The sequence below is a fragment of the Durio zibethinus genome, chromosome 10 (genome assembly GCF_047325235.1).
Source record: "Durio zibethinus cultivar Kanyao isolate XHJ-2024 chromosome 10, ASM4732523v1, whole genome shotgun sequence".
Lineage (NCBI taxonomy): Eukaryota > Viridiplantae > Streptophyta > Magnoliopsida > Malvales > Malvaceae > Durio > Durio zibethinus.
In genome coordinates, this window is record NC_143171.1 from 5,104,063 (window position 1) to 5,171,552 (window position 67,490).

Here is a 67,490-nt window from a genome sequence, read left to right on the forward strand (position 1 = left end):
CCCTTCTTTTCTTGTGTTTATTATATAATCATATCTTTTTCAGTTTTCAGTTTAAAGAAGATTCATTACTAAAATACTTTCCCCATCGTTTCCAATGTCTTTTATGTTTTGCAGCAAAATAAAATGCTAAAAAAGGGTTTCTCCTATACCCTTTGGAATCCATTTTGTTCTGCAACTTGCTTTGCCTTTCTTTCTCTTTTTTCGCTTTCCATTGTGTTGCACGATAAAGGATTGAGTTTTGCAGTTGGGTTTCATTTCCTTTTATCTTTGGTTTTTGGCTCGAGCTTTGAGGTGGTAACCCTAGAAAAAGAGACACTTGATGGAGGTGGGTGCAAAAGAACAGTGTTGTCCAGCAAAATTCAACTTTGAAACTTAAATAACAGAACAAAGTTTTTTTTTTTTCCCCTTTAATCTTGAATTCCTAACAACTGACACCAACAAAAATTTATAAAAGCTGTTGCATCATTTTGGTTAGAAGTCAATTACTGATCTTTTTTTCTCTCTTTCTCTCTCACATCCCCCAAGTTCCCCACACCACCAAACAGATTTTTCCTTTTCTCTTTCCTGTATTTTTGTTGTCAGTTGTCAATAAAGCCAAGTTTTAATTGCCAGCTACAGCTTTAGATGAATAATTGGTCATGATTATGCTGTTTCAGTTTTTATTTGAGTAATTTGTTAGGCTTTATTTTCATAAAATAAGCCATCTATATAAGTTTTCAACGTCTCCATTTCTTCTTACTATAATTTAACAAGTTAGGACAGCAATGAAATGTTTGGAAATTAAATTCTGTAATTGATTAAGTTCACAGTAACTTATTTTTAACAAATTAATATGTTCCAATCCAATGGCGGCAATGTCTATTTGCGGAAAGCCATTCTTGCGAGGAGCATTTCGGGATTGTATTATACTTGTGCTTGTATTATCGAAAAAAATAAAATAAAATAAAATTCTGTTAAAAGTAACAAGAGATCTAATTTTATTTTATATCAATGAATTTTATTAACTAATTTTCCATAACTTTAAGATTAAGATTACTTAATTAACATTTATTAAAAGAGAAATTATCATATAAGTCAAATTATCACATTCAATTATAGTTAGAGGTTTTAAATTTTAGTGTAGGATTAACTGAGTGACAGAATAGTGAAAAAATTTTAAAAATAATATGATTTTATTACATAATTTTGTAATTTAATCACATTTATAATCAAAGTGGGTATATAAATATATTCGAATTACTATTTCATATATATGAAAAGTTTACAATAAGTTATTATGTAACCACATCAATCATATATTAAGAAACGAAGTTAGATATATCAAACAAAATAAAATATAGTAGGCGTAACAACCATGATTTTATTTTTCAAAAACAAGTATATCAATTAATGAAAAATTCAATTTTATGGGAAAAATTCTAACAACCCATGAAATCTAACCGTATTTATTTTCCCATTTCTCTAACTCAAAATAAAAAAGCCTAGAGAGGAAAAAAAAATAGACGTTTGAAATTAAAACTTGTTGGAGAAAAAAAAATGTTACAACTGCCTTTCTCATCTGATTTAGTTGAAGTTACTTATTATGAAGCATAAGAAAAAGATGAAGATGAACCCTTACTTCATTTTAGCCGTGCGTGTTTGCAGCCTAATCGAATAATTAATGAATACTTTAAATGAGAAATCATCGATCTCTATTCATTTCTTGTGCTAAACTCGACCCCACGCCTTTAGAACTTGATGTATATATGATGATGGCAAAGATATCACAGGTAAAATTGCCTTTATTTGGGTTGGCAATCATGGTCTATTGTATATATTGTCACATTCTCAGCTTGCATGTGGATGACTAACTCTTCATTGGTTTTTTTTTTTTTCCCCCACGTTTGAGAAATCAACAAATACAAATGCAAACTGCTTTTTGTTAAATTTTAAGATAGTATCTAACGTAAAAATAATTGATAATAGGTGACAAGATCTTTATTGTATTATATGTTTAAATTATCCAGTTATTCCCAATTTAATAGTTTTTTTTTTTTAATCTTTACTTGGATGGTCAATACTCTCCTTCACGTGTAAGAACGATAGATTTATCATCTGACAAATACTTCACGTGTAGATATAATAAACATATTATGAAGGGGACAACAAATGAACCCATCACAAGTGTAGGCATAGCAAATCTATTTTGGAGGGGACAACGAATAAGAATAGCATGTGTTTTGATATCATGATAAACTTTAAGATGAAGATTTAATTTAAAGTTAATCAGATCATTATGTTACATTTATGTGTCCAGATTACTTCTCTAATTTAATATATGTAAGATTTTTTTTATCTCCACTTTAATATGAAATTCAATCTGAAATTAATTGACAATAGATAAATATGCCTTGTTATATTAATAAGTTCAAATTGCTTCAATTTAACAAATTAACAAATGAAAGAAATTTTTTTTTTTTTTAATCTTCACTTCAGTACTTTGATTTGCTTTTACTGCCATCCACTCGAGCAATAACATAAATTTGAACCCATTAAAACATAAAACCAATCATGAATCACATTCACACCCATGGCTATTTTAACTTTGGCTAAAATGTTAAAAAAGAAAGGTATATGTAGTTCTCCAAACATGATCATGACTTCAAATTCAAATCCTATTTTGACCATATGTCAACATGTTTCTAGCTAAAATACTTAGGAGGCATTTAGTTCGTGGAATTATAAATTTTAAGAAAAAGTGTGATCTTAAAGAAAAAATAATATTCAATTTTTTTTTTCAGGACATCTCATATTCATATTCACTTGTTTAGTTAGGGATAATTCACATATATTAAATAATAAATAATTACTATAATCCTTTTGATAAATATGATGGTTGTTAACTATTTAAAAAATATAAGAGGATTATTTAAGGTATTTTGATAAAAAAATACCTTAAATAATCCTCAGTAATTTTTTAAAGGAGATTATTTAAGGTATTTTTTATCCAAAAATTTCTTAAATAATCTCTAATATTTTTTTAAAATGGATTATTTAAGGTATTTTTGGTTCAAAATCACCTTAAATAATTCTCTTTAAATTATATTAACGAATTTTTTAAGGCATTTTTTATCTAAAAATACCTTAAATAACACCCTTTATTATTTTTTATTTAGTTTATTTAAGATTTTTTTTTTTTTTTACTAAAAACGCTTTAAAAAATTCGATGATACATTTAAAAAGAGATTATTTAAGGTATTTTTCTACAAAAATGCCTTAAATAAGCTAAACAAATTTGAATGGTATTATTAAAGGCATTTTTAGACTTAAAACACTATAAAAAATTCGCTGATACATTTTAAAAGGGATTATTTAACAAAAATGCCTTAAATAAGGGATTAAATAATTTTCTTCAAAAAATAAAATGTATTATTTGAGGCGTTTTTAATAAAAAAAAAATCTTAAATAAGAGATTATTTAATTATTTAAGGTATTTTTTTGTCTAAAAATACTTTAAATAATCTCCTTCAAAAAATCAAAAGGGTAACGATTATTTCACAATTTTTTATTTAGATCAAATTTTGTAATAGTGCTATTTTTCCCTTGAAATCTTAGAATATTACAAAAAGAGAAATTTTTTATTTTGATACTTTGGATATTGTTAAAAATTTGTTAATTTTTTAAAAATCAAATTATTTTGAACTAAACATTATAATTAAATACCTAATAATAAGATTTTGAAGAAAAAATGCATGGATTCTTTTAAACCAAATGCCCCCTTATACTAAACATTAGTATTTTTTTTAAGGATGGAAAGTGATAAAACAATGAAATATCGTTGCCAAAGAGGCAATGAATCGATTTGGGATCAATGGCTGTAATCATGGCATGTTTTGTTCGAACATGAAATATATGGTGGGTGCATGACATTACGTAAGCATCATCATTAAAATATGGACTTGCAAAAGGAATGCTCCAATAGTCCAATATGGAGATGTTCCATTGTCATCTGTTGAAGGATTAGTGTGTTAGTCAATGGAGAAGAGTTGATTATTCTTTATCCTAAAAGCTTAAATCCTTAACTAACTCAACTTTAAAGTAAGTTTTTTTTTTGGTAAGTTTCTATATATATATATATATATTCAATTTTATATTTAATCATACATTTAAATATAAATTGAATTAAAAGACTCTCATTATCTCAATTTATATATTAATAAATGAATTAGATCAGTCAATACCTTATTGATCATATACTAGTTTACTGTGAAAATTTCACTATTTCCCCTCCTAACTTTTTTATGTATTATGATAGAATATAAATTTCTTAATTCCAATAATAAAAGTTCAAATCTTCACAGGATCTTACTATAAAGAAAAAAAATTTTTTTTATGTTAACCTTAGATTTAAAATCCTAAGGGCCACCGAAAAGTGAAGGCTTGGCCCAATTTAAGGTTACAGCAATAGTTTAACAGATTGGGTTCATAATCACATTGATACCCAATTTCTTGTTTTATTGGGTTCAAGTAGAAACTAATATGAGTTTTTTTTTTTTTTTTTAAATAAATATCGACTCTTTGGGTTTTTTAATTTTAATTTTATTTTATGATTTTAATTTTCCATTATATCTTTCCTATATTTATTCTTTGGGTAGCTCATATTTTATTCTTGTATGTTTTTACACCAAATGATTTTTTTTTTTTTTAAAAGCTGGGATTACTTAATGCATTAAAAAATGAGGCCTTTGGAAAAGGCAAAAATGAAATAAAACTTAATGAATTAAAGAGGTGACAATGCCCTATAATGGATTGTTCTAAATTTAAGGTTTTGATACTTTCCACTTTTTTATCTTTTCAAAGAAAAATACACATCAAAACCCACTTTTTCTTACAATTTGACAAATTGGAAAATCCAAAATGTTGAATCTAAGTGCCACAAAGGAATTCCCATTTAACTTGTTTGATGACTGCTTCAAAATCATAATTTTTGGCCCTTTTTAAAAAAATATCACAACAAAATTTTATACTCTAATTGTTCCTTTAAAAAAAAAATTATTTATTTATTTAAATAAAAAATAATATATATAAAATTTTCGAATTTACAGTCTTTAATGATCAGTTAATTGATTTTAAGATATATTAAGGGTGAGTAGGTTAATTATTGGTTAAAAGTTGTAAATAAAATACTGTTATTTCGTCGTTCATAGCAAGCGAGGGATGGGTTAGGGATGGCAACAAGTCGGGGCAGGACGGGTTTTTGTTCGCCTCGAATTCGATCCGATTTTAAATATATAATATCCGAACTCGTATCCGATTCGATAATTTTTTTATTTTTAATACTCGAATCCGATTCAATCCGACATTGTATAAAATCAAATCCGATCCGATTCGACCCGAAATTAATAAAATATTATTTTAAATATAAATATAAAATTAAATATATAAATATATATATAATTAAATATAAAATTTAAAAAATAATTTTTTTATATATATCGAGTCGGATAGGATCGAGTTTGCTTAAAATTCGATTTTGATCTGAAATTTTTTTACTTTATCTGATTTTACCCTATTTGATATTTAATTTTAAAAAAAAAATTAATCCTTAAAAATCGAATCGAATCGAAACTCAACAAATTCGAATAATTTTACCCTCGTTATACGGGGTTCACTTGCCCAATGTTGAAACTAGGAACTTTGCCAGTACGGTCGAGACTTAGAGTCCAGGTAACCTTATTTCAAACGTATTGCACCGTCAGTTGAAGTGTTAGAGCCGCATTTTTGACCGTTGAATGCCCTTTTTCTTTTTTTAATTTCTAGAAAACTCTGTGCTATTTTCCTGGAAAAGTACAAATATATTAAAAAATACTGGTAACAAATTTCATATAAACTTCGCCTTTTTTTTTTTTTTAATACGTGATAATATCTATGTATGAAATAATACTATTTTTATCATACATTATAAGCCAAATAAAGGTGTAAACGAACAAATTTTTGATGAATCATTTATTAATATATTTAATTTTTATTTATTTATTAAACTTAATAAATAATATTAAATATTATTTGTATATTAAATGAATTTAATACAGATGACTACCTATTTATTCATTTATGTTTCTAAATAAATTTGTTTATAATTTTTTTTAAAATTTGTTCATTTATTATTATTTTCTTGTTTGTTTATGCACGTTTATAATAATACTAATAAAATTATATTTTTATTATTTACTTTAATTCTATTTTAAAATTCGGTTACATTTATTTAGGTTTGTTTAAAATTTATTTTTTTTAATTTGTTTAGTTATAATTTATTTATTGTTTATAAATATATTCATTTATATGTGTTCGTGAATATGTTTATTTAATATTAACGAACGAAATCGTTTAATTTAATTGAATAAATATAAATTAAATACGAATAATTTATTATTTAAATAAACAAATAAAGTAATTTTTTAATAAATATGAATTGAGTATAAATACTTTTAAAAATAAACGAATAAACAAAAATATATGTTGTTGATTTATTTTTGATTCATTTACAATCCTAAAGCCAAATAGATAGTGTTTTTAGCGTTTTTCTCTCATTTTGTTTGTTAATTTGGTTTCCACAAAATAACAAAGGGAGGGAATTTTCTTCCGTTTACATTGTGCTTCCTTTGCGTAACATTTAAAACTTAAAAATACAGACAAAATTTGGTACTAAATAAATGGTTTCAAACATGAGACTTTGATTCATGCATACAATTCAAATGCAAATAGAAGATGCTTTGAACTGTTTCTTCTTTTTGCCTGCCTATTCAAAGACTTTGAGGTTTTCTTTATATACAATTCCAATCCATTAAGTAGTATTTTTTTTTTTCAATTATTCGGCCGTTAAAGTAGAATATAAGTTTTTTAATCCATTCACCCACTAATTCCTAATTAATCAACTTAAATTCAATTATTTAAAAAATAAATACATAAATAGAACTCTAACTCAAATGTTATTAAGAAATGAGCATCATTGATACTTACCATTCTTCCTATTTTTTTTTTCAGTATAAGACCTGAGAAAAATTAAAAAAGAATTATAATTATAATCTATAATTGTAGAGAGGGTCAGAAATAAAAGTTCATTAATTTTTATGTCGAGATAAATTCATAATTAAAATATATTTCATCAAAAGTAACATAATCTGTTTATAATAAAAAATTAATTTCTAATAATCTAAGTAAAAAAAAACAGAATACTCGTCATAATCCAAATCCTCTAAACTACTTGCATTGTTCTCTTAAAAAATCCCAAAAGAAGCCTAAATCCAAAGCTAGATTTTCTACCTTATCCGATAAAATATTTACCAATTTTCCTTTTAAAGTTGCCACGTGTCAACTGATACTAAATCAAATGTGGGGGCCTTAAAATCATTGCCATCCATTCCAAAAGAATAAAAAAAAAGTTGGGGCAGTTAAATAGAAAAAAGGGTGTCCAGTCAGCTTGCGATAAGGACACGCACCCCCCATTTGACGGGGCCCAATTTCACGTACCTAATTTCAATCCTTTTTCCGCTTTAAAATTTCACTCCCACTAACATTTTCCGGGACCGAATCGAACCTTACGGATAGCCAAACCCCCCACCCTAAAAAAAAAAAAAAAGAGAGGCTTTTCTCAGTTACTTTCCATTTGGTGGCGCGTACTTTCCACTAGCCACAATGGGCCAATCCCCTTCAGCCACTTTAGACAGGGAAAACTCCCTCAGCGATCGGTTCAGCATTTTATCGTCTTCTGGTTTCATTTCCAGCGAGGAATTTCCCGATGAAATCGTGGCCAATCGGGATTACACCGCTGAGATTCCCGACGAGTGTTTGGCTTATGTTTTCCAATTCCTCGGCCCTGGAGATCGGAACCAGTGTTCCCTTGTCTGCAAGCGGTGGTTGAGCGTGGACGGTGAGAGCCGCCACCGTTTGTCTCTCAACGCCCATTCTGAGATCGTCGCTCTTTTGCCTTCTCTCTTTACGCGCTTCGACTCCGTAACCAAACTCGCCCTACGTTGTAGCCGTAAATCACTCAGCTTAACCGACAACGCTTTGGTTATGATCTCAATCCGTTGCCGAAACCTCACACGGCTAAAGCTCCGCGGTTGCCGCGAAATTAGCGACGAAGGAATGTCGGCATTTGCTCAGAATTCTAAGAATTTAAGGAAACTTTCTTGTGGATCTTGCATGTTTGGCGCCAAAGCTTTAAACGCCGTCCTCGATTATTGCTGGAATTTAGAAGAGTTGTCAGTGAAAAGGCTCAGAGGAATCCACGACGGAGCTGAGCCGATTGGTCCAGGAGCCGCAGCTTCTTCGCTGAAAATGATTTGCTTGAAAGAGCTCGTTAACGGTCAGTCTTTTGAACCGCTTATGATTAGATCAAAAAACCTTAAAACTTTGAAAATTATTCATTGTTTGGGTGATTGGGATAGAGTACTTCAATTAATTGGAAATCCAAATGGAAACGGAAAAGAAAAATTGAATTTTAATAACAATAATAATAATAGCAATTGTGGTAGTAATTCTTTGATGGAAATTCACCTTGAGAGGATTCAGGTAAGTGATATAGGGCTATCTGCGATTTCCAAATCTGCCAAAATTGAGAATTTGCATATTGTGAAAACCCCAGAGTGTTCGAATTACGGGCTTGTTTGTGTAGCTGAGAATTGTAAGTTGTTGAGGAAGCTTCATATTGACGGATGGAGGACTAATAGGATTGGAGATGAGGGTTTGGTTGCTGTAGCCAAACACTGTTTTAATTTGCAGGAACTTGTTTTGATTGGTGTCAATGCTACCTATTTGAGCTTGGCGGCCATTGCTTCTAATTGTACGAAACTTGAGAGGTTAGCACTTTGCGGAAGTGGAACGATTGGTGATGCAGAGATTTCATGCATTGCAGAAAAATGTATGGCGTTGAAGAAACTTTGCATCAAGGGATGTCCTATTTCAAATATTTCTATTGGAGCACTTGGTTGTGGCTGTCCCAGTTTGGTGAAAATTAAGGTGAGGAAATGTAGAGGAGTGAGTAGTGAGGCTGGTGAGTGGTTGCGTGAACAAAGGGGATCAATGGTGATCAATATGGATGCTTGTGAGATAGATGGTGGTTTCGAGGCTAGTGTCAGCGATGGTGGAGTTCATGAAATTGGTGTGGAGTTTCCGCAGGTGGTTGGCCAAGTAACTGGTGCAGATACTTCAACAAGCGGCAATGGTAGGTTAGCATTGTTGAGGTCTAAGTTGGGGCTTTTTGCGGGTAGGAATTTGGTGGCATGCACATTGAGAAGGTGGTCTAACGCTGATGACAATTTCAATGGCAACTTGTAAATGATCTCTGTAAGAGTTGGAAAAATACTCTTGCTCTGATCTCATTGCAACCTTATGAGTTTGTGAGATAAATAATTTTTTTAATGCTTATTTGTACTTCTTGATTTAGATTTTTTCATCGAAATGTGTAAACATTGAAAGGAAAAACAAATGGGAAACAAGTGGCCAATGATTTTCTTATTATTGCTTATAGTTGCATCTCCTTCATCACCCTCCCCTTTTTTGTTGTAATTAATTTGTTGAATATTCATTTTCTTCAGCAGCATTTGTAATGTTTTTCTCATTATTCTTTTTGATGGTTTTCTATATGTGTTTGTGCTTCTTATGGTAAGTTATCACTATCTGGAGTAATTTGATTTAATTTGCAATTAAAGATATGGTAGAATTTCCAGAAATGCTTTCATTTTCTTGTGACAGCTTGAGTGTTTGATGCAAGATAGTAAACATATCTCTTTTTTTTTTTGAGTGACATCTGGTAACTTGTGTTAAAACTTTTACTTTTATGTTTTGAATGGTCATTTTCTTGTTTTGCTAGAGTCATTGGACATTCTCGATAAGTCCTTTTTCTTTTTGAGTGATAACTTCGGAGAAAGAAGTTTCACTGTTTGGAGCCTTAATATTCTTGGTTTCATATGGCATGTCTGGTGTCTGCCTGGATTTTTTTAGTTCTTTAACTAGGTTTAAACAGCCTTTACAGTTTTTCTTTTCTACTGTTAGATGAGTTTGAGTTGCATTAAACCAAACTTGGGAGAAGTCGATTGAATTATCAAATTCCTTGGCCTTTTTAGAAACCAATGGTTGATGTGTTAATATTTTTGTCGCCAATAAGTTTTTAACCTTGGTGAAATGAATCTACTCATAGATTTGAAAGCAGAAAGAGCCATTGATACACCATTCCAGGACCACAGGAAAAAAAAAAAAAGGCAATGATTCTAGTTCTATCCTCTATGAGTGATCCATTTTTACAGCTGGATGAATTACCCTAATCGCATTGTTCTTTTCCGTAACAAACATTCTGTTTTTGTCTTTTTTTCCATTGTTGTTTTGAGAATGTCCGAATGATTCTATTTCAAGAATGACCTATTTTTGTTTCTTTCATTGTTGATATCTGTCATTACTTATATAAATGTGTTTGTATTTAGTGAATTCTCCATCCATATCAAGTTTGTGGGATGCGGACGTTGTCGTTTATGCTTTTAGCAAACAAGAAATTCTCGTATATCCATGCTGTTTTCAATAGGTTTGTCTTGGATTGTGGTTCAAAATCTCCAAGATTGTGTAGCGGATAGATCATAGATTACACTCTTAACGAGAATTAATCTCGTAATGCAGAACCAGTTTTTGGCAACAGTGTTCAAACATTGAACTTGGAAGAATTGCCAAGAACTTATTACTATATAAATATATAAAAGTAAAGGTGTTTTGGATTTATTAAGGATTAAAAAAGTGAAAAAAATTGGAATTACTTCAGAAAAGCATGCGAGTAGAACTTCAAAATTTTGTACATTTGATGAAGTCTTTAAGAAAGAGGGAGGTTGAACCCGGGATATGGTTGGATTTTCGTTTTTGGACGCAAGAAAAAACCTGAAACAATCAAAATATCTCACCAGCTTGCGTCTTGGATAAAAGTATTTGTATTTCTATTCCCTAACCGATACAGTTTCTTTCCAATTTCGAACCCATTTTCGTCGCAATACAGGAACCAACTGAAAAAGGAAATAGAAAATGCGTGCGGTTTTTTAGCAGCCTGTCTTTCTGACTCCATTGAACCCCAGACCTCTCCCTGTGCATTCGGAACATCAATCAGTTGATGTCTCAAATCCTGGAAACTGTAAAGCGTCTAGAAAAAGGCAAACACATTAGGCCATATATAAGTCATTACGTGAAGAAAACATGAACCCCAGGCCTCTCCCGGTGCATTCGGGACATCAATCAGTTGATGTGTCAAATCCTGGAAAGTGTAAAGCGTCTAGGAAAAGGCAAACACATTAGCCCATATAGATGTCATTACGTGAAAGAAAACATTTAGCCCATATAATGTCATAACGTGAAAGAAAACATGAACCCCAGACCTCTCCCTGTGCATCAGGACATCAATCAGTTGAGGTGTCAAATCCTGGAAAGTGTAAAGCGTCTAGAAAAAGGCAACCACATTAGCCCATTAGCCCATATAGATGTCATTACGTTACGTGAAAGAAAACATGAACCTTTTTCAAATTTAAAGCAGGAAATGGAGGACGACAATGCTGAAGATTGAGGTTGGAGAGGTCTCGCACCATGTCCATACCTTTGAAATCTAATCCACCGCCAATATGGTATGATGCCCAAGGCAAACAGTACTGTACAAGGTTAGCCTATAAAAAGCTTTCAATCCATCAAATATTAAGTACAGCAAATTAAAACCTTCTTTGATAATTTATAATTAAGTACAGCAAATTAAAGCGTCTAGAAAAAGGCGACCACATTAGCCATACAGGTGTCATTACGTGAAAGAAAACATGAACCTTATTCAAATTTAAAGCAGGAAATGGAGGACGACAATGCTGAAGATTGAGGTTGGAGAGGTCTCGCTCCACATCAATACCCTTGAAATCTAATCCACCGCCAATATGGTTGAAATCTAATCCACCGCCAATATGGTATGCCCAAGGCAAACAGTACTGTACAAGGTTAGCCTATAAAAAGCTTTCTATGCATCAAATATTAAGTACAGCAAATTAAAGCCTTCTTTGATAATTTATAAACATGTGCTCCAGGCAGAGTATGGCAATAGGTGGAGACAAGTTTCCACCACAGCAGCAAGAAACACAACCAGGGAAAGAGTATCTCATGGTGCCACTTCCACAGGCCATAAATCCCGAATACAAGCCAACCAACAAGCTCCAAGTAACACTTAATTAGTATTGAATAGGCTTGCTGTCTTGCATGGAATAATTGCTGATCTTTATTTATGATCTTTTGCTTCTTATTTGTTTATTCTAATCTGCAGGGAAAGGTGGCATTGGTGACCGGAGGAGACTCTGGAATAGGAAGAGCTGTATGCTACTATTTTGCTTTAGAAGGTGCAACCGTGGCCTTCACATATGTCAAGGGCCAAGAGGACAGGGACAGGGATGATACTTTGCAAATGCTACAAGAAGCAAAGACCTGTGACGCCCTAGACGCCTTAGCCATAGCTGCTGATATCGGATATGAGGAAAATTGCAAGAGGGTTATTGATGTTGTTGTAGAAGAATTTGGAAAAATTGACATCCTGGTGAATAATGCAGCTGAACAGCATTTCAACAACAGTGTTGAAGAAATTACTGAATCCGGGCTTGAGAGGACCTTTAGAACCAACATTTTCTCTTATTTTTTCATGTGTAGGTAAAGGACTGGACTTTTTGTTTTCTTTTTGTCATCAAAAACTCCAAGTCTCAAATAAAATGTTACACTAAAAAGTAAATTTGGTGCAGGCATGCTCTAAAGCACATGAAAGAAGGAAGCTGCATTATCAATACGACTTCAGTCCTTGGCTTCACTGGTAGTCCAACATTACTAGGCTATTGTGCAACCAAAGGAGCCATTGTGGCATTCACCAAGGGTCTGGCTCTCCAGCTTGTTGAGAAGGGGATCCGTGTCAATGGCGTGGCCCCGGGTCCTGTGTGGACTCCACTGCAAGTGGCATCTTTGCCCGTGGACTGGATCACAAGCTTGGGGAGTGAGGCTCCCATGGACAGGGCTGCACAACCTCACGAAATTGCACCATCTTTTGTGTTCTTGGCCTCCAATCAATGCTCCTCCTACTTCACTGGCCAGTTCCTCCACCCCAATGGTTGGCCTAATTTCATCAGTCAAATTGTGCCTTCAATGTTATTATTTACATGGACATCTATTTTGAAACCTGTCAGATATCTAATCTTAATAGTGCTGATCTGATCTTTGGTTACGTTGCAGGTGGTATGTGGTGATCACCAACCAAGGCTTGAGTTCTCCAGCTTGCTTATTACATTTACATATGCATGTGTGGTGCCGTGGTGTTTTATTGTGTTTATGAGTGTGAGCCATTCATTTCATGTTAAATGAAAGGGAATGAATTGGAGCTGCTTGGCAGTCCATATTTGGGTGTCTAAATGTGCTTTTTATAATACATATGGAGAAAAGAAATTGTGGATTTCATTTATGGGGTGATAATTGATGTGTACATCAGAAATTTGGAGGAAATTAAAGAATAAAGATTTCATGTGCTTGAAAGTATGGATTTGGAAATTGATTGAATGTAAAATTATGAAACTATCCAACCATCCTGCCAAGTGTAATAGAGTTACACTTGAAGCTTCTCTTTATATTAAACTAGAACGCTTCTCGTACCTCATTGTGGGATTTTTTTTTTATATATATTTATAAATATATATATTTTTTAATATATGTATATTAAATAATAAAAATATATTTATAAAAATATAGTTTTTATTTTTTGATGATTATTTTTTTATTCATTTTATAATTATAACTAAATATTTTAGAATTACTTACTTAATCTAACATATCATTTTTTTTTCTTTCGAAATTTGAAATATTCATACATTTGAAAAGTTGCAACATTGTATTTACGAATTGACTCATAAAATAAAAAATTTAAAGAAAAAAGTTATAAATATTTACAACATTTGATATCTATTTTAGTTTATATGAGATATACAAATATATTTATCAATACTCCTATGCCAACATTATATTCAAATAATCCTCTTATTGAAAAATTTTAAGAGTCTTTCAATAATTTTATGAAGTCAATAATTATCTTTAACTCAAGAATTTATTTAAAAAATTTATATTTTTAATCCAAGTCTTCTCTTTGGATTTTCAAATAATTGATTTATTATACATTTTAAATATATTTTTAATAATTTTAATTTTTATAAATAATAGAAAAAATTATTAAAGAACATAAAAAAATGCTTTAATAAGAATTATCAAAGTTCATTTTATTACTTGGTTTGGGCTTACTCTTGAACTTACTTGTCTAACTAATTGGATAATACTTGATCCAAGCTTAATTTTTAGGGGTGAGAAAAATAGAAGTAGGAAATATGAGATTTTAAGGTTTTTATTTTTAAAGTGGCACAAGTAAAATTTCAATCCGTTTATTTCTTTTCAAAATCAATAAAAAAGAATTTAATTATTGATTCAGCCAACAAAACTTTTGACATGTAAGGAAATATTCATGGTTCATAAGAAAAGTGATAATTTTGTTATATAGGATAGGTGTTTATTTTTAGGTTTTATTTTGGCAAGAAGAATGGAAATGGGTAAAAATGAAAAATTTATTAATCTAATAGATAAATTACAAAATATAAAAGTTATTAAGAGTTTTAACCATTGAATTAACAAAATTTTCATTCTCACCCCTTTTTATCATTCTTATTAAGTAAAGCCTAAATCCCTTTAGTGATTTTTTTAATTGTATGTTATAGACTATTAATTTTTTTAATACTTAAAATTCTAAATATCTTATTTTAATAAAAAATAACGTGTCATTATTTATTTACTGAGTAAAATTTTAAAGATTTTAAATGTTAAATAACATTAAAATATACATGAAAATAATTTCCAAATATTTAGTAAAAAATTATTATTTCATATAAAAATAATTTTAATAATTTGTAATTATTTATTAACTTTATAAATATCAAGTATATTTTAATTTTTATTATATATAAACTTTAATTTAATTTTTTATTTGTTATTTGATATTTTATCTCAACATCACTATTATTTTTATTATCTAAATACATATCTCGTTATTTATTTTAATTTTATTATTACAACATCTAATCACACTTTTACATCTATTTTTAATTTTATTATCATCCAAATGAATCATAAATAAGCATTGAATGTTAAAATAATTTTTTTTTTGTCAAACATCTTTTGTTTTTCATAAAATAAGCAAACTTCAGGAGTCAGAGCTCTTTTATTTAATTGGGATAAATTTCATTTGTAACTAGTGCGTAAAACCCGGCTACGCATGGTTTGTTATAATAATTTTCTGTATTCTATTAAAATTGAAGGTTTGTTACAACAATTTTCAGTGTTTTATTGAATTGGAAACTTATCAATAGCTGATGAAAACTCCAAAAACCTAGTAAAAGAAATTGAGTTAAGTACAAAAAAGAGAGCATCTAGGTAGACTGTTCCATCTTCAATTGTACTGCCATGTTTTCTAGCTTGCACAAAGTAGAAACAATGATCACACTAAGTTCAAGCTGAAACAAAAAGGTTGAAGTTATGAATTTTGGAGTAACCATTTTGTTAGAAGCGTTGATAACAAAAGAACAATGCTATTCACCTGAAACATCTTGAAAACATGCAAGACGCATCTCTTTTTTTATTTTTTCTCTATTATGGTGTCAGCACAAACTTCCGATTCTAAAACCTATAATACAAAGTATATGACATAAAGGAAAAAAAAAAAAAAACTAAGTAATTTTTAATGAACAAAATTGTTCATGATTATAAAGAAAACTTAAAACTACCTGGAAAAGGTAGTTTGTAACAATTTCTTCTTTATGTCCTTTCAGAATTGATGCCTGTATCAAAGTATTTCAATCAAGTCTTTAGCATGAAAAGATGGGTAATATTACATGATAAATTTTACTGAATTCATACTTTTACCTTCATCAGGGCATCGATAAGGATCCAATATAATATTTAACTCTTTTTCCCTTCTCAAGAGTTTTGTAAACATCTCTGAACATTGCACCTCAAATTAATATATAAACAGTAAAAAAAAACCAAACCTCAAACCAATAAAGTTATTTGATATTACGTTTCTAATTAACCAATACACACAGTCCAATAAATTGAGAAATAAGCAAACAAAAAAAAAACATAATCACACAGTTGAAAAGAAATAGAGAAAAACGTAAAAAAAAAAAACAGCAATACAAAAACCAAAGGCTCAAATTTAGATTTGCATATATATATATATATATATATATATATATCTGAATGTTTGTATGTGCTATAGACAACTAAGAATTTGAATGTTTGCATATATCTGAATTTTTGGACATGGTGTTAATACATTTATCTGAAATGTTCCATAAAGCAAACTTCTATAATGACTTAGTCTTGTTCTATAGACAACTAAAAATCTCTTCGACGCAAATTTGATAAGAATAAACTTGATTGTACAATAGAACAACAAATATAGCATGGTAAGATCCAAATTACAAAAATCATGATCCATTGAGAACAAACTGTGTCAAAAAGATAGGAGCGAAAAACAATGTTAATTGGAAAAATTTTAAGAATTCAAAATTCTGATACTAACCAGAACTAATAACAATGATTTTGAGTGCTTTGGATCCTGAAGAGAAGATTTCCACACCAAATGCTCATCAGGAAAGTTCCATGCTCTTAAAATTCTTCCTCTTGATGAAAGGGTAATGACGTCTGCAATAATAAAATTTATTCAAAACTTAATCAAACAATCATTTAATCAAACAAAATATTTGATCACAAATCAACATACAAAAGTTGGAAACTAAATCAAGTAATACAATTAACCTAACAATCAAAGACCAACTCAAAATTTAAAACTAAAGCCATCTAAGAATTTTCTTTTAAATTAGACAATGATATGGGCGTACTTACATTTTCCAAGAACAATATCAATTCCATCAATAACAACAGTAGGCCTAAGCACACATGTCTTCAAATTACATAAAATAACCAACCATAAATTCAATAAATAAAATTGATAAACCTTTAAAAATCATATATGTAATCTCTGATTTTACATTTTTCTTTTTTTTTTTTTATTTCATTTTGTTAAAATATAACGCATGTCAGACAAAAACCACCAGGGCTTTGGTCATGATAGCCTTTGCCCTTATCAGCCAAATATAGATAGTTCTAAATCTTATGTTTGGGTCTAGTAAAAGCTGAGAATTTTTCATGGAGAAATAGGATTAAATGCTCAACTGGCAAAGTTTATAATTTTTTCATGAAACTTTCAATTTTCTCAGCTACATCATACAAATTTTTCTCTTTGACTTCATCTAAAAATAAACAGTATGTCTGATATTTTGGTGTTATAACTTTTCTAATCATCTCTTCAAACAAGTTGTAAGCCCATTCAAACTATAGTGCACAACTGGAGATATGAACAATTATAAACAGAAATTGGGAAACAGAAAACAAACATGTAATACACCAAAGCTAGAACATGTTCAAAATACAGTATCAAAGCAGGAGAAATATAGAAATAAAAATGCAAGCAAAAAAAAGTAGAAGTAAATCCAACTTGTATAGTGGTTGTAGGTTTATTTATACTTCTTTATGGTTTCTTTTGAGAAGAACCATTTTATTCATTTGACTCAACTCAAATCAGTTTTTTCCCTCTAGTTGAAATCATTATTAAAGCTAAGCTTTTCTTTAAGCAATGCTACCTACAACAAAATTAAAATTCTTCAAACCAATTAAACCTTGAAAATGAACATTAAAGTAGTTTAGTTGACATTTTCTTTGCTTTCAGCGCATCCAACCATATAATAACCAAACAATTTTGCTAATTGTCCAACCAAATTTCCAACTGATCTTGAAACAACAGAAACAAACACTTTCTTCCCCTTTTTGGGCTTACATACCTCGAAGAATCCAGCATAGGTTTACCTCTGTTTCACCTCTGCTTTCACCTAGTCTCTCTCATAAACCAAAGAATTAAACGCTTAGGTAAGTTCATGTTCATAAAACCCCAAGGCCATACTCAATTATCATTCTCAAAACACTTTCTTCCAAAATGCCAAATATATCAAACATTATTCATGAGGAAAAAAAATTACTTTCACTATTCAAGCACCAATAATTCATAACCCAGAATTAAAGTCACCCCTACCAATAAAAAAAAAAAAGAAAGGAACTTTGAATTGAATTATGCTGCAAAATCCCTAAATTTCCATCTAAAAACATATTCTTGGCATCCAAAAAGCAATACCCATTTTAATTTCTACTTCATAAGAGTAAATAAAAATGCAATAACTAGTATTCAAAATCAAATGAAAACATAAATTTACCAACCCACAAGAAAGAAAAGCAAATATAAGAATTATACAAAATGTGGGGTTTACCTTCAGGATTAGATTCTGTGGCCTTAGGTCTCTTAAGAGCATTTTTAAGAGCTAGGTTTGGAGAAGTTTCCTTGTTATTGTTGCTATTATCTATCTTCAAAGACAAAAAATTTTGATCTTTGCCTTATTTTCCTTCTCTTTCTTCTTCTTGTGGTTGTTGATGAGAAGGAGATGTAATCCTTTAAACAAATTATCACCCATTTTTTTCTTGCAAAGTAAAAATAAAAATACAAAGAAAGAAAGAAGAGAAAGAAAGAAGGAAAGAGAATGGGAGACTGTAGAATGTGACTTTGTTAGAGATAGCCTGTAAACAAATGTCAGACTCTCTTCAAAGGAAGGAAAAAATCGTGGAAAGAAAAGAAAAAACTGAATATGTGTAAGCGTAAGGATCCTTTAATTAGTATAAGTCTCTTTTTAATTTGATTTCATTCTTAAATTTTAAAAGAAATTTATTTTTATTATTCCATCAAATAATTTTTTTAACACTAATATAATGTGTATGTTACAAATTACGTGCTTGGATTTTTTCTTATTGTTACTTGTTAGCAAAAAAACAAAAAGTATAGGATCAAAATGATATTATTTTAAAAGATTAAAGATGAAAATGAAATTATTCATAAATTAGGGACAGATGAAAAAAGAATTAAATGTTAGGGATCATAGATGAAATTTAACTATTTAACTGTTTCCTTCTTTATTCATTTTTTTCGTCGGACCCGTCACCCGCTTGAGCCTAAAAACAAAAAAACCCTAAACCCCAATAGCTAATAGCTCCCGCCTCCTTCAAAATCTCTCTCTCGTCGAATTCCGAATGGACGAGAAACTCGAAACGGCCGAGAAAAAGGCAAAGCGCTTTGAATTTTTTTTTTTTAATTTCCATTAGTCTTTTCAGCAAGTATTGCATTTTCTTTCAGTCTGTTTGCTGAATTGGGTTAGTATTTAGCAATGGGCATTGATTGGAGTAATTTTTAAATAAAATGTTAAATTAATTGAAATTCAGTTTTTATTGCTTTAAAATTCCAACAGGTTCTTGTTGAAATCGTGAAGTTAGTTCAAAAGAGAGGACTGGAAGGAACAAAAGGAGGATGGAAGGATTTTTTGAATACTTATGACAGAAAGCTTGGTGCTTCTTTGAGTGATCCCTCTAGGAGGTCCAATGATGTCTTAGTATCATTCCTCAAGACATTTACAAAAGATGATGATTTGAAGGTAAACTCATAATTGCTGTTTGTTTTCAATTACTGTATTTTGTTTAGTAATCAGGTTTCGAGGATGTTGATGTTGTGTTTTTCTTTCTTTCGCTTGTTGGCAGCTTTTTGATAGAGTGTTGCAAAGTCATTCAAATAGGAACATAGTGGAGCAATTTAGAAAACAATCTCAGGATAATGAATCCCCTGAGCAGGTATGCTAGCATTTTTGTGAGGCAATCCGTTTTGTGAGTAGTTCCTTAGTACCAGTTTGTGATTGGTCTTGTTAATTAGTTATTGTGGCAGTGCAGAGGCTTGTTCGTTTAACTCTGGAACACCCACAATATCCACTAGATTATATGTTCCCGACAGGTGATGAGGTTCGTTGCCACTATCTCTTCCTAGTTTTTGCCTTCATCTGATTTATGCTTGTTTCCATTCTTCAGAATCCTTATATAGTTATATAATGATTCTTTTGGTGCAGGAATGGATCGTTACCCAGGCCCCTAAAAAATCCCGGATGATGAAATCAAATTCAATGGTTGCTGTTGATTGTGAAATGGTTCTTTGTGAAGATGGCACTGAAGCATTAGTGAGAGTTTGTGTTGTAGATCGTGATTTACAGGTATCAAGTGGATTTTCTTTATAGAATTTAAAAAAAAAAGGACCTTTGTTGGCAAAAAAGAAAAAAAAAAAGAACTTTGATGCTACAGCATCATAATGCAAACTAACGTCCAACATACCACCTCAAAAGAATGCAAAACTTGCTGTGGACTCTCCTCTTCTGTGTTTCTAATTTGTCAATTTGTATCCTCTGCTTACTTTGAGCTCAAGGGAAGTTAATTGTTAATCATCATTTCTTTATCTTGCATAGCTAAAAAGAAACCTTTTGTTTTTGGTCTTTGTTTCTTTCAGGTCAAAATTGATGAACTTGTAAAACCAAACAAAGCAGTGGCTGATTATCGTACTGAGATTACTGGAGTTGCTGCAGGAGACTTGGATGGTGTTACTTGTTCAGTGGTAGACATACAGGTATGGGATGGCTAATTTTTCTTTTTCTTGGATCTCCTTCAGTGTTGTTTGTCTGAGCAATGGAGTGCATTTCGTAGAAATCCATGAAGAAGCTGTTATCCAATGGAACTATTTTAGTGGGACATGGTTTACAAAATGATTTGCAAGGTATGTTGCATAACAGCTAAAAGTTTGAATTCATTTTAATTGACGGTAGAATCAGTTGCCTATGAGACTTATATTTTTCCTATATGGTGCTTTTAGCTATGATTTCCTTTCTTAACCTTTAAATGTTATTATTTTTTGGATACAGTGTTGAAGATAGACCATGCAAGAGTGATTGACACCTCATATATCTTCAAATATTTGGATGCACCTATCTATAGAAAACCATCTTTGAATAACTTGTGCAAGGCAAGTACCAGATAGTGTCCTTTTTCTTTTTTAAAAACTTCTGATGGAAAGAAACTGAAATACTAAATGTGATGTTTTTGCATGTTTTACACTTATCAAATTAAATACTGCATTGTTTTTCCTTTTTGGCTACTTAAGTGTGTGTGTATATATATATATATATATATATATATATATATATATATATATAGCTCTTTGGGATGTTTTATGAATTGCTTGTCAATAAAATCCCCTTTATTTTACTCATTACTTGACCACAAATAAGACTGCTTTGTTCTTAGTTAAGACCTTGCATGGTGGTATAGAAGGCAAAAGTCTAGTGATAGTTTTAGATGCTTGTCTTAACTGTTCTTTACATTTTGTTACAGTCTCTACTGGGATATGAAGTTCGAAAGCCAGGTGCTGCCCATAATTGTCTAGATGATGCATGTGCTGCAATGAAACTAGTTCTTGCTAAGCTAGAGCGTGGTGACATTCCACTGGTTCAAGAAGATGTATGGACATATCTCTGCTGGTTATCTGTATTTTAAACTGTTTATTATTATTATTAACTATGTATCTTTATTTTTTTCTGGAAAACCAGGTAACTCAACCAGAAATGGAGAAGCTGCTACTCCACAGAATACCGATCAATGTTCATAAAGAAGAAATATCCAGAGTCATTCCTGGAGCTGTTGCAATTGAAGTAAAGGTTGATCATAACCTCTTTTCTCTTTAGAAATCCTTGCCTAGCTTTTCTTTACCTTGGAGTGCTGCAAATCTTATGTTTAAAAGATTGAGACTAGTGAAGTGATGGTTTCTTTTGAGATATTCTGTATGAAAAATTGATTAATTGGGATAGTTAGATTGAATATTTTCTGGTTATTAAAAGTATTTTCTCAAAGACTCTGATAAACTGCGTTTCTACTATGGCACTTGAAAGATGAGCTAAATTCTTAAAACTCAATCAACCCTGCATTATGAAAGCTGTTCCCAGGTGACTGCATTGTCCTTAATCCAAAGTCTTCTATATTCCAAAGATGAAGTGCCAGAAATTACCTGTCTTATATATATTTTGAAGTTTAAAGAATTGGATAATAACTTGGTCTTTGACAAGCACTCTTCCTTCAAGTTCTCTTTTCTTAATCTTCACTTATCCTTGCTGAGTTTCTAATATGGTGAATTATTTGTTTTTGCAGCCATCTAAAAAGGTTCAAGGTCGCCATTACTCTGCGTTTGCAGTCTTTAATAGTCCTCAAGAAGCAAACCAAGCATTTGAAAATGTGGACGGTAATGAAGAAAAGGTGAATATTGTTTACAACACACCCTGGTTTTTCATTTAAAGCGCCAGGTTTTCTTCATGATATGTCAATGATCTTTTCTTCTTCCACAACATTATGATGTTTTTCATTGTGATGGATATTTTTGAATGTCAATGCCTTAATTTTTTTTGGCCATCAATGTCAATGCCTTAAATAAGAATACATTTTTGTCTTTCATGATAACTTTAGGTCTTTTTTTATGTCTTATGTCAGGATTCATCCGGACTACCTCAGAAACTAGTTAGATTTCAGTTTGGCAAGGGAGTAACTGCTAGTTTATACATCCGAAAAATGGCACAGGATGATTTTCACCATCAACTTTTATCAAATAAAAGAGCCTTCCAGGGTGAGGAGAAATCTAGCGAGTCCAAAAAGCTTAAGACAGATCAGAAAATTGTGGAGACAAGGGAAAATTCCAATCAACTTGATGATCACTTAAATGAGATTGAGCGATTGAAGCAAGAACTGAATGAGAAAGATGCTCGAATTGTTTGGCTGGAGAAATCTATTGAATCCGACAAGGTTAAGACAGATCAGAAAACTGTGGAGGTGACAACGGCAACTTCCAATCAACTTGATGGTCACTTAAAAGAGATTGAAAGGTTGAAGCAAGAACTGAAAGAGAAAGATTCTCGAATTGTTTTGCAGGATAAGATGATATCTAACCTTCTAAAGAAGGTTGATGAAATGAAAAAGGTTCCTAAAAAAACCAAATAACTTAGTCATCGAATTCTTTTTCTAGTCTCATTATCTCCTATAAGTGTTTTTTCAGTTTGTTCCGAGTTAGAAACCTCATACTTTCTTTCCTCAACGGATTAAAATTAATTATATTTGCATTCCATTGTGGGAGGAAGACTAGCTTCAAACATGTTTGATGGGTATTTCTCATTCTTTACTCTCAATAATGTTTCACTAATTCACTCGTCTTCACAATCTGTTTCATCCCCAAAACCCGCAAGTCAGGCTTCGGCAGCAATTGCCTTGAAATCACTTGCGCCATCGAGTGCACACTGGGGATCTCAAGTCCTGAGGAAGGTTTGCCTACTTCGTTAGTGTTTATGCCTTTGGAAACATCGTTCGATGGAGGCTCTTGTTTTTTGACTGATGAATTCGTAATTAATTTAAATTTATCAATTATAATTAGATGATTAATTACCCAAGTTAACAAAATTTAAAGTAGCTAGTTTATATATAAAGGGAAAGTAGGTCCGGTTTACTCGGACCGATGGATGACGTTGACCCAACAAAAATACATGTGCTCGAGCACGAGCCGAAAAACTCAGGCTCAAAAAAGCTTTGTAGTTTGTTATTGGAAGAAGACGCTATCCTTTGAGGGGAAAAGCAAGCAAAGGAAGAAACTTGTTTTATATATATAATAAAAAAAAAGTATAGGCTTTATATTTTTTTACTAGGGGCCCGATGGAGACCGGAAGCGGTGCCCTGGGAGGTGACGATCTATCCTCATCGTCTCCTGCAACCGCCATATCGCGGTGGACCTTCGAGGTGTCGCGGCGGCACCAGCACGTCCTGGACAAGACGGTCCCGCACATTCTGAACCGTTGGATCGGATGTCTGGCGCTGGTGTTGATCTACGCCGTACGCGTGTACTTCGTGCAGGGATTCTACATCATCACCTATGCCCTCGGCATCTACTTGCTGAATCTCCTGATGGGATTCCTTTCTCCTCAGGTGGACCCCGAGATGCAGGATGGCCCCTCCCTCCCCACCCGCGGATCCGATGAGTTTCGTCCTTTCGTTCGCCGACTCCCCGAGTTCAAATTCTGGTTCGCCATTTCACTCTTTATTTTTAGCGGTTGTGATTTGCTCAAATGATTAACTTTAATTAAAATTAAATTAAGTTTAATTGAGTTGAATCATGAGGAAGAGGATAACTTTTTTTTTTTTTATCAATGCTGATTAATGAAGAGATCATATATCTTATTATAAAAGAAAATTCTTTTTTGATGAAAAAATTTAAGATGTTTGTTGCAAGCTTTTGGTTCCTTTTTCTGAATGATCAAGTGTTTCAAAATAGCCCTATCCTCCAGTCTAAACTTACTTGTTGAGTTAGTAGGCTTTTTCTTGCCCATTGCCTATACAATCGAAGTTTCTACCCTTTCCCTCCATTCCAAGGTGCATGTCGATTGAAGCTTACTATGTTAACATAGGCTTTATCACATATTCTCACTTGTCTTTTGGATGGTGTCGCTGTGTAGAAACTTATGCCCTGAAGTGTTCACTTTTAGGGGAAGTTTATACCATGTTATAAAACTAATGGCAAAATTCAGTGTAGATTCAAATTTGAATCTTTCACGTTGAGGTCTCCTATTACCATAGTATGCACTATATAAATTCTTTTTGAATTGAGGTCGAACAAAGATCGGAGAATCAAGTTGCTTTTCTTTCTCTCTTCTACATTTTTGGCTACTCTCTTGTTCTTTCTCTGTGGCAGTTTGTAACAGTTAAAATAAAACTTAAGGTACATGTGCAGTATACACAGGGTGCCATAAAACCGGGTTTCTTTACTTTAGCAAATTTTATGCCTAATGCTAACATTTTCCTCTCTTACGTGGCCCTTTATGTGTGAAGGTACTCTATTACAAAGGCGTTCTGCATTGCTTTTGTGATGACATTCTTCAGTGTGTTTGATGTGCCTGTCTTTTGGCCAATACTCCTTTTCTATTGGTTAATGTTATTCATCCTAACCATGAAGAGACAGATACTACACATGATCAAATACAAATACGTTCCTTTCTCCTTTGGGAAACAGGTATTCCTCAATCCATCTTCCTTTGTGACTGCCGGACAGGATACTTGGTGTCCTTTTTTTCCTTTGTATATTCAATCGTGTTTTGTGTGCTTGATCATTCTAAATAAATATTATTCTTTGTTTCTTTTGTTAGCGATATGATGGCAAGAAGGCACCTTCAACAGAAAGCATGAACCTAAACGCTGCCAGGGATTAAATTCCTCAGGTATATATCACATACTACACAGTTTTGTTCTTTGGATGTTGTGTAATTTTCTTTTCCTCTTTCCTCTGGATTCATTTTTGTTTTCTCAGCTGGATTTCTGTAGGATTTGCTGCTTGTACAAGTTCTCTCTTAGGATCATCAATCACGCATTGCTTATTCGTTCATTTTCTCCAGCTTTTTATTGGATTAGCTTTTGATGTTGTGGAGAAGTTTAGCTTAGAGAAACCAAAGTACTTGCCAAAGAATGCTTTGTATGAAAGGGGCATGCAACATTTACCGTTGCCTGTACCTTCATCCAATGACATGTATTTTTACGGAAGATAATACTAATCAAGCAGTGCCGTTGGTTTACATTAAATTTTGTTTTGAATTTTACATTTGAAGTTGAAATATCCTCGTGTTCCCGAGGATGCCTTTTACTTCAGCAACCTCTGCAATATTCCTGGAATCTGGATATTCTGTTATTCTATTCCTTATTAGCATTTCCATTGCCTTGTTATTAATCGCAATTAAAGCTTTTGCATAATTTTGTGTTTCTGAGATTGACATTTGGGCTGAAGTATTTGGTGAAACTTGGTGAAACTTGCTGCTTTAAATCACTGAATTTGTTGCTGCTTTTGTAAAATCGCATCAATCTTTTTAAATTTCTCCCTTTGACTCGATAACGATTGGTGGCAAAACCATATCTGAATTGAAGAAATGAATGGAAACCATTGATGTATATAAAAGCAATCTCTTCAAACAGAATAGAGAGATTGATATAGAGGACCTTACTGAATTCAAGAACTTTGGCCTGTAATATCCATAAACTCCACAAGGAGGGTCAGAGCAAAAGTAAGCACCAGTAATATATGCAAGCGGCAAAAATGAGATGATGGCCCAAGCATAAAGGATTGTTGAAGTATTTGTGTTTCAAGGCTGCATGCGAAGCATTCCACCTATGATTGTAACATCTGTTCACATCTTCAGACATCAAAAACAACCTCTTGACAAAGGCAGTTGAAAAGGTCGGTTACTTGTGCATCTCTGCCAAGCCAGTGCTTGATAATACCAAAGTAATGAAGGTATCGCACATCAAGATGACATAGGAAGTAAATATCATTGCTGCAATCAAGATGACATTGCTCAAACGCAATTAGATTGAGATCGTGAATCAAGAGGCGACGAATGCGAAGAATCCCATTCTGAAAACTTAAATGTCCCAGAAGCGATCAATCTTCCTTTTCTTGAACTTAATACCAGCTTCTCTGAGCTTTGATACACAATGAATTAATTGTTTTCTTCGCTTATCAGCAACACGAATCGCATTTGACCTTCTCTTGAGCCACATTCTAGGTACAGGTTTGGGGCCGGAGCGTAAGAGACTTCTGAAAATATCAAGGCAATGAAGGCCACCAAGATCAGAAAAAGGGCCAAATGTGATTGTATGCCCCGGAGAGGATCCCAATCTGTTCACGTCACTCTTTGTTAATGGCTCATCCGTTGGCATTAAAGGGGCAAAGAATCCTCAGCAAATTGAATCCCCAGCAGCCATGTATGAACCAGCATTTACACAAATTTATTACCACTAAGAGTGATGATTCCTTCATAACAGGCGCGAGCTCTTTCTTCAAGTTCCTTCATGGAATCAACATACAGCTGTATTTCCTGATTGTGCTAATCCATTTGGCGTAGGCGTCTCTTGCCACGATGGTAAGGTACCAGGGAGACAATTTGAGGGACATAAGCTTTGATATCACCTTCTCTTAGGTAGCGGAGAACTCTATAGATGCTCAACCTTTCCCATGAACCTGCTGCATCATCTTGGTGTGCCTACTCAAGCTTTTCTTTGATTGATATAATCCACTCAGACTCTGGCATAGGGGCTGCCTATTCACAATTTCACCATCCTCATTGATTGCAACCTGCAGGGAATCAGATGGTTCATGCTGTTGTTTATCAGCTGCTGTTCATTTAGTTCTGGCAACTCAAGGGATTTGATGGTAACTGTAGATGATCTAGGAACTCCAGATTCCAGGTGATTAGATACCAGCTCAGGAGCTCTTTGTTGAATACAGCTACCATTTTAATTGATCAAAAGCATATCCAGAAATGATCTGGCTTGAAAAAGATGCCTCTCTATAAACAGGACAGATTTGAAACTTCTACTCTGAAATAGCAAATTTGACTCTTAAATACACAAAGTTGTTAAATAGTAGTAATTGATGTACAATACAAGGAGCTGAAATTATTTATTTAATGCTTTAATTGATCTGAACCAATTGTGTAACCCACACGGACCCCCTTGGCTTAGAATAACAGTTTCCTGATGACATTTAGGTATGATGTTTCATTCTCAGCTTTTGAAAGATTCTTTCCTTGTCCTCCAACATTTCTACTTTGTTCAACTAATCATATTCTCACTTAAGCAAAGCGGAACTCTCCAATTTTAATAAAGATACAAAGTTTATAAGTTTTCCTCAGCAACTTTTGAAAATATCTTCAAAGCGTGCAGCGGCAGATTACTTGCAAGCTTATAGTATCTCAAACAAAACTACTATTAAAAACGGTGATGCAACTTGCCTAAGAAATTAACTAAAGTTGGCTGGCCACTGAGGCTTATCAACCCCAAAACTAGAAACATTTATGCTAGCACAACACTCATACCAAGGTGGAATTTGAATAGAAAAACCAAGCATACTAATTTTCAAATGCTCTAAAATAAGCACAGGTCTCTAAGAAATTGAACAGAACATCAACCCCAAGAAATTTGATTAATTGCTTTCTGTGTACATTAATCAATTATGTTTGGTAGGAAGGAAATTGGGTAAGAACTGAATAATGCAGAGTATTGATGCGGCTTGCTAATTTCCAGGAATAATTCCACACCCCCCCCCCCCCCCCCAAGTAATGCAACAACAATAATGCTTTTAATTGTTCCTTGAAAGAGAACTAGATAAATGCTACTTGGAAAAGTACTTGGCAAATAAAGATCGAGGTTGAATTGAAATTGCAATAATCTCAAGTCACAACAATACCAGTTTTCCAGCTGCAGTTTTGATAAATGAAAATATATGTACAACAATGATAAATCCAAACAACATAAATAGCCCTACTCCTATATGGATAACTTAGACCAACAAGGAATAGAGAGGGAATTTTCACAACAAGCATCATTATTTGCATCAGTCGATCTTTGTGTTCTTCAATGGCACAAAACAGCAGCTGAGACATTTTAACTTCCAAGAACTGCTAATTGCAGAAAAGATTTCAAGCACTGCTGATCTTCTCAGTGCTTTCATTACTCCAGTAAGGTTTGATGATGTCTGCCCCATTCTTAACCGGATAGGAAGCCTCCATCGCAATGCCACACTTGCCAGTATAGGCATTAATATTACGCTCCATCCTTATGTATCCATCTTCACCCCAGCTGCTGCCCCATGAGTTCCTCACAATCCAGTAATCCTGACCATTGTCATCCGTGCCATATCCGACAGCAACCACGCCATGGTCTAAAGCTGACCCACATTCACCATTGAAAACTCCCTGAAAATGTTCAAACAATGACAACTGAGTTAATAAAGCACTCCAATTCTTGTAAAAGCTGTTAGTGACAATATGACATGTCTCCATGAACATTTTTTTTATGTTAGAAATCATTCATAGAAAGATCGATATCTTGTGGTCGGCTAAATACTAGAGTATTATTGTAAAATTAAATTATGGCTTCAAGGACAAGAACTAAATGAAATAAGGGTAGAGAAGAATAGTTCAGCTTACCGATTCGTAAAGTTGGAAAGCTCTACCACCAGCTTCAATGGCAATACTCACAGGCTGATGCGCCACAGCCTTTTTTAAAGCGTTCTCATCATATGGAATAACATCCTCGTACCCATCAATGCTAACAACCTTAGCATTCTTCTGTTAAAAAACCAAAAAAAAAAAACAAACCATCAAAATCCACAACCATTAAAAACAACCGAACTGTACTACTGTCCTAGAATTAAACTTTGGAAACCGACCCTTGTTGGATCACATTGATTATCAACGCCAAGGTAAGGATAGTCTTCTTCAGTGTCGATGCCACCATTGTCAATAATGAATTGGAAGGCATAGTCCATTAGGCCACCATTGCAACCTGCGTCGTAGGATCGGTCACAATCTACTAGTTCTTGTTCTGATAGAGAGATTAGTTCGCCAGTCACAATTTTGTTTATGCCTTCCACTGCTGCAATTGTTGAGAATGCCCAGCAACTTCCTGATCAAGTGAAAATAGATGCGGCTAAGTTGGGATTTTCTAACCAAATTTCGCTTTTGGTACTCTTGGATCCTTTGAAAACAGGCTCAGTCCAAATCCAAGGAAAACTTTAAGTGCCTATAAATTTCACTTTAATTTTGAGCCTTGGCCCAAGCTGCAATTTTATAGTCTGTTGGACTTGTCTTGTTATGACCTTGGGCTGGCCCAGCCCATTTGTTTGGCCTGATTGGGCAGGTTTATTTAATTACATAAAAAAAATTGAAGACTTTACCTTCTAAAAATAGAAAAATCTAATCTTCATAACTACCATTCCATTTTCATAACTACCATTCTGCCGCCAATCCTAGTTCGGTTTTTTATAAGAAAAAAAAAAGGAAATTAAAAATCAAATCAGAATAAACTAATAATAATTTTAATTAAATAAGTAGTATTAAAAAAATCATGAATTACCATAAAGCCTTAAGTCACTAGTAATCTGATTTTTAGTCTGATCTTAGATTAGGACACTCTGATCATTCAAAAATCATCTGTTTACGAGTAAAAAAAAAAAAAGAAGTGCATATACATAATTTATTTTAAAGTTGAAATTAAAAGAAATTTACTCACCACAATATCCTTGATCCTTGACCGGATTAACAGCTCCGTGATATCTCCAGTCTACTGAATCCGGCAAGCTGTCGGCGGTACGGTAAGCATAACGTTGGCTGGGGTTCTTAGACTTCATGACTCGACGCCTAGAATCACTCCTCGTCCCCACAAACTTAGCACGGTACTCTTGGTTAGTTAAATCAGCAAACTTGTTCAACCCAAGCTTGTATGTCCTGTTCTTAGAGTTATTATTATGTTCATCAATGAATTTCAAGTTATCCTTAAAGATCTCAAACCTCTTCTCTTGCTCTCCAACACCGTTGTATGCTTTGCCATGTTTCAAGACCCAAGATTTGTACGAGCTCATCACCTCATCATCGCTTCTCCAGCTTGATGATGATGGATGGTTTTGGTTTAAGGTTATGATGGATGTATCTCTAGCAGAAGATAAGGTGAAGAAGAAGAGAAGGAAAACAAGGGTGGAAAAGGTTATTTCCATGGGAGATTTGAAAAGGGTTGTCATGTTTCTTTGAGAGGAAGGTTGAGGAGAGTGATTTGATAAAGAAAAAGGGGAGAAAGCTTCAGAGTTTATAAAGACAATGGAAATGGTTTAATATTCAAGCGTGGAACATTATTGACGGCAAAAAGTTAAAAAAGAAAAAGGCTATTGGGTAGGAGAGGGAGAGGGAGAGGGAGAGGGAGAGGGAAGAGAGATAGAGGGGACCAAACCGAACTTGAACTTGTACATAGAAATAGGAGTAGATGGCAGAAGACAGGCTTTAGGCCCCTTGGGTCGTTCGATGTCCCAACAAAATAGAAAGACCAAAGGCCAGCCGAGTCCTTTGGAACTCGGGTAAATCAGGGGTGGGTAAGGGTTCCCCTGCGGTTTGCAGGGTTTCTTGTTGATAAGGGTTTCTCTTTACCTTCTAGTCAAATTCCAACAAAAAAGTTCAATGGAACCCAAAAAAAAAAAAAAAAAAGGAAAAGTACTGTAATTCTCTTTTTTTTTTTTTTGGTTGTTGTTGTCATTTTGAATGTCAGAATGTCCATAAATTTCTTTTGTTTACTATTTTTGAATATTTTTGTTTACTAAGTAATTGGTAATGCAGGAGACTGATAATAGTATTTACCAGGTTGCATGTGGAAGTTGCGTCATTCTAACAGAGTTTGCAAGTTGCAAAACCTATATACTCCATGATCTGCTCTAACGTTCGTAGTTGTCTGTTTGCAATTGATCATACGCTATCCGTAACATGCTTTAATGTTCCTTTCTCAATTCTCTGTTTATGAAATTCAGTGCAACCTACTGAAAAATCCCAAATTGCCTGGAATTTGTAAAATAAATACATTTTCTAAGTTAAATCACTTTTTTTTTTGGCTCAATATGAGCATCCCAAGAGAATCATTTACTCATCACTGCGAGATCTCTTTAGACTCCAAATTTCAGAATCTACTCTGCAAAAATCCTTGAAGCCGCAATCTCGTCTGATACATGACTTTGTGAAGGGCACTAAAATTGATCTCTTATGTCTTTAGGGATCCTGCAAAACTGAACTGAGGCAAGTGTGCTAATTTGACACAAATGATAACTTGGTAACCTGAGCTTCATGCCGAGAACTGATATAGGAGGGGATCTTAAAACTGTAAAGATTCCCCACGGCGTTGGCTTACATAACATCGAAGAAATTTTCTTTGTCATTTTTCAGGATACTGAGGTTATCCCGTTATCGTCACGTTCATGGGAGAGCTGATATGTCAGCCAGCCAATCACAAATGGTCCGATGCGTTAGCAAGTCACGGGCTTGAAGCTTTGTGCTTATCCCCATAAAGAAAGTAGTGGCCTCGTCGTTAATATTAACTCACGGCAACCAATGCCGGTAATTATTGTTGGAATATGAAGCTGTAGCAAATACCATGTGGCATAGGTTAGAGTTGAGCATTAATTTTTCAAAGCTACCAATAATTTCAGGCTTACATGGGTTGCCAACCAACTATACTTGATATTGTAAACATAATCCACTTGATTATCAAAAAAGAAAATATTTCTCCTTTCCCCATCTGTTCACACAGGAATTGACAGATTAGTGTACTCTTCATAATTTTGCACGCTTGTTTTAGATTAAAGGCTGATGGATGATAGGTCCATTTCAGCCGATAGTTAGATCCAGAGTTAAGCTAACGGTCAATAGAATAAAAGCCAAGGAACCCTTCGAACCACTCTGCCTAACCTGTTTCATAATTTCATTAGCTGTTACGTAGACTTAAATACAAACAGAAATCGAACCTTCGCTGTGACTTTCTCGACAACATGTGATTTGTCTTTAGTTTCTTTACGTGGCAACCGCCAGCTGCCAAGGCATTGGCTTGGAAACCGCCGGCTCTCCAAAATACTAGTCGTTTCATTTTCCCCATTTGCTTCTTTTCTAATCTACAGAAATTTCAGACTGAATCAGGTTATTGAAACACAGGGATTTATTAGCAACTTCAACTCTTAATATCAACTTATCAAGGATGAACAGGCAGAGGCCTTTTTCTCTTTCTTTCACCATTTTCAGGTTTTGCAGAGACATTGTTTAGCGATGAACGAAAATTTTATTATTCTTGGTGTTGTATCTACCAAAAACCAACGACCGAACAAAGCTCTATAATTCCTATTACAAGATTATGTATAAATTTGTAAATCGAAAGCATGTCAGATACAAGCTTCTCACAAAGGCAAGAGAGCAAAACTTGGCTGACATACCTCTTCAATGAAACAGAGTATCAAGCACCCCAACAAACTATAGATGGGAAAAGAAATGAAGAAAAAAAATATAGTTGAAACTCAGGAGGAACTCAAACAGAAATGCACATATACACTGGCCTGCTATGAGAGGTGCCTATCCATATGTACCCAACGCCTGATACGACCATCTGCATTCCTCCCTTGTCAATCAAATTTCTTGGCGCAGCAGTTTCAAATCAGTCAATGCATAGATATCCAGCTAATGATTTTAGTTTTGTTCAGAATGCCTTGTAGAAGCCTGTGTGTCTGTTCTTGTTTCATGCTTTCTTTTACTTCGGCGTTTTGATCTGGATGTTCGTGTCTTTGTAGTATGCTTCACTATGGGCTCTTGGATGCCCATAACTGGTTTATCATTAGCAGGGAGTTCAGGGGGAGCATCTGGCCATGGAGTGCGTTTTGATGGGACAGTGATGTCCAAAGGTGGATCAATTATCCATCTGCATGATGTAAAACTAATGATCAGATGGCATGGAAAGGAGACCAAGCCAGAGAAACTGATTTGAGTCATTAAAGTTAAAAATATATGTACAAAACCAACTGTAGCCCATGAGAGCATCAAGCATGCATGACACTTTACATCCAAGAAACATCCTCAATTAGGGTTAAGTGTTGGCACGAATATATCATTCCTAATCCAGATTTTTTACCTCATGGAAGCAACAAGATATGATATATAAGGAACAAAAATAAGAACTAACTTAAATTATAAGGATATAAATCTACTTATAATCATAAAGAATTCCTCAAATACCAGGTAAGTGACCATATCAGAAAGGTAAAAAAGATACTCCTACCACCCTAAGTTGAATGTTGTACATTGGCTCAGCACATAGTTTTAAAATAAATAAAGTAAATACTTTTCTCAAGGTTTCTGTTCTACCGAAACAAAAATTTGGAAATTCTTCTTTAACATTAAAATGCATGGGCTAGTTTCTAAAAGGTGAAAATCAATTGGGAATTCAGTTAAAAAAAAAAGTTTGGGAGCATCCACAAAAAGAGGAAACTATTCCAGGACATCCCAAAATGGAATGGGGCGGGAGTAGAACATATTTACAGTCACACCCCAATGCATCTTATCTCAAAAACTACTAAATCAGCACATATACATTGTAGTTTGTACGCATTTTCAATTAAATCAAGGAATAATCATCCCTTAGTAAACAAGTCTAACAAATGCAGAGACTACTTTATTAAATCACATATCAGCAACTATGCCCTTCCAAAAAAAACATATCAGAAAGTGTGATAAGTGGTCAACAATATAATAAATGGTATTAAGAAAAATCCAGCAGTATACAACCAAGAATACCAATGTAAGATGCAAAAGTTCAAGAGAGAATATCTCAAGATATTCAACTAAAGAATCCATAAGAGCATTAACCATGATAACTCAATCATTATTTATTCAAGTCCAACCCATATGGTTCAGAGGAGTAAAAAGCATAATGGCCACAACCGATTCCTCACACATTTGTACTTATGCCACATTGCACCCATTGAATTCTAAAACATCAATGAAAACACTTAGTTTTGCTAATGAAGCAGCAAATAATGAAAATTTACTACAACATTTGAAATAAAGGGTGCTTAATTTGGCATTTGTCAATGTCACTCCATACATAAGGTTTATTACAAGTTGACACATCATCAGAACAGTCAAACATACATTGACCAATGAATGCAAACCCAATTCATTTGTTATCTGGTATTTTAAGTTTCTTACCCTATGTTCAGTCCAATATCAATTATATTATCTAACCTTCTACAATACATAATCATCAAACCTAAATCATCTGACAAAGAAGAACTACATGATCAGTCCAACATCAATTATATTATCGTTAAAATCATTAGGCAGCATAATACCAAAATAAAACGAGAACCAGATAAGAGATTCACCTGGGAGGAAATTTGCTATCAGCACGAGCTTCAACTCGAAGCCACCAGAGCAAAACTTGACGACCACAGCTTCCAAGTGGCTCCACCACCGAAGGGTCTTTAACCAAGCCCAGTGGACTCTCAATATCCCCATGTAACATATCAATATCCTTAATCCATTCCGGCTTATCTCCACCATCTTTCCAAAGCAACCTAGAATTCAAAACAAACCCCGACCACTCCAACTTCCTAGGCAGCACAGTTGCTCTATCATCAATATAAACAGCACTTTTCCCCGCAAAGGGCAATGTATTAAAAGTATGCCATCCTGCCAACATATAAGACACGTTACAGGCCGGACCTTGAATCGGCATTCTAGGATTCTCCTCTTTATCCTTCTTCCGATCCGCTGATTCGTCAGTATTAGCTAGAGTAGCAAGTATTCCAACTGAAACTGCTCCGAACCATTTCACATTTTGGATCTCGTCAAAAAGTTCCATACTATGCATATTACTATCATCCGCAAACATAACAATTCCATCCAATTTCTTCTCTCTTACAATTCTGCCCCCAAAATAACACAAAATTGGAATCAACTCAAAATTTCTAACCTCCTAATTCCAAAACGCGTAGATTGCCATCGTTTTTTCAATATAAATGAAAATTAAATAAATGATTACCTTAAAGCACGAAGGCGCATTTTGGACTCCAATTTATTTCGTTCGTCCCAGGAATTCGGCATCCGTTGATTGAATCCAACGTGGATGGTTTTCAAACCAGATTTGGCAATAAGCGACGCCGTTTCATTGCTGATCCCACCGGCTTCCACCACGATCCAAACCACATCGTAAGGAACCAGCATTAACGAGTGCATCACACCGGTCAAATGCAGCGCTTGGAAAGTCCGCACATAGGTCGGCGTGACCACGATAATTGTACTGGGATCCTTCACACCGAATTGCAACCTCTGCTCTTTTTGAACTCTTTCTATGATCTTGTGCGCCTTCATGACCTCAATCGGGTTCGGGTGCGGCCACGGCCTAATCCGGATCCCGTGCCGCCCTACAACCACTCGTGAATTCGTCGCCGTCTTGTTCAGCAAAGGTAACTCGAGGTTGGAAACGGGGTTGGTGGACAGAACAGAGTGAACATCTAGGGTTTTGGCGAGTTCGGCAGTGGAACGAAACGGCGCCGTGTAGAAGTTGGTGGAAGAAGTGGAGAACAAAAAGAAGAAGACTAAGCGAGAAAAGCGGAATCCAAGGACTAAGCTGATTAAACAACAGAGACCGTGTAGGATAAGCCAAAAAATAGTGGCCGGCGATTTAACGGCGCTGTCGGAAGATGAATCCAACGGTCCTGGTGATCTGAAGCTGTTGCTACGACGGTTGAGGTAGCTCTGCGGCAACGCAGAAAGCTTCATTGTTGCCACTCTCCTAAAGCTCCTGCAAGAGAGAGAGAAGAAGAAAATTATGGAATTTTTTTGGGGGGGGGGGAGGTAGGTTGATTTGGTGGGGATTGGTTTAAGAGTTTGATTAATGAAAGGATTTTATGATTACTTTGGAATTACGATTGATTTGAGTTTGGGTTATTGTCAGTTTGCTGCTTTTGATTTGGTGTTTTCTTCTCCATTTCTTTTTATTCTTCTCTTTCGTTTTTATTTTCTATATAGTGAGAAACGGGGTGGGGGGGACAAAGACATTAGCCCATGATTTAGGGGCCCATGTGAGAAAGCTTAATGCTCGAATTTAGACAGGATTAAAAAGTTGGAATTTCGTAGTAAAAATGGAGGGAACTTATACATGGAAAGATGTTACCAAATGCTAACTTCTTCTCCTAAATTTGCTGAATCAATAATTACCATGATACAATCAAGAGGCCATGACTATAACTTGAGAATTTTAATTAATGTAACTGCTTATATTTGTAAATTCCATAAAAATAATTTAGTATTTAACATTTGAAATGATATATTATATATTAATAATAGATTTAAAACTGATTTGGATTTGGATTAATTTAATTCATTTATACAGTAATTTTTATAAAAATAACATCTAATACATTTTAAATTTAAATTTTAAAATATTAACTTTTTCTTTTATTCTAAATTTATTTTTAACTACAGTGATACATCTGCTGCAAAGCAAAAGAACAATTCTTCAAATACGGAGTTAGAGCAATTTATGGGAAATGGAAATCCATATAGGAAATTAGGTAAATGGTCAGGGAAATATAGGTGGGCCGTCGAAATAAAACAAATAAGCTAGTGTTTATAAATCCAGCTTATACAAACGTTCAATTAAATTTTGACACAGAACAGAAATAAATTGGGTTATGAAACATTTATGATTTTTTTTTATTTAATAATAAAACATTTGCCAATTCTACCTAATATTAATAACAATGAGTTAGCTATTTTAACTAAGCCAATCATTAACTCTATTATGTTATATTATTATTACATATAATCTAATGATTAATTTAATTAATTTATATAATTAATACAATATTTTAATCGATATAAAATTTAAATTTTCTTTCTTTATTCATATAAAATAAATTAACTATAAATCATATGCTAAATTTGGCATTAGCTTGATTTTCACTTATAAATGAAGAGCAGCTCCATCAAGTGATGCAATATTCGCTTTTCATTTTCTTTTCCTTCCTTCTCTTTCGTATCTATCAAACAAGGAAAATGATTATATTCCTTTTCATTTTCTTTCTGTTTATTGTCATTTGTACCTTTTTTTTTTTCTTTCTCTTTCTCTCAAATAAAAAGAAAATAACGGTGCCACACCTACTTGAAAGGAAAAGATTTCCTTTTACTCCTATTCACTATTATTGTTTGGGTGGGGACGGAGAGGGGATTTGGAGGTTGGGGCATAGCATTTTTGCTGATTCATCACCATAAAAAATTGATCTATAACTAGAAATTATTTGAATCACTATTCGTCAATCAAACTAAAAAGCTGCAAATGTCACTACGCAATCACAAGCATAAAATAATTATTTAATTTTTCAATCTTCATAATTCGTTGGCAACACTCGAACAATTAATCATGATGCCGTTAAAAGAACCGCATAGTTTATAATAATTAATTAAAACCATCTAATTATTATCCTTGTTTATGAAAACTAATTAACTACTTATTTTTATAACAACTTTTCATACAAAACATTTGATTGTCATTGATTTATTATCCAAATATTTTAATATAAAATTGAAACAAAAAGCTTTTTTCACATGAAATTCGAATCCTTGTGTATGAGCATCTAAATGTTTTATGTTGAAAGCTTTTCTAATTTATTTTTTATATCTTAAATTATTATTATTATTATTTTGGTTTGAAATCTTTTAAAAAATATTGCATAGCTTCTTAAATACATCATATTTAATTAATTAACATTCATTTTTCATTATATTTTGAAAATATGCAAATATATATGCTTGATATATATATGCATCTAATTTAAGCACCAAGTCAACATTAATTATTCATTAAAAATGTGAGTATTCAATAAAATGGGCAAAGGAGCATGGGAAAAATTAAAGAATGGGGGTTTGAAAAAAGGTAGAGTAGGGAAGAGGGAAAGGGTTTGGTGGGGTGGTTAGGTTGATTAGCTTCATATCACCTCACTGAAAGTGGTGAGTTTCCTTTAGAGCGAGGCAAGCCATATATGTGAATGCCTCCTTATTAGTTTATTTCTCAACCTTCCCTTCAAGGGTTTGAACTTGGAACAAAGCCTGTCTTCCGGATAGTTGCAAAACTCAACTCATTTCATGTTTTAATTATACAAACCATTTGCCTCACATTTTTCTAATTTTATATGCAGATCGAGACTTGAGTAGAAAGTAACAATGAAACACGAGAAACATGGAGACGAATTTATTCTAGAGCTGCTGTTAAAGAAATTTAGCATAACTTTATTTGTAAGAAATAATATTATATATGAACGTATTCGGAAACCCATAGTTTGTTGGATGAATGAAATCATAGGATTTCGATGTTTCCTTCATATTCAAGAGTGATAAAATTAGGAGTCTTAATGTTCTTCCTAAGGATAACAATGGATTGAATCAAATTTAAATATAAAAAAAATAAAAAAATCATCAAATTGATTTAAGTATCATAAATATAAATCAAATAAAATTTGGAATGAACAACTAGACTCAAAATCGATTTAAAAAAAATCAAATCGAATCAAAATTCGTTAGAAATAGATTGAGCTATCATTCCTAATTCTTCCCATCATGGCATTTTCCTTTTTCCTTTTAATTACCGATGATATATATGCACTTCATTTTTACTTTTGAGTTAATTTTGGTTCAATTAATTATCATTGTATTAGAGTGGTGATAAAAATCTCTCTAACAACGCTTCATGTCTACAATTAATTAAATTAGGCATTGTACCCATTTGTTAACTTATGTGATATATTCATTATTTGTATATGTGATAAATTCTTTATTTTTATTTTTAAAAGAGAATATTAAAATGTTAATCTGTATTTATTGTTAATTGATTTTAAATTAAATACGGTAACGCTAAATTATGATCTACCTACAAAGGTTTCAATTCTGATCTCCTTGCCACTGTTTTACAAATGCATATTTGAAAAGTATAAAGCATCATGCAAATTAAGATGGCGACCGACGAAAGATTTGGTCTATAGTTTTAAAAACTAATAACAGCGAAGTAGATCGCCTAATGACTAAGACCTTGGAAATTAATTAACGAGGTTGGTCAAGGGTTTTAAATATACTAAACTTGGAATCTTTAAGTCTTAGTGAAGACAGAATCAATGCCATAAACATAAGGTAAAGGCTATCTATTCCTTAACCGGCTCAAGGGCATGTCCGTATCTATGAAATTTCAAGGCGAGACTCTTAAGAAAGATTCTGACGTGTTGTTTGAGAAAGAATGATCAAACTCTTAAGAAAGAATTCAACATATTGTTTAACAGAATGAAGCTAGATGATGCGATTTGGACGATGTTACATACACATAAATGTGCATGTCATATTTTTCAAAAATAAATAATAAGATAGCATTTTTTTACTAAGTTAAAAAATTGATTTGAAAAAAAAATCAATTACGTGTACATATGCGTTTTTTTTGTACAACAAAAATTACAATTTAAGGATAAGTGAAGAAATTATAGGTTTAAGGTTTAAAATCTTATATTTATTAGATATTATCTTTAAACTATGGTTATATGAATTAATTAATCTAAATTTTAGATATATACATATGTATATGTTTTATGTGTATATAACCTTTCCCATGTCATTATTTTCTTCTCTAATTTGGACAAAATTGTAGGTAAAAAAACTCTTTGCTTGCTCTATTTAGCATTTTCCCTTTAACAAATTTGTATTTTTTAAAAAACTTATAGTCTAGTAGGGTTTTTTTTTTTTTTTTTTTGGAGTATTTACCTCTTGAATCAAATAATGGAAAATGGTGGGTTTTAGAATAAGCCTAAATGTTTTTCGCAGCTTTGGGTCCTTTTTAAACAATTCCTTTAGGACCTTTTTGGGCCATTTATCACATTAAGGCGATTGTTTTCCAAAAAGTCCGACATAGGGAATATTAGATCACGGACAAGAGGCCCAAAATTAGCCCAATTGTTAGTTATTACTTACTATAAGGATATACCAAACTTAAACCTACCATGCTCACAGGGATAGCCCCAGTTGAGTTACAGCAAAAATTCAACAAATAATCGCTTAAAATATTTGCTCAGATAAAAAAATATTACCCATCCTTCTGAAGCCTAGGAGGTTTAACATTATCTTCAGTAGCAAGCAACTATTCCTCTTTACTTTACTAGCTTAGTGCTCACGCCCAGCATTGTGTTCAGGTGAATTTCTTTAAAATTGTTCACCAGGCAGGCTTGATCTTCAAGTCAACTTGGGGTCAGTTTCAGAGTCGAGGATTTCAAGTTCGAATTACAATAATAACTCCTCTTTGGTTCAAATTTAACAAAAACGAAAGAAACATATAATAAGGGAAAGTTCTAGCTTTGCTTGAATTGAAAGTTGTCGAATTGCTTCTTTTCGCACCAACTCTAATTTTTGGTCTTGAAAGTCCAAAGTGCCAAACTATCCTTGTAAAATGTTTTTGCGTTTTTGTTTGACATTTCAAACCCACATTAGAAGTTCTTAAATGTAATAGAATATTATGCATATATATATTTATAAAGTAATCAAATTATTCATGGCAACCCTAACAACCACCCTTAAATTTGCATGCTATAAAGTATATATCTATCCAACCTTGCTTAGACAAACCATTTTTTCTAATTGTAACTTTAGATTTTTTTTAGAATGTTCAGCAACTTGTCCCTGGTGTAGAAGCTTTAAAAAAAAATTAAACCTAGTGAGGGTGGTTCAATTACATTCACAAACAAAAAAGAAACCAAAAAAAAAAAAAAAAGAGAAGATATAAAATGCTGAAAGAGAGCCCAAAATTAACGGACTTTCGGGTGAGAGGTCAACATTTTAGGCAGGCCACTCAGGCACGCCGTCCCTTCTCTGCTTGCTTCACTTCAATTTCGTTTCTGTTGCCTTTCCGTCTTTGACTTTTGGCCTCTTGCCTCGTGCGTTGTCAGCTCTGCAGGTTCATGGAAATTGCATTTGGGTTCAGATTCATGCAAGTTGAGAGGCGGACCCCCAACTTGAATTTGGGTTGCAAAGCTCGTGACTGAAATTTGGACCTTTCGGTTCATTTTCCTTAGTAAATTATTATGGGGGTCTGGATTTAGAAAACGGAAGCATGGCCGCGATTGGTGCACCAACCTGGTGTGACTTGTGAGTGTGAACTGTGAAGACGGTTCAGAGACGTCACCATCTTCGCGTGCATGTGATCATACTTACTAGCTACTATTTTATTCAATTCATGATCCCTTCCCTTCACACGTGGCATTGCTGTAACATTTTTTGTATTGACTTGTACACTTTGAACAGATCCAGCGAATGTTGACCAAATATATAAGCTAAGCACTGATGAAGTTGGAGGAAAATCGACACACACACACACGTGTGTATATATATATATGTATAGGATTTAATATATGGGACATTAAATGAGTTTTTTTTTTCTTATGATTCTATATATTTTGGTTTTTGCATTTGGAAGGAAAGAAAAAAAAATGAAGATGGTAGTTACTGTAGTGGCAAACTGGCAATGAAGAAAAGTTGAATTAGGGTTTATGATAAGTTTTAATTTACTTTTTAAATAAGACTGACAAAAAAATTGTAAATTATCAAGATTTAAATTTTATATTTATTAGGTATTATTTTTTAAGAATAATTATATCAAACAGCATAATTAATCTTCAAATTCATAATGTATATTCTTTCATAACTTTTTTTTTTTATAATAATTTTTTCAAATTTAAGAAGTTTAATTATAAAACTAATATCTTTTTTTTTATATATATAATTGAAGTTATGAATCATACTCACTAATATTAAAATTTAATATTTTAGCAACAAACTGTACAGCTGTTGACCACTAATAATTCATTTAAAAATTAAAAAAGGAAAGAAAAAAAAAGCTGAGAATATATTACTAGTAAAATGACCAAAAAAAAAAAATGCTGTGAAAGACATGTGGTCCAATATATCTATGTGGAATTCAAAACATGTGAATCCATGTGGTGGATGAAGAAACACTTAATCAACAGAGTCGATAAGCGATTAAAGTCAAGTTCCACGTAGTTGGAGTTAAAGAATAAAATTTAAATTCGAACCATATCCTCGTTGGAAATGCCATTGGCGATATCAGGATCAAGGAATAAGAACTTTGCAACACTTGCTAATGACAACAATATTCCAATATTTCTATAAAAAAAAATTCACTGAAGTGAGATTTGAATAGTAATTTTTGTTGGCATATTTGATATCAGATTATATAACGATAGATACTGTTTTTATATATATACACATTATGGTTAGAGACTCTTTTAATTTTAAGTTTGACCTAAATTTAATTTTCACTTCAAACATTTTTAAAGACTATTTTTAATATCGATCAGATTTTGATTAATAAAAATAAGAAACTACTTTACTAATCCTTACAATTTGAGAAATAATTTTCTCTCCTTTTATAAATCTCATTCATTCATTTAAAAGTCAAACTTGTAACCTCCAAAATAGATCTTAAACTCTAACTATGGTTGGCAAAAAAAAAAAAAAAAAATCTAACGTTGGAAATGAAAAGAATGTAACCTTCATTATCCGACCTTATATCCTACACAACTAAAAAAAATGACAAAGGTTAAGAAATTTGCCCAAAATATTAAGTGAACTGTGTCATGCTGGCAACAACTTTCCTCTTAATCTGCTATAAAAAGTTATACTCGCTCTGTCCTTATTTTCTTTGTCCATAATTTTTTTTTTTGATGTTCAAAATTATGTTTTTTCATATTTAAAATATTTATTTTTTATATTTTTAAATTATATTTTAATTTTGTTTATTTTTTAACGTTAAAAGTTATAAAACTTTAATTTTAATTATTTGATATTAAAATTAATTTTAAAAAAATTTGTAAAAATTAACACAGCTCAAATATTTTAACACAGACAGAATGTAAATGATTGAATCTTACGGATCGGCGGCTTAGGACAAAGTTTTGACTCATCACCCCCCGTGTCCCAACCTCCTCAGACCAATTTAACCTGATTGGACCACGTATTCAGAACAAGACATGAAGTCAATGTCTCCACATATAAAATTTTCAATAATTAACCATAATCTTGATTATTAGGCAGAAGAAATTTGAGAAAATTGTCGTAAAAATTTTAAAAAAAAGTTTGGTCTTGAAGAGCAAGTAACCTATGGTTACTAGATCCTACTTACTAAATAAAAATAATAATTTATTTTTTTGATGTGGTTGGATCTTATTCGTACCTACATTTGACGGCAAATGGTAAGATGACAGGACAGTCACGTTGTTGACCAATAGGGTTCCATAGCGGATGGCATCAGTTTGACCGAAAGTCCAGCTTGCCCTTTATCAACGGCCCTTCCTCCCCTCGTTTTCTTTTCACTCCTTCGGCTCTTTATTTTTTCTCTCTCTGAATGGTTTTGTTGCAGACATGGCCGTGGAGCTCAGGATGAGTTACAGGAACAGCAACAGCTTCGCAGCCAAAATGGAAGAAAACGTAGTCCAAGAAGCAGCTTCTGGGCTTGAAAGTGTTGAGAAACTCATCAGATTACTTTCCCAATCTCAACAACAACAGCAACAGCAACAAAACACTAGCAGTAAACAAGAAAAATATCAATCTTCTCCAATCTCAACAAGATCTTCCCTGGATTTAGAAATGGACTGCAAAGCTGCAGCAGATGTTGCTGTTTCAAAGTTCAAGAAAGTTATCTCACTTCTGGGTCGAACCAGGACTGGACATGCTCGTTTCAGAAGAGCCCCTGTACCACCCCCTGCTGCTGCTGTTGCTACAAATACTACTGTTAATCAAAACCAAGCAAATCAAGCGCAAGAAACGAAGGTTTATTACGCAACGCCGATCCAGCAGATTCCACCACCTGTTACTACTTATCAGCCTCATCATCATGATTTTTTCACGGTCAAAAGTGGGGGTTTAGAAAGGAAAGATTCATCAACAACCATCAATTTTTCATATTCTTCTACTGGGAATTCGTTTATGTCATCCTTGACAGGGGATACTGATAGCAAGCAGCCATCTTCATCATCTGCGTTTCAAATTACTAATCTCTCTCAGGTTTCCTCGGCTGGGAAGCCTCCTTTGTCTTCTTCTTCTTTGAAGAGGAAGTGTAGCTCTGAGAATTTGGGTTCTGGAAAGTGTAGTGGTTCTTCTGGTCGTTGCCATTGCTCTAAGAAAAGGTACATATCCATCTATTTCTCTTCTTTCACAAGTTATTATCACTTTTAGTTCTTATCGTGTTTACTTTCGTACTGAAGTTTGTGTATTCAATTTTTTGCCTTTGACAGAAAGCTGAGATCGAAAAGGGTTGTAAGGGTTCCAGCAATAAGCCTGAAGATGGCTGATATTCCACCGGATGATTACTCATGGAGGAAATACGGTCAAAAACCAATAAAGGGATCTCCACATCCAAGGTAATTTTCATGAAATCTTCTTTATCTTTTCTTTTGGGCATAAATTAGTTTGAATGTGAACAAGTTGATGGTATGCATAGAGTCAACTTTTGATTAGAAATTTTGCATAATTTTCACACTTTTTCTCACTAGAAATTTCAACATTCAACACTTCACAACATGTTCCGACCTTTTTCTGTTAAAGCAAAAAATGGTTCAGTTAAGTTTCCCCCAAGTTTTCTCTGACATGTTTTTTTGTCTGGTGTTGAATTATGATTGAACAGGGGTTACTACAAGTGCAGTAGCGTAAGAGGATGTCCAGCTCGCAAGCATGTGGAAAGAGCTTTAGATGATCCAACGATGCTAATAGTTACCTATGAAGGCGAGCATAACCATTCTCTATCTGTTGCAGAAACCAGCAATCTCATCTTGGAATCTTCTTAGAAGGAAGAACATTTCAATCCAACATAAATCCCGCAAAGTTCAATTTCATTTCATTTCTCAACATTTAACTATGGGTTAGGATAAACAGTTTGTAGCAAAATTAGTGGTACTAGTATCAATCTCGAAGTAGACATTTAGTGGGTTCGTTCATTTCCCTGTAAAATATATGCCCAAGCTCTCTTTAATCCTTCCTTCTTTCTCTTTCTTGAACACTGTTAATCAAAGACCCTTGTGAAGAAAAAGAAAGGGAAGATGGTGGATTTGGTATTAGATTTTACAATTATCAAAGAATGAAAGTGGGTTTCAATTCCATTCCAAATTTTCCATGCCATCTTTTGTCTTTGCTCCATCTTTTCTTTTGGTTCTTGTTTCTAGATGCCTACTACTAACTTTAATTTTCTTTTTCTGACATTGGTGAAGCAAATTTTCTATAATTAAATAGTAAAAGAAAGGGACTCAGTCAAACAATTGGAAAGTTGTGGACCAATGTGTCGTGTTTGGGACGGTTGACTATAAGGAAAAGAGGTTGGCAGTTGCCAGTTGGGACGGCCAATTAATTACAGGTTGGTGTTGGGTATAGATTTTAATAATTTTATTTCAAAGAGGTCGACAAAAAAAAAAAAGATAAAGTTTAAGATTTCAATAAATTTTTATAAAGATAGCAAAGTTTTCAATGCCCATTATTTCTTAATGGGGTTTGTTTGGATTCTAGGAAAAAGGTTGGCTAAATTCAGAGATAACTAAGACGGGGATGGTTGGTCTACAAAAAAAGGGCTTGAAGATCACTCTAATCTAAATGAGAAAAAGAAAATGGGCAAAGTCAAAATGGGTGGGTGGAGGAATTGATAAGTTTCTGGCCTTTAGGAAGGAAGGACCCTACATTTTTGTGCACAATTTTGTTTCTTTGCTTGCTTTGCCTTTCCTCAACGTCAACCTTCCCAAATGAAAATGGTCCCCACTGTCCTTCATTATTATTATTATTATTATTATTAAATTTTATTATCATTGACAAGTGGATGCCACCATTGACAAACACTATGACATTATTTCAACCCTCCCTACTAAAACAAAAGAAACAACAAGACAAAATACTACTATGCCCGTAGTGGAATTGTTTGATTCTCTCAATTATTCGAACCAAATGATGAAATAGGCAAGATCCATCTTTTGTACTAGTTTAAGAAGAATCATAAGCTTTTTCCTAGTAATTTCCCCCTCCCTCTCTTAAAGCTTCTAATATTTGTTTTCATGCATATGAAGTAGAAGAATAAATTGTATATAATTAGAGTTGATATTTAAAAGTTATAAATTTAAAAAAATTTAAATGCGTAATATTTTTTTTAATTAGATATATAATAAAATAAAAAATTTAACAATAAATTAAAAACTAAAAAAAAAAAAGTTCTATTTTTCTTTGCCGAGTGACATAAACCATTGTAGAGAACTAGTATATGGACACGAGCAAAAATATTTATTGATAAATTATTATCGTCCTGTTGACAGATGTCTAGGAAATACATAACATGATTAATTAAAATATTATATTTTTAAACAATTGCATTTAATATACTTATGTTGGACTCCTGTACATTACTTTTTAATATATTCATTATTATCATTTATTTATGTAAAACGCATTCGTGAATGGTAAAAGCTCATATTTATGAATGATTAAATTATGTTAGGAAGTAATTGATAGAAAAATAATGGAGGCGAGGTGGACATGATTTTATCAATTTCAAGAGAAATTATTCATTAATTATAACCTTTTTCATTTAATAACATTTTAAAATATTTCAATATTAAATAATAAGTTTGATTTTTTTTAAATAAAATCTTAATTTTAAATTTTATAAATAAAAGAATAAATTAAAAAAATTTTATTTTTTATGAGGTTCGGATTCGATTTTGAATTAATTAAAATTTAAAATAATTATCGATTACCAATAAATTTTATACAAAAAAAAAAGTTTCAGCACTTCTTTAAATCATCATCATCATATAATAAACTCAACTCAATTTTCATTTATTCTTTCTGTTGTATCTCAAACCTTGAAAAGCTTAACGACAGAGGAAAAAAAAAAGGATCAACTTTTTTTTTGGGTCAAATCCTAGCTGTAAATTATAGTGTAAACTTTCGTTGGAATGTCTTCTTTTCTTCAAAGCCTCTATTGACCCACATTCCCTTGTCAATTCATTCAAGTTTCTTGTTTTTCTTTGAAGGAAGTGGTTTCACACTTGCTTCGAGCTAGTTTGAAAACAATCCTTGAAGATAAATTGTGAACAGAAATACAGCGTGGGATTCGAATGGATTGATTCTGTTCATCCGATGTTGAAATGACAGGAAACATATGTCAGCTACAAGACACAGATTTTCATGTTTTCCAATCTTCATGTTTACATGTTGCTTTGGATAAGACATATTAGTTGAATTTGCAGTTTACATGAACAGGGATAAGTATTTTCCGGTGTATTTTTGTCTCCATGCATGATATATATTCTATTGTGGAAAAAAAGATTGTACAAGGATTGGAATTAATTTTCTCTTGATGCTTGAAAATAATTGGTTGATATATCAAAATTTGGATGAAACTAATAGTATTTATTTATTTATTTTTTAAATCTGTCATATTGGATTACACCAATAAAAAAATAATCTTCTTTAATTTCCTAAATCTCATTCTGTTTATTTTAAGTTTCGAATTTGAAATTTTCAAAATAATTTCTTAATTAAGTTTTAAACGTTGAAATATTTCCTTGGAGACAAAGTGATAATATTTATATAAACATAAAATAACTGTTTTTTAGAATTTTTTTTCTTCCCTTTAGTGTATTTTCCTCACTGCTTGGTTTGCAAAACATTTCTCATGTGATAATAAATTAAAACGCATCAAACTTGGAATGGGAGTAATGCTAAATTAATAATTTGAAATTATGTTATATATAAATGCTTGTTTCAAAATTTTATTACCAAGTTTAAGCACAGCATTGAGCATTATTACAAATATATATTTTTTTTCAAAGAAAGTAGCTCTAAAAACTTGAAGGAATTATTATTAAGCAGAGTTGCAGCTAGCTGAAAGGAAAAATCCAACCTCTCATTCTCCATTTTTACTCAAGGATCTATTGAGTTGGGCCTCTTTGATCAATGCAAAAGTACATAGAGTGGCCAGGTTTCAGGCCACAACTAATCCAAATCCATTTGATTAGACCAGCCTAACTTTCATGTCAAACCCCACCTTAAACGCCAAAACAGTGAAACCCAGTATGGCAAATCCTTCAGCTTCAAACCTTTTCGCCTTTCAGCTCTTCGTCGAATAATCCCTAGGCATTGGCGGCGATGGATTCCTTCCCCATCTCCATCGCCCGCCCATGAACAAACGGAAACCGTTCCTTTTGTCTCTCTTAAATATTCCCCCAAAACCACTCTTCTCTAACCCCTTCTCGCTCATGGCCCTGAACCAAACCCCAACCCGAACCACCCACCCGGATCTACCCCACAACGACTCCAACGACGACGAGCTCCTTTGCTCCAATCCACAACAGAACCAAGACGAACAGTCTTGCTCTTCTCTTAACGATACGCCGCCGTCACAGATAGGTTTTCCGGGGAAGTACTTAAGCGGGGAGTCACGAGTTGAGAGGGCATGGGCTCATTGGACCAAGCTTGGGCGGCCGAAGTTAATCGTGGCACCGATGGTTGACAACTCAGAGCTTCCATTTCGAATGCTCTGTAGAAAATACGGAGCCGAGGCTGCGTATACGCCCATGTTACATTCACGTATTTTTACGGAGAATGAAAAGTACCGTAACCAAGAATTTACTACTTGCAAGGTAAAATTTTTCTTTCATTTGTTGAAAAAAAATTTCAGGTTTTTTTTTTTTTTAAAGAACTTTGGTGTATTTATAATTGCAGGAGGATCGTCCATTATTTGTTCAATTTTGTGCAAATGACCCTGATGTCTTGCTTGAAGCTGCAAGGAGAGTCGAACCTTATTGTGATTACGTCGACATTAATTTGGGGTAAGTTATAACATTTTGAGTTTATGATTTTATTTTAGTGTAGGATGTAGAATACCCTTCATTGGGATGGCGCTGAAATATATATGATCATACCTTTTTGCCATTTAAGGAGTAAGAAGCAAATTACAATAGTAATTACGAAATAACTTCTTAGTTGAAATAGCTCGTATATTAATGGCTATGTGGTTTATGTGTAGGTGTCCTCAGCGAATTGCTAGACGAGGGAATTATGGAGCTTTCTTGATGGATAACCTTCCTCTAGTGAAGTCTTTAGTGGAAAAACTGGCTTTGAATCTTAGTGTGCCGGTTTCTTGCAAAATCAGGGTATTTCCTAATTTACAGGATACACTCAAATATGCAAAGATGCTTGAGGATGCTGGTTGCTCTCTTTTAGCTGTTCATGGCCGAACAAGAGATGAGAAAGATGGGAAGAAGTTTCGAGCTGATTGGAATGCCATTAAGGCTGTTAAAAATGCGCTTAGAATCCCAGTTCTTGCCAATGGGAACGTTAGGCATATTGATGATGTTCGGAATTGTCTGGAAGAGACAGAGGCTGATGGGGTGCTTTCAGCCGAGTCTCTTCTTGAGAATCCTGCTCTTTTTGCTGGATTCCGAACTGCTGACTGGGTAGCTGATGATGAGAAGGAGAATTTAGATGGAAAACTAGACCAGGCGGATCTGCTTTTGGAGTATTTGAAGCTCTGCGAAAGATACCCTGTCCCATGGCGGATGATCCGAGCTCACGTGCACAAAATGCTAGGAGACTGGTTTCGGATTCAGCCACATGTTAGAGAGGATCTAAATGCACAGTCCAGACTAACATTTGAATTTCTTTACAGTCTAGTGGATCGCTTACGGGAGTTGGGTGTAAGAATTCCACTTTATCAAAAGGATACTTAAGCAGCCAGAAGCTCAGCTGAGGGTGTGGCCATTTGATTGGCCTGACTCAAGTTAATTGAGTTGTAGATGCCTAGAATATGGCGAAAATCAGATTCTGTTTTCAGGTTTATTGCCAACTCTACAATTTGATTTGTTATTCTTTCTTCATTCAAACAATTTAGTCTTCAACCTATCAAAGTTGACTGGCCAAAAAAAACCTATCAAGGTCTTGTACAACTAATTAGTGGCGAAGCAAGCTAAAAGAGAGAATGCCCTAATAATTTTTAGTGTAAGATTATGAATTCACCCTTGTTGTATCATCTTCCTCTCAGTGGGATAAACCTTCTTTGAAGCATTGTTTTTTGCTGGAGCACTGAAGACAGTTTATTTCATTTGCTATTGTACTCTGAAATTTTTCGATCTTCTATTAGGATGGTCTCTTTGACTCTTCTGTTTCAAATGATTAAAAACTCCAATGTTGTTGATGGCCCAAGAAATCTGATTGTTTGGAAACAATAGTTTCAGTCTCTGTGGTTAAGATGCAAATTATTTATTTCATCAACTTCAATAACTAGAGAAATACAGTAATAATCAAAAGCTAATGTTGATTTGGGATAAGTCAATAAGTCACAGGAGCAGTTCTTTTACAGTCAATCAAAACACAGGCACAATATCAGTTTGAACAATTATTTTCGTATCAAACTTCATCAATGCAAAGTTAAGACGATATCGAGTCAGTGCACGATGAGAGGATGAAAAAGTTTTGGCCAAAAAATAGTGCTCCTATACTACAAAGTTGGTTTGAACTTTGCTGACTAAATGCTCTCCATAAACAGCTTTTTCAAACTTGCGAGTTCCACCACTCCTCCGTACACAGACTTCCAAAGGCTCCATTGCTGCATCATAATTCGGCTGTTTGCAAAAACAAGAATATTCAGGGAGGACCATTTATCATGAAGGATTATTCAAGAAAACCAACAGAAGAAGAAGCCAATTTGTAAATTTAACCTCATAAAAGAAGGCAACACAGACTCGATATGTGGGAGAATTATTGATAACTCGATGTAATGTAGACTCATATAAACCATTGGACAGTATCTGTAATTTCACCAAACTTCTTAGCATGATATAATAGACACAACATAGAAATATAAACATTTAAATTCACTTTTAGAATGGAGTCAACGTACCTTCAGCATATCACCGATGTTGCAGACAAAAGCTCCAGGAATTGGAGGAGCCGAAATCCACTCACCAGATTGGTTTCTGACCTACATAACTTATCTAGATTAACCGTTGTTGAAAAATAAAGCAGCAGGTTTTAAAACAGCAGTACATACAAAGATAAACATAGGGCAAAAACCACCAAGCTGTGAAAAATGTGAAACCATCCAATACAAACTGTTAGGTCTCAAGAAAGAATGAAAAAACCACAGAAAAAGCAACTGGTCTCTGATTTGGTTAACAAAGCAACGATGGGGAAAAATCACGAAAGCAATATTCCGGTCAAGTAGCCACTTTTTTTCTCTATAAATACGAGATAAAATCACTAACATAGCTGCAGTAATCTTTAGAATGACAAATGAAGAAATGTTTTGCTGAGCTAAAAATGAAGAAAGAAAAGGCTAAACATGATAGATGGTTAACTACCTACTTAACTTCCAATCAAGAGAATCTGGTATAATAGATCAGTTCTGTTGATTCCTTAAAACTGGAAACTAGGTGGATCATACCTGAAGTGCAATAATATCTTCATCTTGATTAACCAATGTTAACAAACCTGTTGCAATATTAGAAATCTGAGAATGGTTCTTTAAATCTTTTACACCAGTCATTATCTTGCGTTAAAGAAACTTTACCATAGTCAGTGTGCGCTCCGCTGAATTGTTTTGCCAGAAGACATGTACAGAAGCAAATGAGAAAAAGTAAGGACATACTAAAAGGCCAGTAATAAAGACAAGGGAAAACCACCAGCAATTACGGCCCATTACCATCCAATGTCATTTTCTGGTGTGCATTTGCCATTTGCAGTTGATGCCTCTGGGTAACCAATAAGACGAAGCACCCAAAATGCATCACCACCTCTTTCACCTTCAAATTCACCCGGTAATCCACCCAATGCTAGAGCAATTCCCCGCATGATTTTTCTTGAAAGTTCTGTCAGCACCGAGAAAACAAAAGTTGCCATGAATTTGAGCCAAGTAAAAATATTAGAGGAGAAAGAGCACAAATACTTGCCAAAAAAGGAAGCATGCCTGTGCAGAGGCTAATGTACTCCTCCATCAATTCTTTGAAGTTTTGAGGACTATCTGGCCTGTCAAATACAATGAAAGGACAGATCAACCTCATTATGTACCATAGCCATCTACTATACTGTCAATAACTTGAATTTCAAATGGAAACAACATCAACACTTAAACTGAACTTCCAAACCTTCAGACCACCTACTAGATGCTCACATTGTTAGTACCATTATTCCCAAGAACTTGCCAAATCAGTTATCATTGTGAGACAGATGTAAAACCTATTTGCAATTGATTAGGCCCATTTATTTTATTACTTATCAAGTATTATGCATGACAGATTCATTAAGAGCTACTGGCCCTAGCAAATTTTATGTCTTTGTACAAAAAATTTCACCTTAAGATTGAACTAAGTCCCTTCAAAAGTTTATCAATCCCAATATCACGATAATATTTACAGCTAATACTGCAGACTGCAGAAGAAACTTATTGCAAAACCACTAATTCTTTTCACATACCATTGATTGCATCCTTCCATGGGTTTGCCAAGAGCTCCATACATCCCTTGTTTTAGTTCTTTATAGCACTGTTACACAAAAACACATACAAATCAGTGTTAGAATAAGTAGTAGTTGGTACAGCAGCAGCACTGCGTGTTACTTCTGGGAATAATTTCCTAACACTTAAGTGCATATGCATGCATATACGTGCAATGCAACCTGTCAAAGTCAATCTTGAATAGTTAGGTAAAAAAAAAAAAGATATCATTGAGATAACTAAAGAAATAATATAACACGCTTCAGAAAAACCTTGGTTTCAGAACTGCACTGAGATAGTTCACACAAAGAACCTATTGGGATTTCATGTTCCACAGTATGGTTTGTAGCTCTAGAAATTTATGAGATGATTTACTGATATTAACTACATGGCACCGGCAGAGAACTTCTATGTCGAAGGTGCAAACACATTCTTGCCATATTAGGGACTTGGTTAACAAGCCAGCTATGGATATTTTAGACAAAACAAAACACATGAAAAATTTCCCCTGCAATTTTCACTGCATCTGTCCGTTTGCAATAAGGAAATCAATCGCCACCCAGGCTATATAGATAGGGATGTACTGTAAATGAAATGGTGGAACAAAAAGTAGCTAAGCACCACCCACATCAATAGCTTCATGCATATCAGGCACGCCTTTGGTTATGTTTTCTCCTATTCTCTGGTATCCCCTGCATTCAAATGTCAGCTCAATGAGTCAACAACTTCCATTTAAACTAGTCAAAAATCTTTAAACCACTAATATTGACATATAGACGCTGCTTCACTAAACAAACCTGTATCCAGCAGCTGCTGTCATCTTGATCTTGAGTTTTTCTTCATATGGGAGATCAAAGAATTTTTGTGTTATATTTCTAACCTCTTTCACTAAGGTCTCGGGGATACCATGACCCTTCTGGCCAATCAGAAAGCATACAATTCAAAATAAAAAATAAAAAAAAAACAGTGACATGTCAGGCTACCAACATGATATACAGAAAACTTTAGTTTATACGCATAAATATCAAATGCTCCATAATTTCAGCTATGAAAAATTTTAGGGGCAAATTTTCAAATCATAATCAGATTTTAAGCTCTAAGATGCCAGAACCCAGAAACTTAAAAACACCCTAGAATCTTTAAAGAACAGAGAAATAGAATCACAGGCCAGAAGTGAAAATTTTACCACATAGAAGAACCCAGCCTCTCTGCAAGCCTGATCCAATTGCTTAACAATTTCAGATACACAAGGGTCTTGAGCCATTTTTGGATCATCCCACTTTGCCAACAGAGGAGCAATATCTATATCAAAATTTAACTAGCTTAAGATTTTCAAAATTACAAACTTAATCTGTACTGACCATTTTCCTTATGCTTTGGGTTTAAATTAATCAAACCTTTCTTTCTTTTGTTTGATAGCCAGACTCGACATTCAAATTGCTGATTCGAATTTCAATCAACTTAGAACTTAAAAAATAACATAGACAAAACCAACCGTTTCTGTAAGTAAAACTTGTCTTGAAGAGCATGCAAATTAATCAAATATATTAGATAGATAATTTAGAGGAACAGAAAATCAGGGGATACATAATTTACCGATAATCGGGATGGATTTGAAGTCGGTGGCCATGGATGGATGGAGTTGATGATCCTCTGTTCTTCACTTCTTCTCTCTATCTCTGAATGTCACTCAATTAACAAAGATTTTGACAAAAAAAGAAAAAAAAAAAACTGACTTCACGATAAGCGATGAAAAATTGTGACAAAGATTCGATGAATTGTTTTTGAAATTTTATTTTTATTTAATTTTGGTACATGAAAATACGAGAAAGTTAGACATGTTTTATTTTCGTCTTTATCCAATTTGCTTTTGTTGCAATGGAATCCACGTCCGTAACGAAACTGCCAAACCTTTAAGTTTTAACATTTACGGAAGTCAATTTGACGGCCGTAACAAATCCACTTTACACAAATTTTTTATTTATTTTGGTTTTGTCACCTTACTTTAATTCAATTTTGCACAAACAAGTTGCAAACCTAAAGGCTAAAAGCTATATTTGAAAAAATTATGCAATTTAGTTGAATTTTTAATTTTATAATTAAGATTTAAATTTTAATAATTTTAAAATAAAAAATTATGCGAGATAAATAATTTATTGTGAAATTTGCTCATCAAATTGATGCATTGAATATCCGTATTATGATCAATGAGACCTTATGTCAATATCTAAAAAAAAATTATGTACTTCTTAAATTTAGATTTAAAACTTATGATATTGAAGTTTATTTAATTAATTTATTGATTTATTATTCAAATTTTTACTACTGGAAAACAATGAGCTTGAGGAAAATGTGATTTAGTGTTAATCTAAAAGTTAGCTTCTCATTTGATTTTAAAAACTTTGAAAATTTTTTTTTTTTTAAAGGCTCTTTCACAAATAACTTTGAGAAAAAAAAAAAAAAAACGCTACACCACTTTCACACTTTTTATTTTGGCCTGAAGGCACTTTTATACATATTTAAGCTTAAACAAGTAATATTTATTCTTATCTCAAAGTCTGGTCATCGCTTTGAGTCGAGGAAAACTTAAAGAGTAATTATATATGACAAGCTTGGAATGTGAATGAGCTCCTACATATTAACATAGTCTTGATCTTGCTTATCAAATGCTCCCCATAAACAGCTCTTTCATTCATCCGATTTCCACCGCACTTTTCCGCACATACTTCCAAAATCCGAATTTCCTGTTTCAACAATATCGGTCAGCAAGGGAAACAATAATTTATATATATAAAAAAATAAATTTGACGATTTATATATTTATATTATATTTATTTTATGTTAAATATATATTAAATAAAAAATTATATATTATAATTTATATCGATATATTAAATATAAAATATATAATTTTATATTTTTTAAATCAATACATGATTTTTATCAAAATTTTAAATCATGTAACTTTCATATTATATTTAATATAATTTTTATGTTGTGTTTAAAATTATCATATTTAAAAAAATATAATTATAATTAAGAAGCTGATTCAATTAGAAAAATTGGTGACAAATTCTACTAACCTCGTAAAAATAACCGACGGAGACTCGATATTTTGGAGAATTGTTGATTACTCGATGCAGAGTTGCCTCGCATAAGCCATTGGACCATATCTGCATCAACACCTCTCTCGCAGGATTAATATTTGTAAGAACAATATTGATCCAAGAGATTGTGTCAAACATAATTAATTAAGGTTAATTTAAACCATAATTAACAATTAGGAGATGTTCGTCTACCTTCAACATGTCACCAATATTGCAAACAAATGTTCCAGGAATTGGAGTAGCCGGTATCCACTCACCTGACAGGTTTTTCTCACCTTCAAAGTAGCATACAAAATTTTTTTCAAGTAAACAAACAGATAGTGGTTTAGGTATAGATTTTAAGTTCAATTCTTAATTTTTTTTTATATATATAATTTTGTTTGGTTGACTGGTAAAAAATTTTTAAGTTTTGATCAGTACATTATCTTTTCAAATCAATTCAAATAAGTTTGTTTACGTGAAATTTAATAAATTTATAAAAAAATATTTTTTTTACAATCTCTCGATAGATTCAGACCTAAGCAGCCAAGAGATGAGAAAACTCTCTTGCCACTTAAGCCAATTTCTGCATAATTATTTTTCACTAGTTGTACTTAAGTTATTTATGAAGGAATTATAGATGGATTTAAGTATTAATATAATGGCAATATGATTATAGTGGGTACCTCAAGTGCGGTAATATCAATCATCTTGATTAATCAAAGACAGCAAACCTGTTGAGAATAAAATATTAAGAAGATTGAGAATATTAATTAATGTTTGCTATGAAAATCTTGTTGAGCGACTCGTCATCTGAACTTAATAGTTGAAAGTTTACCGTAGTCGGTGTGAATCCCACTGATGATAATATTGTTTCCCCGCAAGCCATAAAGATAAAAACAAATGAAAAGAACCCAAAGAGCCCAAAGCTTAAGTAATTAATAAAACAGCAAAGAGATAAAGAAAAAAGCATGCATAAATGTAAATTTAATTAGGCTTATATATACCATCCAATCTCGTTTTCTTTCATGTGTTGTACTCCGCCAGGGTAACCATTGAGACGAACCATCCAAAATGCATCTCCACCCCTTTTACCTTCGAGCTCATCAGGTGATCCCCCCAATGCCAAAGTTGTCCCTCGCATGATTTTTCTTGAAAGATCTAATGGAAACTCCAAGGAAATTACCAATTAATTTACTGATCAATTAGCTATATATACATTGGAGAAGAAAGGAGATCGATTTTAATTTCCAAAGCAAAATCAAGCATGCCTGTGCAAAGGCTGAAATACTCCTCCGTCCTCTTTTTGAAGTTCGGAGGATCCTGTGGCCTGTAAATATATAATATTTTATCAGAAGATATAAGCTAGAAGCCAACATCTTGTGATGGATTCATAAAATGCTAGATTTTTAGTTCTAATGGTCAAGATTCTTAACAGTCTTAAGGATAAAAAAAATAGAACTAAAAAAACAAATTAAAGATTATTCATCCTGGATTTATACTCCATAGAAGTTATATGACATTAGTAAAATTTAAAATGTATTTCAAAGTTAGAATTGTGAACACTGATTTCCATACTTACCATTGGTTACATCCGGCCATTACCTCACCAAAGTTTCCATAAGTCCCCTTTTCTATTTCTTTGTAGAACTGTAATCCAAAAGAATGACATGTAATTAGTAAGTACTTACAAACAACAAATATGGATTATAAAGCAATTGGAAATCACGAAGCGGTTAGAACAATATTGTGTGACACCTACGTCGACAGCTTCCAGCAAGTCAGGCACACCTTTGGTTATATTTTGGTTAAGTTTTTCGTATCCCCTGCATCCAAATCGTTAGGGTCAGGTCCATATATCGTAAATGCTATAGTATTAATTTCAAAAAGCCAATTGATTAACCTGTATCCCGCAGCAGGAGTCATCTTGATTTTGAGTTTTTCTTCATAGGGAAGATTGAAAAACTTGTGAGTCATACTTCTGACCCCTTTCGTGAGTGACTCAGGGACGCCATGACCTTTCTGGTCAATGATGAAGCATACAAGTTAACACATTAAAAATTTTTTATGAATAACATTTCATCACCTTCATGGAAAGGAATGCTTAATTCTCCATTTTTTTTAAGAACAAAAAGAAGAGAACCCCTGGTTGATTGCAAATATATAAGTACCACGTAGAAGAAGCCGGTTTCCCTGCAAGCCTGACCGAGTTGCTTAACAACTTCAACTACTGCAAGATCATGAGCCATTCTTGGATTGTCCCACTTGGCCAACAAAGGAGCAATATCTATATATACATCACCAGAAAAAACGAACGAAGTGAAGATTATATACAGTCATAATCAATATTAATTAAAACCAACTATATATATATATAGTATTAGATAGTTTAACAAAAAAAATTCATGCAGGCAATACAAATCAAACCTTAAAAGCAACAGTTTCAGTACAGGTAGATCATTGATGTCTAAATGCAAAAGCATGATGACTTAAACCCAAACATCGATATATTAGACAACAATGGGAATCAATTAGGAGCTTAATCAAATACTACCAATTACGGGAATGAATTCGAAGTTAGTTGCTATGGTGCAGATTGTAGAAAGCATGCAGCTGTTGGTAGAATGCATTCAAAACGAAGCTTTATCCAAATAAATAGATGGAAAATTCAACGTCAACTTCCTGCTTTATTGAACGTGCCTTTGAATCATGGTGGACGTGAAAAAAAAAAAGAAAATGAAATTAAGGATTTAATTACCGATGATGGGGATGGACTTGAAGTCAGTTGCCATTATCGTCGATTCTCTACGAACTCCTGGGTTGAATGTTTTCAGCTTTTACAGCTCTCTCTCTCTTTTTTTCTAATCTTTTCCTATAAATCAGTTGAAAGCTTTGAAGCTCAGATATTGCAAGTGTTAATAAACAAAACTTGTCCATGATATAGATCTGATGATAGAATAGTACTCACTATTGATAACCGAGATTCCCGATTATTCACGCGCTGTTTTTTTTTTTTTTTTTTTTATATTAAGCAATGAAACGAAAATGCTGGCATGATAATTCTGTTTTTTTGGAAAAGAAATTTCGGACATTTCTCACTCATTTATAGAATTTAGAAGTTGTAGTCCTATTGCATTTACACCATTTAATTGGAGTTTTTTACCTAATTATTATGATTTATAATTGTTACACCTAAGTGAATTAGTTATTGGTTAAAGCTAGGTAGACGTAGCTATCTCTTTGGGTCCACTAGACAATCATGTCATTTGCCTCCGAAAAAATGGCTCGCTTGTTATTGAAGGAAGGAGTCGTCCAAGGTCCCAAAGATATCCAGTCAAGGTAGTTATTTAAGAATTGATTACCTGGTATTTAATTTATCTGGGATTATTAAATACGTTTTGCGCATACTTGAAATCATTAAATGTAATTAGTAGTCACTTATGTGAAATTTTTTCGAGTTTTATGCAAATATTTTATTAATTGTCAACTGTATAAATTAGGTAACTGTCACTTAATCTCATACATAAGACAAATGGAAGACCATATACAAAAGAACAAGTAAGAACACCTAACCCTAAGATATTTTAAGGTTTTCCCTTCATTTAAGTGTCGCACGCACACACAGATATCATAACGATTTTGAGATCGTTAGATAAAAAAATTATAAAATTGAGAAAACATGAAAAGTCGTCACCAATATTTTTTGTTAAGTGATATTGGCTACCTTAAAAATTTATTTTTTAATAAAATAATAAAACGAATTTAAAGTTTATCAAAAAGATAATTTTTGATCTACGAAAATAAAGTCGGATTCTGAAATATGGTTATACGTGAGAAAGGATTAACGTTCCCACAACGTCTGTTTAAAACGTTACCAATTAATCATGCGTCATCTCTTGGTATTGGATAAAAATAGTTTTAATTTAAAATTTAATGATAATTTGCTTCATTTTTTGAAAAAGAAAATCAATTTTATTATAAGGTTTTATTTAGAAATTGTAGACACCCTATTCAGTCCTGGCCCAAATCAATTGGGCTTGGCTCAATAGGGGCCAAGCAATTAGGCCCAACTACTTATTATTTTATATTTTATTTATGTATTTTTTTAATTTTTATGAATTTTATCCTTTTTTATTATTTATTTATTTTAATGTTCATCTGTGATTTTTTGGCTTATTTGTCTGTTATTTTTTTATTTGATTTATCGTTAGCTTTTTTAGGTAATAACAAGTATAATAATCATAACAAAAAGGATAAAATCAATATTCTGTTGTGCATGGGATTTATGGAATTGTAGGTGGACTCAATCTGTATAAGATAAATGCTAAAGGTGGAGTTAGGATTAATCAAAAATTCTTTTCATTTTTCAGTATAAATATGGACATGAATTAAGTAGAATATGCACAGCAAGAGAGAAAAATATAGAAACATTGATAAGACAGATCACATATTATAGATCACGCAAAAAAAGTCAGAAGGTGATTAAAAAATTTTAGAAAAATTTTGGGTTAAAAAGAAGATTTTTTTGGAAATTTTTTATTTTTTCGATGAATTTTTGGGTGCTGGTTGAATTTTTTGGTGAAAATTTCGACATCGATTGAATTTTTCGATAAGTTTTTTAACCAAATTCCTAGATTTCGGCAAGCTTCCCAATTTTTGATGGCTAATTTCCAAAAATCGATGAATTTTTGGTCATATTTTGATGAACCTACCTAGATTTCGGTGAAAATTTCAAAATTCGATGAAAGATTCAATCGATGTTCTTGGGAAATTTAGAGAGAGAAAAAGAGAAAATGGAAGAAGAGAGAGAGGGAAAATGAGAAATATGAAGAAGAAAGATCAGATTCGGGCTTTTATACTTGACCAAAACGATACCATTTTGGCATTAAATAACCCCAGGATCTATGCGTTTCTATTCAAGTGACCCGACCAGTAGCACTGACCCGTTTTTTACTCAAGTACCTGCTGAACCATTTAGTCGAGCCAAGTCACACTGAGCCGTTAAGTCCCGTTCCTAGATCCGAATTCTGTGTCTGCAATCGAGCCGAGTTTCAGCTGCCTAGCTGAGCCATTTTGGTATTTTATTTATTTATTTATTATATTTACTTTATAAGTTTTTTTTTTTTTGCATGATTAATTTTAGGAAAAGTAAAAAATAAAAAATAAAAAAAATTTTAGAATAAGTAATAATTATCTAATGATGGAATTTGTAGAAATTTTAAATGGTGAATTTCTATAAAATTTTCTATGTGAGAAATTTTGTCTAAATTTATTCTAAATGGTGGAATAATTTAGATAAAATTTCAATAATAATAATAATTGATATTGATCTTAAAAAAACAAAAAAAGGAAAAAAAGATAAAAAAAGATAAAAAAATAAAAGATAAAATTACTAATAAAATCTTGAAAAAAATACTAATTACCTGATAATGAGATTTCTCTAAATTTATCTCAAATGATTAAATAATTTAGATGAAATTTCAATAAAAGTAATTGTATTTCTTTTTCAAATAAAAACTTTTTTGTTGAAAATATTTGACACTTATCAAATGATGAGATTCTTAGAAATTTAAAATGATAAATTCTTAAGAAATCTCTAAGTGAAAAAGTTCTTTAAATTTATCCCAAATGGTGGAAAAATTTAAATGAAATTTCAAGAAAAATAATTGTTATATTATTTTCTTTAAAAAAAAAGAGAAATAAAAAAAATTTCTAAATAGGCCTAAATAATGAAAAATTTAGAAATTCAAAAAAGAAGATATTTCTAATTTGGCCTAAATGGTGGAATAATTAGATATATTTTTAATAAAAATAAAAAAATAAAATAAAAATGATTGAACTTTTTTTCGACGATAGAGCTTGTTCAAGAAAACAAATGAGATTCTTGAATACTCTTGAGGTGAAGAAATATTTTTAAGAGTTCTACTAGATTGGTAAAAAATCTTAAGAATTATTTTCAATATTTAAACATAAAATTTTAAGATCATTAGAATTAAGACCTTAAGATAAATTTAAAATTAAATGGTACCATCCTTTAGATAGGCATGTGGGAGTGCTATAATCTTTCTCATATGTAATCGAACTCTCAAACCCTGTTCAAACTCTGTTCTGGTTAGTAGACCCGAACATATTCTTTTAGGGACTCTTAGTCAAGCTTAGGAGCTCCTTAAGAGGATAGATTCCTTAGGTGGTCAATCACACCTAGTTAAAAAAATTTGGTGATGACTCCTTTTGTTAGGTCTAGCTATAGATTTACGGATCTATATGTTAGACAGAAATATTGTGAAAATTTTTAAGTTAAAGATTTACTTTAAAATTTTCTAACAGTTAGGTAAAATTTTAAAGATAATTGTTTTTACTTAAGATTCACTATGACATTTCTTAAAAATAAAAATAATATTCTTTACAACTGATAATTTGGTATCTCTCCGACATCTAAGCAAAGTAACAAAAAATATTTTCCTCGAAATGCTATTTTAGTTTTATTTCAAAATCTCACATTTTAAATAGCATATTTTAAAAATATATTTTATGTGAAAAAGCCAATAATGGCACAATTAGCTAGCAAACAATAATTAAATGCATAAACATGCGAAACAAGTGCAAACAATAATAAATAGATGCATTTATGCTAATGGATGTTACATATGATGATGAGATACAAATTTGAAATTGAGTCTTTATATATAATGAGATCACACTGACTCCTCAATATTTAGGCAGAGTTTAAGTGCGGCTATTTATATATAAAATCCCATTTTTAGTGATTTTTTTGTTTAATCTTACCATCATTTTTAGGTTAAGGAATTATATGAAAACAAAAATTTAATGAAATAAAATTTCTTAAATACTCCATTTTTTAGAAAGCATTCAGATACAAATTACTTCATAGAATATTTTCATGCAAATTCTTAGATGTTGGGATTGTGTTGAGTCTAAGAATAGATCATGGTTTTTAGGGTCTCATTTTAGGGTTTTAGGATTTGGGTTGAACTTAGGGTATTGGTAAATTTTTAGAATTTAGGGTATATTGTAAGGTTTTAGGATTTCAGGGTTTTTGGATTTATGAGTTTATGGTTTAAAGGTTTAAGGTTTCAGGGTTTCGAGGTTTATGATTTCAAGATTTAAGGTTTCAAGGTTTAGGGTTTTAGTTTTTTTGTTTTGTTGTTTTTTTTAGGAAAAATGAAAATTATTGATAACCCAAACTTTTTCAATCATTCCTAACATCTAAACAAACTTTCGAAATAAGTTTGGTTTTCATAATTTTTCTTTTTCCTGAATCATTTTATATTAATGCAACATGAAGCAAATAAATTATGCAAATGCAAACTAAAAATTGTAACAACCAATTTAATCCATCTTATGCATATTTAATTCTATACTATTTCCTTTCATTTTCTTTCCAAAACAAAAATTAAAAATGAAAGTAACTTTATTTATTATTTATCTTGAAAGAATTTCCTTTTTTTTTTTCTTTTTTTGATGAATTTTTAATTTTTTAGTTCCCTAACATCGAAACGAAACTAAATTTTCAAAAACAAGATTTAGATTCCCTCCAACAATTAGGTAAGATTTCCAAAATCTTTTTTTTCTTTTTTTCTTTTTTATAGAAATAATACCATACATTTTTATTTCCAAATAATAACTATTCCATTAACAAAAATTATATATAAAAATATAACATTGACATAAGCATCTACAACTTTTAATTCTTGAAACATACATTTCTTCACCACACACGTATAGACATGTATATGTATATATATATATATATGTATGTATATGTATGTTATGTATACATATATGTATATGTATATGTATACATACATATACATATACATATATATATGCATATCCATATACATATATATATGAGAGAGAAGGATAAACAAATGAACATATAACAAAAAGCTCAAAGAAAAAAAAAATCATACCCAATAGATTTAAATGTCAAGGCCTAAAATGAAACAAACACCAAGGCAAATGACCAAAGCTTTGTAGCCTAAAAAAAATCTAGATTAGGTCATATAGGTAACCGAGTCGAGTTTATAGTAACATGTTTGGGCCAATCGGGTCTCAAGTTGGGTTTGACCCGATTAACCTTCTCTTTTAAAAAAAAAAACTATAAAGCCTTAATTAATTTTTTTTAATCCTATTTCTATTTCTTCATATTCAAAAAGCTTCCTCATATCTTCAAAGAAAAACAAAACCCATTTCTGGCCTTAAATTTCGACAGGCTTGCCATCGTTCACCGAATAGCCTCACCTTCTTTCTCTTTTTTTTTTCTCTTTCGTTGAGCCTAACTTTCTCTCTTCTGCTGAAGCTCGAGCCTTTTCTCAGCTGTTAGTCATCAATCCTGCCACCAGCGTCATCGTCCATCTTCTTTTCTCCCATTTTCATTTTTTTTCCTCATTTCTTCTACTAGCCAATAGTGCCTCATTTCTCTTTTTTTTTTCTTGAAATTTTATTTTAAAAGTTTTTTTCTACTGAGTTCCTCACCATTTGGTGAGGATTGTGGGATTGTATCTTTATTTTTTTATTGATTTTTAAAAGAAAAAAATGAAAGAGATTTTTGGCTTTTGATATGGGTGGATGTTTGGCCAAATAGGTTTGTTATAGTGGCTATTAGTGGTTTTTTTTTTTTTTATAGGCAGAATGGTGGTGGTAGGAATTATGGTGTTGGGCTATTTAAAATCTTGAGTCTATAATTTGGAGGGTATTTTTTACTAGTTGTTAGGGTTGGGAAAGTGGTGGTCGAATAAGAGGTTTTTCTTCAATTTCATGTGTGGCTATTTGGCCGTAAAGATGGTTTTTGGTTGAAAAGAGGGACTCAGCTAGGAGGGGGCTATTTAGGTGATTGTATAATGGTAGTGGTGGTAGTGGTTTGTGAAGGCAGTGTTATGGAAATTAGGTAAAAGTGGATTGGGTTCTTTTTGTTAGGTGGAAGTGATGGTGGGTTGATTTGGTTATTGTTCGTGGGATTCCTTTTTTAAGGTGGTGAAGGTTAGTGTTAGGGAAGTTTTTGTATGGTGCAGATGATGGTGGTAAGGGAAGGGAAGATGGATGAGGAGTTGGGATTTTTGCTTTTTTTGTTGTTTTTTTTTTTTCAATATGGCCGAATGGTCTCTTCTTCTTTTATATCTTATGCTTGTTCCTTTTTGTAGAACTTCAATGCTAATATTGTTCATTACAATAATGACATTGTTGTATTTCAAACTGTGTAATGTTGATTTTTAAGAGACCATTCATGCTGATTTTGGAAGGCTGAAAAGGTGATAAGAATTTGATAAAATTAGGTTAAAAGTGAATTAGGGCAAAATGTAAAGGAAAAATAGAAAGCTGAAAAGGCTAATTTTTTAACTGGCCAACCCTGTCATTTCAATTTTTTAGTTTTTGATTTGTTGATTTTTTTTGTGTGTTTTTGTAATTTTTAATTAATTAAGATACATAAATTAATTTGGGATCTAAAGTCAAACATTAGATTTTGGGCTTCTATTAGGCTTTTAAATTCAATCTTGAATTTTAGTCTTTTAAGCCCATATGGCCTAATTTCAAATTGATCCAAACTAAATTAGACTAGGCTTTAGCCCATAAAAAAATCTAAAAACAAATAATCCGAACCAAAATCTGAATGAGTCCAATTAGAATACTTAAACTAACTTAAATCGAAATGTTCAAATCATACTTGGAAATTGAACAAACTCGAATTGATCTAGACAAAATTAGATATCTATATCTATCCTTCTTTGCATATTCTGAGAATTGGGAATAAGGCAAAAATGTAGATAATAATTTTGTCTGCAGCCAACTTAAGGATTCTTCAAAAGTTTTTTTTTTGTGTTTTTGTTTTGTTTTGTTTGTTTATTTTTTTATTTTTTTTAAATTTTTTTTGTGCGTTAATTTTAGGAATACTGCTCTAGTAAAGATTCCACAACTTTAAAATTTAAAATATTTTACCTGAAGGACTTATGAATCCTACTTGAAAGACTTAGAGATAACGTTCGAAGGTTTTACAAATCTCGACACCTACAGATGCTCTTTTAAAAAGGGGCATTAAAACTTTAAACTTTAAATATTATGCCTAGAGGGCTTACGAATCGTTTTCTGAAAATTTGCTTTTTAAGAAGAATGAAACATTCAAAATTTTAAGACTTCTTAAATTTTAGGTATCACCACTGATGGGAACTCAGATATTATCATCGAGTAATTACTCGGATATCACCATCGAGAAAACTTTAATGATATGCAAATATGAATAGTCAAATATCACCGAGTAAAGATGCAAATTATTTTGGATATTACCACTGAAGGGAACTCAGATATCACCACACAAAAAAAAATGGTAAATGCATTCCGAGATCACTACCAAAGAAAACTTGGATATTACCACTAAGTAATTTTGAAAAAAATTTGATCACAATATTTTTCATAACTGGTGTCAATTTTATTGGGCTTAAAATCTGGATGTTAACTAAATTAGGCTTAAATTTTACCAGTGTTAACTAATTTGGGCTTAAAGTGCCAGCTAAATTGGGTTTAAAGTTTGGGTGCCAACTAATTTGAACTTAAGTGCCATCTACTCTGTGCTTGAGTGCTAGCTAATTTGGGTTTAATGTATCAACTAAATTGGTCTTAAAGTTTAGGTGCCAGCTAATCTGAGCTTAGGTCTCAACTAGTCTAGGTTTGAGTGCCAACTAGTTTGGGTTTAAAGTGTCAGCTAAACTAGACTTAAAATTTAGGTGCTGGTTAATATAGGCTTAAATCTTATCGATGCCAATTAATTTAGACTTAAAGTGCTAGCTAAACCAAGATTAAAGTTTGGGTGCCAGTTAATCCTAGCTTTGGTGCCAGCTAATCTAAGTTTAAAGTGCAAATTAAATCTGGGCTTGGATGCCAACTAATTTGGTCTTAAATTTTGTCTTGTATTAATTTTTTTCATTCATTTTTAATAACCATTTTTTTGTATTTTTTTTTCGACTCTTCAAACTCTTTTGTTACTTTTGCCTCTTATTAAACTATTTTCTATTTTTTCTTTTTAGTTTTCTTCTTTTTTCTTTTTTTTTTTGGCTGACTTTTTCCTTGATAATTTCTTTTTGCTTTTATTTTTTCCAAAACTCAAAAAAATTACCACTTTTCTTATTTTTTTCTCATTTTTTGCAAAATTGTCAAATACAATTATGATACAAATGTTTGACCCCAAAATAAATGGTAAAAATGTGAATATTTCTATACCAATGCAAATGATCACAAGTGCAAAATTCTTCTCTTATGATTAAGATGTAAATGTCTTTCCATAATACAAATATGCCTAATAGAAATGCTTAACAAAGATTCAAATGTAAAACTTATTCCAATGATTGAGATGCCGATGTTTTTTTTATGTAA

At 32.5% G+C, this 67,490-nt stretch overlaps 9 protein-coding genes, 3 long non-coding RNA genes and 2 pseudogenes across 30 annotated transcripts; 6 read left to right on the forward strand and 8 right to left on the reverse strand.

Annotated features, from left to right (window-relative positions):
* Nucleotides 1–7,561: 7,561 nt before the first annotated feature.
* On the forward strand, nt 7,562–9,501 carry LOC111293481 (F-box protein SKIP2-like). Of its 2 annotated transcripts, XM_089766538.1 has the most exons (2): nt 7,562–8,347; nt 8,627–9,501. In XM_089766538.1, the coding sequence occupies exons 1-2, from the start codon at nt 7,675–7,677 to the stop codon at nt 9,316–9,318; spliced, it is 1,365 nt and encodes a 454-aa protein (XP_089622664.1). In that variant the 5' UTR covers nt 7,562–7,674; the 3' UTR covers nt 9,319–9,501. The 2 variants fall into 2 exon arrangements, with proteins under 2 accessions (XP_089622664.1, XP_022741955.2); XM_022886220.2 differs by having other exon boundaries at nt 7,562–9,501.
* A 1,283-nt stretch (nt 9,502–10,784) lies between these two features.
* On the reverse strand, nt 10,785–11,666 carry LOC149516373 (uncharacterized). The gene is made up of 2 exons (XR_016345643.1): nt 11,201–11,666; nt 10,785–11,101 (listed from the first exon to the last, which is right to left on the reverse strand). It is a non-coding gene; the product is annotated as an uncharacterized LOC149516373 (long non-coding RNA).
* Nucleotides 11,667–11,706: 40 nt separating this feature from the next.
* LOC111293482 (glucose and ribitol dehydrogenase-like) lies at nt 11,707–13,554 on the forward strand. 2 transcript variants are annotated; one of them, XM_089766547.1, is made up of 5 exons: nt 11,707–11,987; nt 12,075–12,204; nt 12,308–12,684; nt 12,774–13,132; nt 13,255–13,554. In XM_089766547.1, the coding sequence occupies exons 2-5, from the start codon at nt 12,082–12,084 to the stop codon at nt 13,266–13,268; spliced, it is 873 nt and encodes a 290-aa protein (XP_089622673.1). In that variant the 5' UTR covers nt 11,707–11,987; nt 12,075–12,081; the 3' UTR covers nt 13,269–13,554. The 2 variants fall into 2 exon arrangements, with proteins under 2 accessions (XP_089622673.1, XP_022741956.1); XM_022886221.2 differs by lacking the exon at nt 11,707–11,987 and having other exon boundaries at nt 12,028–12,204.
* A 1,777-nt stretch (nt 13,555–15,331) lies between these two features.
* LOC149516374 (uncharacterized) lies at nt 15,332–18,838 on the reverse strand. Of its 7 annotated transcripts, XR_016345642.1 has the most exons (6): nt 18,435–18,837; nt 16,637–16,758; nt 15,976–16,050; nt 15,837–15,890; nt 15,650–15,736; nt 15,332–15,566 (listed from the first exon to the last, which is right to left on the reverse strand). It is a non-coding gene; the product is annotated as an uncharacterized LOC149516374 (long non-coding RNA). The 7 variants fall into 7 exon arrangements; XR_016345638.1 differs by having other exon boundaries at nt 15,650–15,890; nt 18,435–18,838; XR_016345639.1 differs by adding an exon at nt 17,955–18,002 and having other exon boundaries at nt 15,332–15,890; nt 18,435–18,838.
* A 282-nt stretch (nt 18,839–19,120) lies between these two features.
* On the forward strand, nt 19,121–23,499 carry SDN3 (small RNA degrading nuclease 3). Of its 3 annotated transcripts, XM_089766535.1 has the most exons (13): nt 19,121–19,278; nt 19,461–19,643; nt 19,747–19,836; nt 19,933–20,001; nt 20,106–20,246; nt 20,537–20,653; nt 20,731–20,800; nt 20,946–21,046; nt 21,415–21,540; nt 21,630–21,737; nt 22,225–22,329; nt 22,561–23,043; nt 23,198–23,499. In XM_089766535.1, the coding sequence occupies exons 1-13, from the start codon at nt 19,246–19,248 to the stop codon at nt 23,204–23,206; spliced, it is 1,635 nt and encodes a 544-aa protein (XP_089622661.1). In that variant the 5' UTR covers nt 19,121–19,245; the 3' UTR covers nt 23,207–23,499. The 3 variants fall into 3 exon arrangements, with proteins under 3 accessions (XP_089622661.1, XP_089622662.1, XP_022741598.2); XM_022885863.2 differs by lacking the exon at nt 23,198–23,499 and having other exon boundaries at nt 19,122–19,278; nt 22,561–23,186; XM_089766536.1 differs by lacking the exons at nt 21,415–21,540; nt 23,198–23,499 and having other exon boundaries at nt 22,561–23,186.
* Nucleotides 23,500–23,629: 130 nt separating this feature from the next.
* On the forward strand, nt 23,630–25,806 carry LOC111293119 (protein RER1A-like). The gene is made up of 4 exons (XM_089766548.1): nt 23,630–24,131; nt 24,937–25,117; nt 25,251–25,322; nt 25,412–25,806. Exons 1-3 carry the CDS (start codon nt 23,767–23,769, stop codon nt 25,311–25,313), a joined length of 609 nt encoding a protein of 202 aa, XP_089622674.1. The 5' UTR covers nt 23,630–23,766; the 3' UTR covers nt 25,314–25,322; nt 25,412–25,806.
* A 108-nt stretch (nt 25,807–25,914) lies between these two features.
* LOC111293248 (UPF0481 protein At3g47200-like) lies at nt 25,915–27,386 on the reverse strand (annotated as a pseudogene).
* Nucleotides 26,023–31,192, reverse strand: LOC111293118 (cysteine proteinase COT44-like). Its single transcript, XM_022885864.2, has 4 exons — nt 30,166–31,192; nt 29,324–29,559; nt 29,082–29,222; nt 26,023–28,847 (listed from the first exon to the last, which is right to left on the reverse strand). Exons 1-4 carry the CDS (start codon nt 30,668–30,670, stop codon nt 28,572–28,574), a joined length of 1,158 nt encoding a protein of 385 aa, XP_022741599.2. The 5' UTR covers nt 30,671–31,192; the 3' UTR covers nt 26,023–28,571.
* A 1,524-nt stretch (nt 31,193–32,716) lies between these two features.
* LOC111292520 (beta-1,4-xylosyltransferase IRX14-like) lies at nt 32,717–36,527 on the reverse strand. The gene is made up of 3 exons (XM_022884945.2): nt 35,491–36,527; nt 34,832–35,374; nt 32,717–33,369 (listed from the first exon to the last, which is right to left on the reverse strand). The coding sequence occupies exons 1-3, from the start codon at nt 36,228–36,230 to the stop codon at nt 33,141–33,143; spliced, it is 1,512 nt and encodes a 503-aa protein (XP_022740680.2). The 5' UTR covers nt 36,231–36,527; the 3' UTR covers nt 32,717–33,140.
* A 3,746-nt stretch (nt 36,528–40,273) lies between these two features.
* On the reverse strand, nt 40,274–43,853 carry LOC149516375 (uncharacterized). Its single transcript, XR_016345644.1, has 3 exons — nt 43,729–43,853; nt 43,427–43,496; nt 40,274–41,427 (listed from the first exon to the last, which is right to left on the reverse strand). It is a non-coding gene; the product is annotated as an uncharacterized LOC149516375 (long non-coding RNA).
* Nucleotides 43,854–43,866: 13 nt separating this feature from the next.
* Nucleotides 43,867–45,656, forward strand: LOC111292615 (putative WRKY transcription factor 15). The gene is made up of 3 exons (XM_022885072.2): nt 43,867–44,680; nt 44,789–44,914; nt 45,178–45,656. The coding sequence occupies exons 1-3, from the start codon at nt 43,917–43,919 to the stop codon at nt 45,335–45,337; spliced, it is 1,050 nt and encodes a 349-aa protein (XP_022740807.1). The 5' UTR covers nt 43,867–43,916; the 3' UTR covers nt 45,338–45,656.
* Nucleotides 45,657–48,414: 2,758 nt separating this feature from the next.
* Nucleotides 48,415–50,664, forward strand: LOC111291790 (uncharacterized). The gene is made up of 3 exons (XM_022883801.2): nt 48,415–49,171; nt 49,254–49,360; nt 49,558–50,664. The coding sequence occupies exons 1-3, from the start codon at nt 48,710–48,712 to the stop codon at nt 50,258–50,260; spliced, it is 1,272 nt and encodes a 423-aa protein (XP_022739536.2). The 5' UTR covers nt 48,415–48,709; the 3' UTR covers nt 50,261–50,664.
* A 155-nt stretch (nt 50,665–50,819) lies between these two features.
* Nucleotides 50,820–54,859, reverse strand: LOC111291791 (homoarginine-6-hydroxylase 2-ODD-C23.1-like). 9 transcript variants are annotated; one of them, XM_089766542.1, is made up of 13 exons: nt 54,616–54,859; nt 54,417–54,486; nt 54,206–54,321; nt 53,817–53,935; nt 53,648–53,711; nt 53,001–53,068; nt 52,495–52,553; nt 52,231–52,396; nt 52,099–52,118; nt 51,973–52,019; nt 51,430–51,510; nt 51,248–51,337; nt 50,820–51,151 (listed from the first exon to the last, which is right to left on the reverse strand). In XM_089766542.1, the coding sequence occupies exons 3-13, from the start codon at nt 54,281–54,283 to the stop codon at nt 51,023–51,025; spliced, it is 921 nt and encodes a 306-aa protein (XP_089622668.1). In that variant the 5' UTR covers nt 54,284–54,321; nt 54,417–54,486; nt 54,616–54,859; the 3' UTR covers nt 50,820–51,022. The 9 variants fall into 9 exon arrangements, with proteins under 9 accessions (XP_089622668.1, XP_089622666.1, XP_022739538.2 ...); XM_089766540.1 differs by having other exon boundaries at nt 52,099–52,139; XM_022883803.2 differs by lacking the exon at nt 54,417–54,486.
* A 657-nt stretch (nt 54,860–55,516) lies between these two features.
* LOC111292641 (homoarginine-6-hydroxylase 2-ODD-C23-like) lies at nt 55,517–58,897 on the reverse strand (annotated as a pseudogene).
* Nucleotides 58,898–67,490: the final 8,593 nt, after the last annotated feature.

What these genes read in the sequence shown, in the direction of transcription:
- LOC111293482 (XM_022886221.2), top strand. Translation starts at nt 12,064, where the DNA reads ATGTGCTCCAGGCAGAGTATGGCAATAGGTGGAGACAAGTTTCCACCA. An exon ending in AGCCAACCAACAAGCTCCAA is followed by an intron (nt 12,205 to 12,307) that starts GTAACACTTAAT and finishes TCTAATCTGCAG; the next exon opens with GGAAAGGTGGCATTGGTGAC. An exon ending in TCTTATTTTTTCATGTGTAG is followed by an intron (nt 12,685 to 12,773) that starts GTAAAGGACTGG and finishes AATTTGGTGCAG; the next exon opens with GCATGCTCTAAAGCACATGA.
- LOC111293118 (XM_022885864.2), bottom strand. Translation starts at nt 30,670, where the DNA reads ATGACAACCCTTTTCAAATCTCCCATGGAAATAACCTTTTCCACCCTT. An exon ending in ATCAATGTGATCCAACAAGG is followed by an intron (nt 29,223 to 29,323) that starts GTCGGTTTCCAA and finishes GTTTTTTAACAG; the next exon opens with AAGAATGCTAAGGTTGTTAG. An exon ending in CTTTCCAACTTTACGAATCG is followed by an intron (nt 28,848 to 29,081) that starts GTAAGCTGAACT and finishes GAACATTTTCAG; the next exon opens with GGAGTTTTCAATGGTGAATG.
- LOC111292520 (XM_022884945.2), bottom strand. Translation starts at nt 36,230, where the DNA reads ATGAAGCTTTCTGCGTTGCCGCAGAGCTACCTCAACCGTCGTAGCAAC. An exon ending in ATGCGCCTTCGTGCTTTAAG is followed by an intron (nt 35,375 to 35,490) that starts GTAATCATTTAT and finishes TTTTGGGGGCAG; the next exon opens with AATTGTAAGAGAGAAGAAAT. An exon ending in GATAGCAAATTTCCTCCCAG is followed by an intron (nt 33,370 to 34,831) that starts GTGAATCTCTTA and finishes TACATCATGCAG; the next exon opens with ATGGATAATTGATCCACCTT.
- LOC111292615 (XM_022885072.2), top strand. Translation starts at nt 43,917, where the DNA reads ATGGCCGTGGAGCTCAGGATGAGTTACAGGAACAGCAACAGCTTCGCA. An exon ending in TGCCATTGCTCTAAGAAAAG is followed by an intron (nt 44,681 to 44,788) that starts GTACATATCCAT and finishes TGCCTTTGACAG; the next exon opens with AAAGCTGAGATCGAAAAGGG. An exon ending in AAGGGATCTCCACATCCAAG is followed by an intron (nt 44,915 to 45,177) that starts GTAATTTTCATG and finishes ATGATTGAACAG; the next exon opens with GGGTTACTACAAGTGCAGTA.
- LOC111291790 (XM_022883801.2), top strand. Translation starts at nt 48,710, where the DNA reads ATGAACAAACGGAAACCGTTCCTTTTGTCTCTCTTAAATATTCCCCCA. An exon ending in AAGAATTTACTACTTGCAAG is followed by an intron (nt 49,172 to 49,253) that starts GTAAAATTTTTC and finishes TTATAATTGCAG; the next exon opens with GAGGATCGTCCATTATTTGT. An exon ending in TACGTCGACATTAATTTGGG is followed by an intron (nt 49,361 to 49,557) that starts GTAAGTTATAAC and finishes GTTTATGTGTAG; the next exon opens with GTGTCCTCAGCGAATTGCTA.
- LOC111293481 (XM_022886220.2), top strand. Translation starts at nt 7,675, where the DNA reads ATGGGCCAATCCCCTTCAGCCACTTTAGACAGGGAAAACTCCCTCAGC.
- LOC111291791 (XM_089766539.1), bottom strand. Translation starts at nt 54,649, where the DNA reads ATGGCCACCGACTTCAAATCCATCCCGATTATCG. An exon ending in ACAGCAGCTGCTGGATACAG is followed by an intron (nt 53,712 to 53,816) that starts GTTTGTTTAGTG and finishes ATTTGAATGCAG; the next exon opens with GGGATACCAGAGAATAGGAG. An exon ending in CGGAGCGCACACTGACTATG is followed by an intron (nt 52,020 to 52,098) that starts GTAAAGTTTCTT and finishes ATATTGCAACAG; the next exon opens with GTTTGTTAACATTGGTTAAT.
- SDN3 (XM_022885863.2), top strand. Translation starts at nt 19,246, where the DNA reads ATGGACGAGAAACTCGAAACGGCCGAGAAAAAG. An exon ending in TTCCACTGGTTCAAGAAGAT is followed by an intron (nt 21,541 to 21,629) that starts GTATGGACATAT and finishes CTGGAAAACCAG; the next exon opens with GTAACTCAACCAGAAATGGA. An exon ending in CTGTTGCAATTGAAGTAAAG is followed by an intron (nt 21,738 to 22,224) that starts GTTGATCATAAC and finishes TTGTTTTTGCAG; the next exon opens with CCATCTAAAAAGGTTCAAGG.
- LOC111293119 (XM_089766548.1), top strand. Translation starts at nt 23,767, where the DNA reads ATGGAGACCGGAAGCGGTGCCCTGGGAGGTGACGATCTATCCTCATCG. An exon ending in CTCCCCGAGTTCAAATTCTG is followed by an intron (nt 24,132 to 24,936) that starts GTTCGCCATTTC and finishes TTATGTGTGAAG; the next exon opens with GTACTCTATTACAAAGGCGT. An exon ending in CTTTCTCCTTTGGGAAACAG is followed by an intron (nt 25,118 to 25,250) that starts GTATTCCTCAAT and finishes TTCTTTTGTTAG; the next exon opens with CGATATGATGGCAAGAAGGC.